Consider the following 72,089-nt stretch of genomic DNA (forward strand, 5'->3'; position numbering starts at 1 on the left):
ACCAGTGTCCAATTTTGATGATGATGATGTTGCACCATTCACACCACATTTAAAATAATCAATCTAGTGTGCTACTATCATATTGAGTGCAGAAACACACTCCAGAGGAATGTTAGAAGCAAAAAACTTGATCGCTAGGCTCGTCTTTAGCAAAGACAACTTCAATTCTAGTTTCCCATGTGCGGCAAAATAGACTGCATCAATAAAAAAAAAAAACCCTAATATTTCCTTTGTTTTTTATTTTGATATTCTCTATGCTACATACATCTTTCTTTAACCTACAATCTAGTTAGCTTTTATTAAACTTCTATATCTTTTAGATAGTTTGGCTAATTTTTTTTATGATTAAAATTCCATTGACCACAATTTGTAGTCTAGGGAAGTACAAATGATGGCAGGCTTGGTTCATAATAACTTCCTAGAACATATATTTTGTTTTGGATATATATTTGTTATATTCATGATCCTAAATTTACAAGTAAATTTGACATTTAAACAGACTAGTTATTGTTAAAAAATTTATTAAAATTTAGGTTTTTATTAATTGTATGATTTGTATTTAATACAAACGATTATGACATGGTCCAATGAGATCAAATTATGGGTTGTTTGTGATTGTAAAATTAAAAGCCTAATGCATCTTTTATTTAAAGCCTGATTGGATGATAAGTGTGGGCTATTGGGTTTTACTAGGCCATAATGAGAGGAGCTGGTAAACCATTATAAATAAGCTAGGTCCCTCTCTAAAATCTAATTTTTTAGATGCTTGTCCAATTGATAGTCGTCATTAGAGTAAGATTTCTGGAGAGGAAGATCAAGCACAAAATATACATTTGTGTATTCCACAATGACACAAATAGATATTTCTCTAATTTTTGATTAATTATTTTGATGTTCTAATAATTATGTACTGGATCTTATTAGAAATAATCCAACATCAAAGTGGGTCATGTATGATTTAGAACTTAAAATCTATTATCTTTCATAAAAAAATCTGTATTGCAATTTCGTTATTTGATGTATAAACAGATCTTCAAAATGATAGGAAACTATGAGATTTTGGAGTTTGAATAAAATTTGTTATTTGTGATTGATTATTTTGATGATTATAACATGAAAGAACTCGATTGACTGCATGGGGTTGCATATTTTTTTGATTTTTCTATGATCCAAAAATCATCCGACAAAGGGTCCAAGTAGAAGCTATCGGTTCAAATAGATGAAAAAAAAGAAAATCTATGAGACCCCCTAGCACCGGATCCTAGAGTTGATGCCTTTATACTATTATTGTTGTTGTTGTTGTTGTTGTTATTTATATTATTATTATTGACTCTAGGCACACCTTTCCTCCCACGTGGAAGTTTCTTCCCTTTGTCCCTACCATATTCCACTGTTATCTTTTTTTTTTTTTTGGTAAGCAAAATGGGAGTTGGGAGGGGGTGACCCTGGCGGTCGGTTATCCTTTTTTTTTTGGTAAGCAAAATGGGAGTTGGAAGGAGGCGACCCTAGCATAGCAACCGCCCTTGAGTCTGATCATAGGGCCCCAACCCCTGTTGGAGAATATTTGATTCGGAGAGTAAGTTTGAAGACTCTCCTCCCCATCATATGGGCCAAATCCAATAGATGAGTACGTCACCTAGCACCATCGAGAGTGAAGGATCAGATATCATTTTCAGCCCCCATGCCGCAGTCGCCAAGCAAGATCATCTCAGATCATTCCCTTATTGGTATTTAATCATGCATTTCACATCTCGAACCCTGGTTACGTGAGTAGAAGGCAAGGCCCGTTCTACCAGGCTACCACCTCAGTGGCCACTGTTATCCCGTTTTAATGATCACGCTGAACTTGTGTTGGAACCCATGAGATCCCACTTTTTTTATTTGTAGCTCGTGGCTGATGGCATGCTGTTCCATAATACAAATACCAAAACATTAATCCATTAAACCTAGAAACAACTCAATCTAGAACGTCTTTCGGATATGAAACATTAAGAAAGAAACAATAAATTATTTTGATATTAATTGAATATGATTGCATATTGTATTCTTCTTGAATGAAAATATAAAAAAAATTATACTCTTAACCTTGATATGGTACATATTTGATGTAAAATTAAAGTTTAAATTTTAAATAAATTTATTGTTCATAAAATTGAATGCAACAAATATTGAATCGTGATTGTCAGAGATAATTTTTAATAATCTTACGAAATCATATTTTGACAATAATTTTGGTCTCAATTGAGAATTTTGTGAGTTGTTGTGAATGTTGTCACCAAAGTGATACATTAATTTAAAGCTCATATTTTCTTTTTTTTTTATTAGACATTCTTCCTATTAATGCATGCAATTTTCTGCCCAAAAAGGATTATTGTGTGTATTAAAATTGAAGATAACATGAGATTTGACAGTGGAAATACATTGATCCTAAGAAATTTGTTTACCTAAAGATAATAGATTTTTCAATTGATATGTATTATCCTTGATTTTGTAAAGAAGTATATTGGGCCTAGAAAGTTTATCTGCACAAAAGGGATAGATTTTCGAATGCCTTGTTTTCTCATTATTTTGACCTTATATTTTAGAGCTCAATAGCATGTCATATTCTCTATCCAAAGAAGAGTTTATGATAATATACCTGATGCTATTGAGGAGAATAGCTTATCATATTTAAAGCTATTTTTGCTTATTTATTTATTGCCTGTATCTCTAAAATATTACATTTGTGTTTAGTCTCCCTAAATATGAACTGTAATGATGCCACCATAGAGGTCCTAACTAGCTCTAACTACAAGAGATGGAAGTAAGACATTAAGTTTGCACTTGGTATTATGGATATTGATTTGCTCTATGGATTGATGAGCCACCTAAGCTCAATGACAAGAGCACTACTGAAGAGAAAGAGTTTATGCTAAGCGGTAGAAGTCCAACCGACTGAGCCTACTTGCAATGAAGAGATCAATTGCAGAATATCTGATGGGTGGTTTGCCTAAGGCCACAATACTAAGGAGTTCTTCACTACTGTTGGATAGAGATATCAAGTATCAAATAATGCTGAGGCTGAGCATCTGATGAATGAATTAATAGGTGCAAGGTATGACAACTCAAAAGGAATCAGAGAATATATTCTGAAGATGGTGCACATTCAATCTAAGCTCAGAAATTTTTAGATCCCCATTAATGATAACTTTATTGTCCATCATGCCCTCAACTCATTGCCAGCTGATTTCAGTCAGATCAAAACAGCCTATAATACTCAAAATCTATCTTGAATTATCAATAATTTGATCACCAAGTGTGTGGCTGAAAAAGAAAAGCTGAAAAGGGAGAAGACTAAGAGTGCTCATCTTGTTGCTCAGTTCAAATCCAATTACAAAGAAAAATGGAACAATAAGAAATTCAAGTTTTTTGCTCCTAAGAAAAATCAAGATTTCAAGAAGCAAGGTAATGGTGAGACACAGGTGGAGAAGGACAAAAGAGTGACATGAAGAACAAGTGCTATTTCTGCAAGAAAAGGGGTCACAAGAAGGTTGAGTACACTAAGTTAGAGCTTGGCTAGAAAAAAAAAACAAGGAGCAAGGGTTCACAAGGAGAAGGAAGCCAAATGAGAGGGAGTCCAAACTAAAGGTGGGGAACAGTGTGGAAGTCGAAGTCAGCTACATAGAAACTATGAAATTGAAGTTAGATTCAGGATTTGAATTAGTTTTGGACAATACTTTTATGTATCCTCATTTAGGAGATATTTGGTTTCAGTTTCTTTACTCGATAAGATTGGATATAGTTTTATTATCAGTAATGGAAGAATTGATTTAAGTTATAATTCTCGAATTATTGTAGTTATATTTTATCTAATGGATTGTACCGGATGTGCTTGGCTCCTAATAGTTTTGACTCATCTTTTAATGTGGAACATGTTGGATCAAAGAGATCCAAAATAAGAGAAAAATCTTCCCTACTTTGGCACAAATGGTTAGGTCATATTTCTAGAAAAGAATTGATAGATTAATAAAGGAAGAAATTCTTCTCCCTTGATTTTTAGGACTTGAGAACATGTGTTGATTGTATTAAGGAAAATTGATCAAGACTAAGAAGAAAGGTGCAACCCATAGGCCTTTTAGAAATCATACATAGATATTAGTGGGTCCTACTCCACCATCTTATGTAGTAATAAATATTTTATCACATTTATTGATGACTTCTCTCGATATGGCTACATTTCTAATAAAAGAAAAATCTAGTATGCTTGAGAAGTTCAAAATTTTTTAAAATTGAAGTTGAGAAGCAAATAAAAAAATCATAAAGATAGTTAGATCTGACTGCGGCGGTTGCAAGACGGTGTAGGATGTGTTTGCAAGACTGTAGGATTGTTGGCCAATATATCATGCTGGGACTCTTGAACAGAGTGATGTTGCTGAGAGACGCAATTGCACTCTTAAGGGATAAGGTGCATGATGAGCAGGTCTATTCTACCAAAGTATGTATGGGGAGAAGCTATTGAGATGTATTATATATTCGAATAGAGTTCTAAGCAAGTCTGTATCCAAGACTCTTTTTGAACTATGGATAGGAAGCAAACTGAGTCTGAACCATTTTCGAGTTTGGGGGTGTCTGCTGAAGTAAGGATTTACAATCATTTTGAGAAAAAGCTAGATCCAAGAACCATCCACTGCTATTTTATTGGATACCCAAGCACTCCAAGAGGTATAAGTTTTATTGGCCAACTGAGGCACCAGAGTAATTGAATCAATGACAGTAAAGTTCTTGGAGCTCGATGTAGCTTATAAAGTTGTTCCCACCTATGATTGAGGATGAACCAGGTATCTCTGTTTCAATTCCTTACCTACAAACTTGATAATTTATGGTGGAACCTACAGAAGGGATGAGTCAACACAGTACAGAGACTTAAGATGTGCCTACTGTTAATGAGATTCCTTTAGATTTTGAAACCACTATGGAAGAAGCTCCTATTATAGATGAGCCTATTACAGAGATTCCTATAAGGAGATCCACCAGAGAGAAAAGATCGATAATCTCCAATGATTACTATGTCTATCTTTGAGAGGCAGATTATGGTATTGGCCAGATTGTAGATCCCATAAATTATAATAAAGCTATCTCAAATCCTCAATCTGACACATGGTTAGATGCATAAAAGAGGAAATGAAATTCATGGTAGATAACTCTATTTGGAGACTAATGAAATTTTTGGAGGTTACAAATCTATAGGCTGCAAATGGATATTCAAGACTAAAAAGGACTCTAAAGATAGGACTGGCAGGTTCAAAGCTAGACTAGTGTAAAGGGCTTCACACAAAGAGAAGGCGTTGATTACAATGAGATCTTCCATCAGTTTCTACTAAAGACTCATTTAGAATAGTGATGGTGTTAATAGCTCATTTTGATTTGAAGCTTCACCAAATGAATGTGAAGACAACTTTTTTGAATGGTGATCTTTATAAGAAAGTCTATATGGTGCAACCTGATGGTTCAAAGAAGAAGGAAAAGAGCACATGGTATGCAAACTAAAGAAGTCTATTTATGGGCTCAACAAGCTTCTTGGCAATGATATCTTAAATTTGATAAGGTTGTGATATCATTTGACTTCACTAGAATATATTTGACCAGTGTGTGTATATGAAGGTCAGTAGGAGCAGAGTTATCTCTTATACTTTATGTTGATGACATACTACTTGTAGTAGTGATATGAGTCTGCTTTATGAGACCAAAGATCTTTTGTCCAAGACTTTTGATATGAGATCTTGGAAATGCATCCTTTGTCCTCGGTATTGACATTTATCGTGATAGGTCTCATAGCCTACTTGAATTGTCTCAGAGGGCTTATATTGAGCATGTGCTTAAGAGATTCAACATGCAAAACTGCAAGCCAAGGGATGCACCTATTTGAAAGGAGATAAGCTCAGTAATAAGCAGTGTCCTAAAAATAATATTAAAAAGAATCTATGAAGAATGTCCTTTAGGTCAATGTCATTGAAAGCTTGATGTATGCGCAGGTATGCACCAGACCAGACATTGCTTTTGTTGTGAATGTTCTTGATCGTATCTCTCAAATCTAGGACATGACCATTAGATTGCAGCTAAAAAGTTATGAGGTATCTACAGAAGAAAAAAGACTTTATGCTTGTATATAGAAAGATGGATAGTCTTGAAATGGTTGGATACTCTGATTCAGATTTTGGTGGCTAATTAGATGATCTGAAATCTACTTCAGGATACATATTTATATTTGCTGGAGGAGCCATATCTTAAAAAAGTGTCAAGCAGATATTGATAGCATCTTCAACTGTGTATGCTGAGTTTGTGGCATGCTATGGAGCAGCCTGTCAAGCTATATAGTTAAAGAATTTCATTTTGGCTCCTTATGGTCGATTCCATCTCAAGGCCACTGATAATCTACTACAATAATAGTGCGGCTATCTTTTATTCAAAGGACAATAAGATCAATAGTAGATCCAAGCATATGGAGATCAAATATTTCATAATCGGGGATCTAATAAAGAAGGGAGACATTCTAATAGAGTAAATCGGTATAGAGTCAATGCTTGTTGATCCACTAACCAAAGGCTAAGACCCTTAGTTTTTATGAAACATGTCGAGAACATGAGTATTTTAGAGTCTTTTGATTTTTTGAATTAGTGAGATTTTAATATTTTTCGAGTTTATGTATTGACTTGATAGGTAAAATTTATTTATCATTGATTGCTTTATTATTGATAGATTTTGTTCTTATATGATTTATATGCATATATGAAATAAAATACAACATAGTGTCTCAAGAATAAATATTTATCTTGAGAATGACATTGCATGGTATGTCTCATTTTTTTTTACTATTATGAGATCTCGATATATTTTTGGAGATATATAGGCTTCTTTTGAAGTTGTGAGATTTCTCTAGTTTTTATTAAAGTATGAGATTAAAAAAAATCATGATGAGACCGACATGGATGCAGCATATGTTTTGAGATCACTTGTTGGGTGCTATTCCTGCCACACTATCCGGCTAGTGATCTGTGTCAGTATGCACTACAAGAAAATAAAATTTTAACGACTACAAAATCAATTACTAAATAACAAAAATCGATTGCTATTTATTTTGCGACCGACACAAATTGGTTGCAAAAATCTTGATTGCACACATTTTGCAATCAATTTTTTCGATCGCAAAATTTTGCGACCAAAAGATTAAAAAAATTAATTAAAATTTTACGATCGATTTAGCAATCAAAAATAAAAAATTATTAATTATTTTGCAATCAATTTACCAATTGAAATAATTGGTTGCTAAATTTTTTAAACATTTTTTATTTAAAAAATCAATCATAAAATCATCATAATTTATTTTTTATAATATTTTAATTTTCAAAATCAATTGCAACATCGATCACTAAATTCATTGAAAATTATTAAAATAAAATTTGATTGCAAAATGATCTCTAATTTTTATTTTATTTTTTATATTATATTATTTTTATTTTTTGTGGTATTTTTTGTGGAGGTATAGGGAGAGTTCGAACTCCAACGGCATCCTCTCCAATGCTTCCCTCATTGCAGAAAATAAAAAAAAAAATCTAAGCCATCCACCCGATCGAGACTTCTGAGAACAGAAAAAGCAAAAAAAAATTAGGAAAAACATGAAAAAAATTAAGAGAAAATATAAAAAAACAAAAGAAAGGTGGATTCTGATCACCCCAAAAAAAGAGAATGTGGGTGGGGGGAGGGGAGGGGAATGCAATCACCAGGGAGAGGAGTGGAGGCCATCACGGGCGGACTGGGGAGGGGACGAGGAGAAGAGGAGATTTGGGTGCGACTAGGATTGGGAGGAGAAGAGAGTTATAAAGAAAATTTAGCAACTGATAAATTAGTTGCTAAATCGATCTCTAAATATAATATAATTTAAATTATTTTTTTAAATTTTTAAATATTTAATTTTATTTAGAATAAATAAAGATACCAATTAATTTTTTTTAGAATTCAAATTTACGATTGATTTTTTGGTTGTAAAATATTAAAAAAATTTGTAATTGAAAAATCGATGGCAAACTTATTTATAAATTAAAAAATAACTTAAAAAATTTGCAATCAATTTTTTGGTCATAAAATTTTTAATATTTTGTAACCAAAAAATCAAATATAAACTTACTTATAGATTAAAAAAATAATTTAAAAATTTTATGATTGATTTTTTGATTATAAATTTTTTTAATATTTTACAATGAAAAAATTGATCGCAAATATATTTAAATTTAAAAATAATTAAAATATTTTGTGATCAATTTTTTAGTTGCAAAATATTAAAAAAAATTGCAATGAAAAATTGATCATAAATTTTTTATAAATTAAAAATATAATTTAAAAATTTTGTACCTAATTTTTCGATCGTAATTTTTTTATTTTTACAATCAAAAAATAATCATAAATATATTTAAATTAAAAAAATAATTAAAAATTTTTTGATGAATTTATCAGTTGCAAATTATTAAAAAAATTTACGATCAAAAAATTGATAGCAAAATTTTTTTACAATTTAAAAAATTAAAAACTTTATGATCGATTTTTTGATTGCAACATTTTACACATTTTTTGTAACTAAAAAATTAGTTGCAAAATTATTTAAAAATAAAAATGAATAATTAAAATATTTTGCAATCGATTTTTTGATTACAAAAATATAATATAATAATTTTTTATAAATTTATTTTTATATTTAATAAATCAATCATAAAATTGATCGCAAACTGTTGGCATGCCTCTCGATAGAAAATTTGATAACCAATTTTATAATCGATTTTAAATCGATCATTATATTAATATTTATTCAAGAATCGGTCGTAAGATCGATCGTAAATTTGATCAAAAAAATTGATCGTAAAATCGATCGCAAAAGTACTATTTTTTTGTAGTGACGGTTGTTAGTAATTGTAACCATAGATTATTTTGTGTCGGTAGAATGGCATAATGATTACCATGATTATTACTAATGGTCATATTGGCTGGATTGTTATTCGATGTTATCTCAGGACTTTTGTTTTTACATTGTGGCCACATCAAAACTTTGTTGTCTGCTTAGGACTCAGTTTTATTATTATTATTTTTTGAAAAAAAACTATAATTAATGTTGTCCAAATAGGCGATTGTTAGAAAATTTTATTAAAATTTAAATTTTTATTAATTGTATGATTTATATTTAATAAAATCAGGTTGTGAATATATGATCCAATGAGATCAAATTATGTGCTATTTGTGACCGTAAAATTAAAAGCCTAATGCACATTTTATTTAAAGTCTGATTGGACAGTAAGTGTGGGCTACTAAGTCTTACTAGGCCCATAATGGAAGAGACCATTAAACCATTATAAATAGGCTAGGTTTCCTCTTCAAAATCTAATTTTTTAAATGCTGTCCATTGATAGCCATTATTGAAGCAAGATTTTTGGAGAGGCAGATCAAGCACAAAATACATATTTATGTATTCCACGATGGCACAAACAGATATTCCTCTAACTTTTGATTAATTGTTTCGATATTTTAATAATCATGCACTTGATCCTATTAGAAATAATCCAACAGTTACTGCATTATATGTATTCGTTTAACTACAATTAATGGGAATGAGGTGCATAATCACTTCTCAATTGGTTGATATTTTTTGACCATGCTTTTACCAAAGGAAATAACTCTTCAATGTCAAGATGGAGAAAAGTGCCTCATACGGTAGAGTAGACTTCTCCATATCTGTAAATTGTGTATATAAAATAGCCGGCAGGATTCCTTGACAAGTGTAAGCATTAGAAAATGGAGTTTCAATTGTTTGCAATACTTTGGAGAGTTGGTTATACAAGCTATGAAAATGTCTCTGATGTGAATCAGGTAATGAGCTTTTTTTGAAATTAACATGAATTATGTAACTCGCAAGTCTTCTATGCAATTATTTTTTTATTTAGAATAAAAAATATAGTGAGAAGTGGAGTCGCATGTGAAACTTGTGGCTCATATGTAAGTAGATAGAATACCTTAGTAAGGGCATGGGTAGGGAAAAATAGTCTTAAACTTTATTTATCCATGTTTAACTTTTTCTACATGCTAGTTCATTGGCATCAACTGAATAAATATAATAGATATATAAAAAAGAAAGGAGAACTCTCATAAACATCAAAAAAGAGAGAAAACTTTCATGTCCACCCGGTATTTTTTAAATTAGAATTGTAGGAAAAGGATGGAGCTAACTAATTTGACTACAGAGAATTTTTTTTTAATATATTTCATTCGAATCTTTTCAAATAAAATAATAAAAAAATTAAAAAAATTTCTAAATAGAATTCTATACCCTTCAAGGCTGAAATCAGATCGGATACGGATTAAATATGAGTGTATCTGTATCAATATTTATTTTATTTGATGAATATAGATATAGATATATATGTTAGTCAAATGAAAAAAATTTATACCAATATTTTTTTTTTAAACAACTATAGATATAATGTTGTGGCAAGCACAGTAGTTTTTTAAAGTCCCACATCAGTTGGGATTAAAACAGAGGGAGCCTGGTGCTCCTATAAATAGGCCTTCTTGATTCTTGTTTATAACTACTACAATGAGCCAAGCTTCGAATTAACTAAGAAGGTGTAATCAGAGTCTTGGGGAGTTATAAAGAAGAGAGAGTTTACAATTTTATCTGTTCAAAAATTATAGCAATTTTATTTTAGTGAAGATATCCCTTTCGAGATCATGGATGTAGGTCTATTTGAGAGATCGAACCACATAAAAATTTTTGTATTATTTTTTCTTTTTTATTCTCTCTATTATTTGTGTGAGTGCTTTTACTGCCCGTTTTAACAAGTGATATCGGAGTGAGGTTCCGGCCTAAGGAAGGAGAGAGAAAGAAGTAGGAGGTGCCACATCAGCAGTCCACAAGTCAGTAGGTCTCGGCACCACTGATTTCATTTTTGAAGTCGGTTTTCTCAAATTTGACTTATTTTGTGGTACTTATTACTGGTTATTTGAATAGAGGTGTTTAATTGAAAATTTATTAAACATCATGACTATATTGAAGAATGAGATTTCATTGTTTGATGAAAAGACTAATTTTACTTTATGATAAAGTATAATTCAAGATTATTTGGTGCAGCAGGGTCTTGATTCTGCATTGCAAGATGAAAAGTTGAATGAGATAAAATATTCAGATTAGAGTATAACCCAAAAGAAGATAGTTAGTACGATTCGGATGGCACTAGCCCTACAAATTAAAATCACAGTGTTAAAGAAAACATCATCGAAGAAATTGTGGGATATGTTGGAGAGTAAGTATGCCTCGAAGACTTTAACTAACCACTTGATGATGAAGATGGACCTTTACTCACTGAAGATGGAGGAAGAAGATAATGCTATTGACTATTTAAATAAATTTAATGAGTTAGTATCTCGACTATTGAATGCAGGGGAGATGATTAAGGAAGAAGAGCAGACATTGCTCTTGTTGGCTTCACTGTCCAGATCCTACAAACCACTGGTGTAGTCAATGCTAGCAGAAAAAATATACTACAGTTAAATGAGATAATGAAGATTTTGAAAGAGAATCATCGGATGATGGGAGATGAAGATTATCCCGAGAGAGTCGAGTATTAGCTGTGGAGAGTTCTGAGAGAGGGAAGAAGAAGAGAGGTGACCAACATGGTGCAAGATCGAGATCTCGATCGAAAGACTTTGGCATTGTTTGAGTGCTATTACTGTAGAGAGTTTGGTCACATCCATATCGCTGTCCTAAGTTCAAGGAGGACTTAAAAAGCTTGAAAGAGTTGAAGGATAAGTCCATGGATGATTCTTCCATAAATATGGTCAATATTGATGATGAACTTTACCTCTCAAACACGATTGCTATTGAGAGTAATTATAGCTGGGTGATGGATTCTGCTGCTGATATCTATGCATGCACTAATCGAGACTTGTTTGACATTTTGCATACTAAGAGAGATTTTGGCTACATGAATGTGAAAAATAATCTGAAGCAAAGATTGAAGGCATTGGAAGAGTTCGTCTGAAGCTCTACAATGATAAAATCAAAGTAATTTCTGATGTAAGGTATGTGCCTACTAGTGGAGCTAATATTATTTCATTGGGTGAGTTTGTATTACATGGGTATAAGTATGTTGGTATTGGAAATTGGTGTAGAGTGTACAAGAGTGAAAATTTAGTTATGCAAGAAAAGAAGAAAGAAAGTGAAGAATATCTACTACTTAGATGGACATGCCTTGTCAGTGAAGATGGAAAGCAGCAGAATGACAGACACTCCGAAGATTGAAAAGAGAGTTCAGTTCTCTGACAAAGTAGAGGTATGTGGGATTTTTTGAAAAAGGAAGGAATTGTTGTGGCAAGCATAGTTGTTTTTCAAAGTCCCACATCGGTTGGGACTACAATGGGGGGAGCTTGGTGCTCTTATAAATAGGCCCTCTTGGTTCTTATTTATAACCACAACAACAAGCCAAGTCTTGGGTTAACTAAGAGGGTGTAATCAAGATTTTAGGGAGTTGTGAGAAAGAGAGGATTTACAATTTTATCCATTCAAAAATTGTAGTAGTTTTATTTTAGTAAAGATATCCCTTTCGGAATTGTGGATGTAGGTCTATTTGAGGGACTGAACCACATAAAAATTCTTATGTTATTTTTTTCCTTTTTATTCTCTGTATTATTTGTGTAAGTGCTTCTGCTGCCGGTCTTAACATATAATTCGGACAGAAGTATGGATATCAATATATATAAGTTAGACAATTAAATTTTATAACAATTAGCTCTATATCAACAAATAAATTATGTTCGGTAATAATTGTAATTACAACCCAAATAAGTTGAAAGAAATAAGGTACAAAAATTATGATACATATATCCAATGACATACCAATCAAGGTTGTGGGTAGGCACTATCTTCTCCAACCGAAGTTTTCATTCTTTTAGGTTGCTTGCGAGATCGTCCTTTATTTTTTTGCTCTCTCTTAGTGGTACGAACACTGCATATGTACCTTCTATAATTGACACTCTTTCTCTTAAACTACTTTTCTTAGACCTGCAATATTTTAATTATAAGTGATAAATGACAAACATCATTAAGTTATAATAGTAGTATATGTTAACTTACCTTCTAGAGTTTTTTGGTGTAGAAGATGAGTTTGCTGAAGCTTGAGATTCCTTCACTATTGGATTTTTGCAAGTATTTGCATGATGCCCAAGCTCACTATAGTGCTTGCATTTATACATCTTCTTCGATGTGGTCTCATCTGTACCTCTGATTTTCTTCTTTTTTGGCCTTCCTGGAGGTTTTAGACTGAGCTTAAGGGGCAGCATCCTGTACCCAATATCAACTTTTATGCATTGGGCCTTGTCAGATAATAGTCCAATTTCTAATGCATAGGCAACCTTATACTTTGCAATAATGAAGTGCTCCGAGATATAATTTTCTAACTTTTGCCTCATACTATAAATGAAAACCGCAGCGTGTATACAAGGAATATCTGACACCTCCGACAAACAACAAGAGCATCTTTGTTCATTGAGGTTTACTTCATATTTTTCATTAGTCTCAATTACTTTTACTTTATAATCACTTGTTTTGTAAACATTATAACTATCCAACTTAAGACTGATACCTCTTATATATTTCATTATCATAGGAACTAAATTTTCCTTCCAATGAGCAGCCATTCTCCTTCTTGCTTCCATCTTCACCATAATCTTTGGTCTTGCTACATCCCATAAATCAAGAAATGGTCTATGTCTAGCCTTAAAAATCCAGATATTGAATGACTTTGAAAGATTGTTTGTTATATAGGAATACTTAGCCGTGATGCCAAACTGGGATTTACTCTATAAATCAATATTTTTAGCATTAAGATACTTGAATGCCTCGAAGCTAGTCTCTTTAATTTGATTCATAATATCATCATGCTCAACATTTTTGTATATCCTTGCAGCTTCCTATACCTTAATTTTAAGCCAATGTCCCGAGAACTTTGTTTGAAAGTTTTTGTACAGATGCCTTATGTATTTTTTATGTTAAGTTTGGGGGTATATCTATTTTACCGTGTTTTCTAGTCTCTTTTGTCGATCTGATACAAGTACTAGACCTTTTGGTATTCCAATTGATTCTTTAAGTATCTCCAAAAATTAAGTCCAACTATCTCTATTTTCAAATTCTATTATCTCAAAAGCAACTAGAAATAAACTATTATTTCCATCAAGTGCTGTAGCAGCCATCATTATACCCTTGAACTTTTTCTTTGAGTGATAATCATCCAGGTCTATGAAAGGCCTACAATTAACTAAGAAGCTCATACTACAAGCTCATAGACAAATAAAAAAGCAGTGGAAGTAATGCTTATCATCAATCACATCTAATTTCAACTTTACTACACTATCCAGATTTCTTCTCAAAAGCCTTTTTTTGAAATCCTTCGTTCTCTCAAAAGAATCTGCCCAATTATTATGAATCAAGGATATGGCAAGCTCTTTTCCTCACTAAACTCTATGATATGGAAGCTTAAGATGATAAAACTATAATAATATCCTTCTTAGTTCAATAGGCGATAATTCATCCTATTTTCTTAGCCAACCAATCATCTTGTCACGTATCCAAAATTGTGTGACCATCTTGTTGCCATATTTATTTACGGATGAGCATATACGAGGCTCATTCAATTTTTTGATCTACACAATATATTAGCACATGCAATATTTTTTATAAATATATGGCATAAAAGATTGATATTTTAACTATAATACCTGGAATATATGACCATCGCATAGTAGTGAAGCATGGAGCCTCCAATTATGAGTTTCATGTTTGCAAGTTACTATTATTCTACTTGACTTACTTTTGAAAACTCTTATAGCAAATTCATTTAGTATACCATATTGACTTAGTGCCACCTTGAACTATTCTCGACTTGCATATTTTGCTCTTATAACCATGTTAGGATTCTCATTATTTATCTCATATATCTATCCTTCATACTTTATGATATTTTTATCATTATCATCATCAAAATTACTATTATAAATACTATGATAACTACTCTCAGAATTATAAATTTCAATATCTATTTCTTACTCTTCTTGAAATATAGTTTCATCATTTATCCTAATATAGTCATTATTTTCAATAGCACCAATTGGAGTATCAATGCCTATGCCAGCTAGAGACTCACTTTGATTTTACCTTTCAATTTGGCCTTGGTTACATAATGTTGATTGGAAAAATTGTATATTATTAACCTCTTTTGTGACAAATAAGAAGCACGTTTTTAAATCCTTGTACTCCTTAAACAAACTCATCAATTTATGATTTGTGTCGAATATCATGTATGACTTAGGTGATAAATGCCTAACCACAGATCAAATCTTTATGTTCTCTTCAAGGTTCAAATGGAAGGTATGCAGTATATCATCATATAGGTTCTTGTAGCAATAGCAAACAACATCAATTAATCAGTTCTTTTATCTCCCAAAGAACTTCATTCTTGTAGAATGTTTAATCTTCTTAAAATATCCTCCAAATGTCACCTTTAATTTGAACAGTTGCTGCTCCATTTGAAGAAGCTTGTACATGGAATAAATAAATATAAATGATAATATTAATAAGTATAAAATTAAACACTGAGCAAAACTATTTATAGTGTCTCAATCCAAACATATTTTAGTTTTATAAATAATAAAATATTCAAAATAACATAATAACATCTAAATAAACTAATAGTCCAACTGAAGATTACATAAAAGCTAAAAACATAAAATTGAACCAAAGACGGATATTCGAACATAAAATAGTTTCGAAACCTACTAAAATGATGGAATTTGAGCCTGAAAATTGGGATGAATGGATAGACCTAGTTTATAATCATAGAGCACGAATGAGCTTTCCGTTAATATATTATAGGCCTTGTAACTCTACACGAATCAAAAGTTATGGCCATTTGAAATTTAGATCTCCATTTTGATACTTCAACCCATTTATTTGGGCATCTGCTGCTTCATATGCTCTATCTAGTCCAAATATTCTTCAGCTAGATATTCTGCATCAAAACTAGGTTTTGTATGTGCTGTTCTTATTTTTACTTGAATGTTAGTTGTCTGAGATAATCAAAACTAGGTTTGCATCAACTTGATGTTCCTTAGTATCTAATAGAGAGAATTTGATTTCCTTGAAAAGTGATATCCTGATATAGTAATTGGTTGCATGGACAAGATAAGCGGCAGCTTTTAACTTTTATCTCATTGGATAAATATTTAGAGTTGGTGGGCTCGCAACATTTGGGATAAGGTATAGATGACATTCCATGCATAACTTCTAAGTTATTAAGGTATAGATGTTAGTTTTATAAATAATAAAATATTCAAAATAACATAATAACATCTAAATAAACTAATAGTCCAACTGAAGATTAAATAAAAGCTAAAAACATAAAATTGAACCAAAGATGGATATCCGAACATAAAACAGTTTCGAAACCTACTAAAATGATGGAATTTGAGCCTAAAAATTGGGATGAATGGATAGACCTGGTTTATAATCATAGAGCACGAATGAGCTTTCTGTTAATATATTATAGGCCTTGTAACTCTACACGAATAAAAAGTTATGGCCATTTGAAATTTAGGTCTCTATTTTGATGCTTCAACCCATTTATTTGGGCATCTGCTGCTTCATATGCTCCATCTAGTCTAAATACTCTTCAGCTAGATATTCTGCATCAAAACTAGATTTTGTATGTACTGTTCTTATTTTTACTTGAATGTTAGTTGTCTGAGATAATCAAAACTAAGTTTGCATCAACCTGATGTTTCTTAGTATCTAACAGAGAGAACTTGATTTTCTTGAAAAGTGATATCCTTGATATAGTAATTAGTTGCATGGATAAGATCGTCTGTAGCTTTTAACTTTTATCTCATTGGATAAATATTTAGAGTTGGTGGGCTCACAACGTTTGGGATAAAGTATAGATGACATTCCATGCACAACTTCTAAGTTATCCCCCCCAATCCATCAGCAGGATTTATGACTTTTCTCTTTAAAGTTTCTGCTTGATTTTTATGTCTCATTTTTTAAGGGTCACTTTAATGTAACTTACTTTAAAATACTATCTTTAGCCATTGACATCTAGTAATGGCTATTTAAACGAAGTTAAATTCTTCTATAAAAAAAAGAGAATAGGAAATATAGAAGTTAAATAGAGGAGACATATGGGCGGTGAGGAGAGCTTCGGTAGTAAGGAGCTTTGGTGGTGAGGAGACCTTCGGTTGTGCGAAGAGCTCCGGGATATGGAGGGCTTTGAAGAAAATTGGGTAGCAAGAAGGGATGGCAATGGCGATGATCTCTGATGATAGAATCTACAATCGGAGGGAAAGAACAGCAGTGACGACGATCTCCGATGATGGGATCTACAATAGGAGAGAAGAATGGCGAGGGATGTTCTCCGATGACAGGAGGAAATTAGAGGGAGTATGATGGTGAGTGCCGAGGAGAGGAACGACGAGGGGAAAAGAGGGAGGCGGACCACCGGCAGTGGAGAATCAAATCAAAAAAGATTGTATTTAAGGGATCGCAAAAACAGAGAGAAAATCATGATTGATTGCCAATGTGGTTAGAGATAAAAAACATGATTTTAAGATTGTGAGGGATAAAAATGTGATTTTAAGATCTTAAATATTTTTTAATTTAAATAACTACGGTTTTTATTAACAGCATTGTTAGAACCGTTATATTAGGGATATCTATGTAAAAAGAGAATTTTATAAGGGCACAGATATAATTAAAAATTATAGGAGGGCGTTCACGCAAATTCAAATTTGTAGAAGGATACTCGTGCAAAAATTTCTATTTATATTTATTGGCATCAGAATCTCTGAAAGCATGTTCCCCTTTCCTTAATCCTACGGTTGTCAGATGCCCGGTTAATTTAACCCATCATCCAACGGTCGATCACAGGAAAAGAAGGTTCGAGAGGGAATTCAAGAGGGGAAGCCGCCCGCTTCCGAGTTAAAATCTAACTCGAGTTAAGGAACGAGTCAACACCCGTGGCATCGTATCTATAAAAAAGGCTGTTCCGATAAGCCCTCCACCGCCTTGCTTTCCGCTTTTCCGCTTTTCCCTTCTAGGGTTAGGGTTTCCTCCATATACACTGTTCTTGCGTCCCCAAAGATCCCTTCTTCCACCGGTCGCCGATCATGGAGATGGAGTGCCTGACGGAGTTTCCCCACACCCACATGGATCGCCGCCCCAGGAAGCGGCCGAGGTTGGGTTGGGACGTCGTGCAAACCCCAAAGGTATTAACTTTTCTTCCCGATTTTTGTCATCCCCTTTGTTTTGGTGTTTTCTTGTTCTAATCTGGTAGATCCATCGGAGTTTGTTCGGATCTACGGGTTAGATCAGGTATGTTTCAGCTTTTTATGTTTCGTTAATTTTTATTCTTGGATCTGAGATTTTGATGGAGGTTGTTGGATCTGGTGAGGATCCTTAACTATTTCTAATGGGAGTCGTGAAAGGTTTGGTTGTATTAAATCTTCACATGAACGATACTGGCATAATATATCGAATTTATTGGATGGTTCTAGGGTTCGTTATATTGTTGATACATCATGTTATTATTGTAGGTTTGAATCAGGAATCTGGAACTTGACGATGGGTTATTGAATAAAGTTTGATTATCTCATAAAAAAAATATTTTTTTCGTCATAACAATTGATTTTATAGGACTGTTGAGATCATCGTTTGATTTTATTTATCTCATAATCTTATGATTTAGGCTTAAAAATCTTATTAGTTTCTTTAGTCTATGGTACTTGATTTTTCATCGATGTAGGAACCATGTAATATAATTATTTTTAATGGAATAAAATAATTGATGGACTTGACTCAAATAATCTGATTGACTCAAATAATCTGATTGAATACTATGCTTCTTTTGTGGTGTGCGAAAAGACATAGAAAATTAGAATTCATATTATGCTGTCTTTTGTAGACGAGTTTGCTCGTATGGATAAAGGTACCAATTTTGTCAATCTTGAACCTTTTAACTTTGGCTTTTGTAGTTTTAATATAACTGGACAATAAGTAGTGTTGATATCACTTATTTGTTCTTCAGAAACGATCATCTAGCTTGCTAATCTGTGGTCCTGATGCATGTATGGTATGATTCGTTGGGCCTACATGATTGATCCGCCTTGGGATTACAGCCTAGCGAGCTAATTGATCATTTCTTATCCTTGTTTACCCTTTTAATCAGCCACATTTACGGCTTATGTTAAGTAATTTCTATTGAGAACATGTGTATTGCTCAATTGGGTTCCTATGGAACACATATTTAAAGGGGGGGAGTTAAGTCATGATTTTGTTTGTTGAGTGGGAAAAAATGAATGGATGGCTGTGTGTAGGCTCAGATAGGAATGTTATGTGGGCAAGAAGTTGGAGATGTGACCAGCTTGGTATCTTCGATGGCACCATCAGACCATACTTGTTCTTCTCTGTATACGAAGGGAGTGGCTCGAAATGCTTCCCCTCCTTGGAGAGAAGATGATACAGATGGGCATTACATGTTTGCGCTTGGAGAGAATTTGACTTCTCGCTGTAATTACACTTGACTATCGCTGTAAATCTTATATATTTTATGGGTGGTTTGTCACTGGCAGTGTTGGTGGTTTGCTGCATTTCTTATTGTCCCTTTTTTGGCATTTATGATCAAATTATCTATAGAAATATTTATGATATGGGTGCATGAGTGCAGAAGATATAGTGGTATTGATTTGAAGTATCTTCCCAATGTAAACTGCATCACCGGACTTATTCTTTTATCACATCCATTTATTTTATATATAAACCAATATAATATTGATAGTGTAGCCAGAATATGCTTTTTATGCTTGTACTTTGCTATATGCCTATCTTTTTTTTTTAAAAAAAAGTTGTAGGTCTTCCTTTTCATTTGTTGATTTTTTCCCTTTTTCTGTAAAGTTTTGCAAAGCTTCGCATATATTGATCTTGTTTCCCGTGGTATTTTCTCTGCTGTCATTGTTTTTTGCTTCTTTGTTTTTGCGTTTAGTAAGATTTCTTTAAAAAGCTTGTTTTTTTTTTTAATGTTTCTTTTAAAAAAGTTTTAAAGCTTTAAAACTATGCTGTTCTCCTCTCCATCGTGATTTTGTTGCAACTGTAAACTTCAGAATTTTTTTTCCTGTGTTTTCTGTGCATGGTTGCATGTTTTTTATGAATGATATGCTTTTGTTTGCCATATTTACACACTTCTAACTTCAATCTTTGCTTGTGGTTTGTTTGCAGATAAAATCTACAGCAAAATGGGTGAAGGTTAGTTCCTGTGCTCAATAATGAAGGTTTTTGTTTTTGTTTTTTTTTTTTTTTTGGGCTTCCCTTATATTCTATCTTCTAGATGATTTTTATATGGTAACATCTGTTTTATTTTGTAGATGGTTATGCTTCTGGTAACATCGAGTAATAAAGTTTCATTATTTGCTCCCTTTATATTCTTTTCCCTAGATGGTTTTTTGATAGTAATATCTTTTTTCTTCCTTTATAGTTACACTTCCCATTATTGCTTCATGGTAATTTAATGAGTATCCTAGATGAGCTTGAGTTATTTAATTTCCTCACTTGTATTCTTATTTCAAATATCTCCTTCTGTTATGTGACAGGTACCTTTGGTCAGGTTTTGGAATGTTGGGATAGAGAAAGGAAAGAAATGGTAGCAATAAAAATTGTTCGTGCTATAAAGAAATATCGGGAAGCTGCAATGATAGAGATTGATGTGCTTCAACAGCTTGGCAAACATGATAAGGCTGGTAACCGGTGAGACATGCTTTCATCTCTCTGTTTCCATGAACGTCTTTTGTTGTTTTGTGTTTTGTTGGTATTAGTAAGGTTGAATGTTACATCTGTTTAAGCGGGTGTATTTTTGCAGTTGTGTGCAAATACGGAACTGGTTTGACTATCGTAACCATATTTGTATTGTAAGTATATGATGATTGATTTATGATAGCTTCCCCAATTTACCGAATATCTTTGGGGGTTAAAGTTGTCGGTGAATCTAAATGATTTTAACAGGTATTTGAGAAGCTTGGGCCAAGCTTGTATGATTTTCTACGGAAAAATGGTTATCGCCCATTTCCCATTGATCTAGTTCGGGAGCTTGCCAGACAACTGTTGGAATCTGTTGCATGTGTGTAGACATTAACTTCTACAAATTAAATATTTGCTTTACATTGTCGGTTATTAGCTTTCTGTATGCTATTTACTTTCCCTTCTTTCACTTTTGGGCTCTTATCTTGGCTCTCTTTCTCGGTGTTGAATGATAGTTTTATTCTTGCATTATATTTAGGTTCCTATTTTAGGTTATTCTGTGTAATTCACTGGTGTGTTTTGTTCATGCACATGTGCATTAGATCATTAGTTTGTCTCATGCTGTTTTGTGATTTTGATGTGTTAATACTTGTTTACTTTGCCTCCTTGCAGTTATGCATGATTTACGTCTCATTCATACTGATTTGAAGCCCGAGAACATTCTGCTTGTTTCATCGGAGTACATCAAAGTGCCTGATGGTTCATACTCCAAGAGATTGCCCAAGTCAAGTGCTATCAAGTTAATTGATTTTGGAAGCACCATTTATGATCACCATGATCATAGCTACATAGTATCAACAAGGCATTATAGGGCTCCTGAGGTTATTCTTGGTATGTGCTTGTCATTTTGCTTCGATTTCTTTTTTTTCCTATTTGCTCTATAAACGTGGTATTAATTTGATTTCGAAAATACTTCCAACAGGACTAGGATGGAGTTATCCATGTGATATATGGAGTGTAGGCTGTATTCTAGTGGAACTTTGCTCGGTATGCGACGCACTCTTTGTTTCTTCTCACTAGTAGTTCTGTTTTGTTGGCATGAATCAATGGTTTTCCCTTTTCCCCCCCCCTTTAAAAAAAAAAAAACCCTCTTAATGCTTTGTTGTAGGGTGAAGCACTTTTTCAGACCCACGAGAATTTAGAACACTTGGCCATGATGGAGAGAGTTTTAGGTCCTCTGCCTCAGCATATGCTGAAGAGAGCTGAGTAAGTGTTTTGTAAATCTGCTTGTTGTTATTCAACGTTTGCTGTGTTCGGCACAAGTAGTCTCCTCTCAGTGATTCAGCTCTACCTGTGTAATCGTGTGACATGTTTTTAATTATGCTTACTTTCAGCCGACATTCTGAGAAATATATTAGAAAATCTCGGTTGAATTGGCCGGAGGGTGCTACCTCAAGAGAGAGCATCAGAGCTGTTCAGAAACTGCCTCGCCTTCAGGTATGGATTGTAGGTGTTGTCGAATATAATCTTCAACTAAAATGAGCTGTGTTCTTACTCGAAAAAAAAAAAAAAAAAAGCCATTAAATGAGTTTTGTTGCTAGTGAACATTTTTTATCTAAATTTGAAATGAGGATGGTAGTTTACGAATTGAATGTCCACAATTTTCCTCGGTGGATTGCCTTACTCTATAGGATCTGTTTGCCCACTAAATCAATGTGGGTTTTCATTTATAGTTTCTTGAATTCTCTGAAGATGTTAATAGATTTGTACGTTATGCGCATATGAATTCCATGAAAGATCAGAAAGTCTGTAAAATTGATCTGCTTCCTTGACCTAATTGTGCCTTGTGTTTTCTGTGCAGAATTTGGTGATGCAGCATGTAGATCATTCTGCAGGCGATCTCATTGATCTCTTGCAAGGTCTCTTTAAGTACGAACCTTCTGATAGATTGACCGCTCATGAAGCTCTCAGGCACCCATTCTTTGCCAAAGACTTTCATCGGAGGTCGTAAACGGGGTTTCTTGGGCGCCCATTTTTTTCACAAAAAGAAAAGAAAATGTTAGGATATTAACATGTTTTCGTGGATGCACTCTTCAATTGTACCGTTTCCAGCTTGGAAACTGCTGCCACGTTAGCTTGCGAAAGATGATCTATATGAGGATTTTAGAGCTGTCAACCTGGCTGATCTAACACCATAGAAGTGTAAATTGGAATATTTGGTTCTGTTCTGTAATTATTTTTCAAAAACATGTGAAGTTTTAGCTGAACAACATTGTAGATTTTGAGACTCTCTATTTGATGTGTTCAAAACATTCTCGGCACTTGACAGGCCGACCTGTGGTTGGCTGGCGTGGTTGTGGTGATGGTTGCTTGATTTTATGATTAGCAATTTGTATGGTGATCATGTAAGTAAGGAAGAAGGTTGGAAACTTCCACTGCCTTTAAGACGGTCGAGGAATCTTACTGTTTTTTTTTTTTTTCCTCTGGTAGAAAGAAAAGAGGAGGAGCTGACGCGTTAACCATGAGAAGCTTAAGCATGATGCAGACTGATACGATCATGCTCCCTAGGGTCGGATCAGATGCGTAAAAGCATCTAGATGCATAAAAACACTTTGATAGGTCCGAAATCCAATCTGTTATGGATTTAATATGGATCTAACATGGATCTGAATATTAATTGAATATAAAATTTATATTCATATTTATCTAAACGGATAGGATGTAAGTTGGATATTGGAAGTGTGAGTTTAAATATGAATATAAATTAGATAATTACATTTTATGATTAGATTATGAAAAATGTTATTTAATTGATTGTATATTAAATTAATAGTATGTTAAAATAGTCATATATTTTTTTTATAACTTCATCAGTGCTATATAAAGTTAAATCATATTAAAAATAGAACGAAAAATTTAGATATGGATCGGGTGATTGTTTATCTATATTTATTTATTTTTAATAAATATGAATGTAGATACAATATAAATCACATGTTTGGATTTTTTTTTATTTGTAGGCAGATTCGAATACAAAATAATTTAGATGTATATTATCTGATTCATTTTCATCCTTATAGTTTTGATGTAGTCATTAATAGAGGTGGAAGTGGCAATCGGATTGGAGGACAAGATGCGGATTGGGTAACAAAAGTTCAAATTTAAACTTAAGATTATCAGACCTAATACCGTATCTAGCCCAACCCAAGCTGTTTCGCTTGTTTGTCTAAGAATATTGAGCCTCTTAGCCCAATACCATTGAACTTGTTTAATCTGTTAATCTGATTTGTTTAATAGATGGTTACATACATCAAGAATAAAAGATCCAAATATAAAATATAAACATCAAAATCAAGTAAAAAATAATAACAACAAACTTAAATTAATATCAAAGTCAAACAATAACAACAATTAACATAATTACATGACATAAAAAATAGCAGCTAAACTTTTTTTTTTTTTTTGGGCTTAGTCAAAAATCTTGGGATATATCAAGTCCAATGTTTGAGCGATCACAATTGCTCAGATTTTGGCACGCTTCTAAATCCTTTTTCAAGTCCCCTGCACCCATACGAGCATAATCTAATAAGCAAGGCTGTTCTTTTTTGCTTCATCCCCACCACATGAAGACTGGCTCTGAAGAAACTCATCACAAATTACAATTCCTTCTGCTAGCTGCTGAGAATCTAACAAAAATTGTGATTCACCTTCCCACCATTTCCAATCTTCAAGTGGGTGGTTATTTTGATCATCAAACTTTTCACACTCAAGTTGCGCATTACGTTCTTCAACTCTATTCTCATTGTACATCTTTACTTGTATTTTTCCTTCAGAAGTCAGTTAACTGCTATAGCATTTCTATGGGAACAGAAAGAACAAAAAAAATGAAGGTAAAATATTTAGTTCGAGCAATTTTTCTGAAATTTATCATGTAGAGATCATCTAGCTGGAATTAAAAAACTAACTTCGAAGTTAGAATATGGGTTGAATGATTAATATCTGATCAGATGTCTGCTATAACAATAAATTTAAATTAATTTCAAAGTCAAACAATTACAACAATCAACATAATTACATGACATAAAAAACAGCAGCTAGACTTCCTTTTTTCTTTGGTGCAAAATTGCAAGAATTAAATTGTAAGTAGAGAGACATACCTATCAGCAATAATAGTCCCATTTTCTCCACTGTCCACCCCATTTGGTTAACAGATGTAACATTATATTGTGAACAAGAAGGTTCGGGATATTAAAAGGTTCATTAATAAGTCTCAGGGTACAACATTATATCTAGACCAAGAATGACGGGATACAACTAGGTCACTATCATTTGAAAAGAAAAGGCTTGGATATCAAATTCCATAACAGTAAACATATTCAAACCAAGAATGATAAAGAAGTCTCAAAATAAAACATAACATTTCCAATTAAGACACATGACAAAATGTCTTCAAAAAGAGCACCCATGACCATGATCAACTTTTTGCGTTGCTTACTACTTGAATTTCCCAAATGTATTTGAATCTATAAGCACAAAATTGAGTAATTAGCAAAGGAAAACAAGAGAAAAAGATTATGAAACAAAAGAATATAAGCAGATATTAATTATAGTAATGTAATTAACGAAACATATACCTTTATTTTCAAACATCCAATCTTGAGTGCAAATCAACACCTCAACAATATCTGATTTAAATGAATTACAATGCTTATCAAGGACATACCCATTAATACTAAAAATAGATTCAGAGGTGACTGTAGATATTAGAATATTTAAAATATCACGAGCTATAATAGGAAGTTCCAGATATCCAAATTGATTCGCTTTCTAAAAATCTAGGATATCCACATTAGACTTCCTATCAACTCTAGGCTCATCCAAATATAATTCTAGTTGAGACTTTGTGTAGCATTCACAAAATCAAAGCTTTTAAATATATCGAAGTCCTACATTATTGAAAAAAAATTAATTATTAAAATAATACCATATAATAGTGCAATACATTTATTTTAGTTTAAAATTATATTAAAAGCATCCACTTTTGCAAATGGTTCAAAAGCTTCATGAGAAATACCACCCTCCATATCTCATGAGCTGATATGCTAGTACTTAAAGCTTTAGAAGAAGCTAAAATATGCTGATTGAAGAGAGAAATATATAATTATGGATGGTTTGCTCTCACTACAACCATATCCATTCAACTTTTTATAATAGTACTTCACAAACTAAAATTTTTATCGAGGATCTAAAATAAATGCCATTGCTAAGATTAAACTATGATCTAACTAATATTTTTCAAAATTTTCATATATTTATCATGCTATTCTTTGCATGAAATATCTATACTCTACATTTCTTACCTCAAAATAAGCTTAATTAAAAAATTTGAAAAAATATAAGTTCGATATAGGATATTTAACTCTCGAAAATATTAGAATAGCATTATAGAATACACTCAACAATTGCTAATCTTTTCAATTTTTTTTTCATTCTCTTCAGATGGACAATGCTTGTAATTAAAGTCACTTAATTATAACTGAAGAAATGCATGTCAGTAAAAAAGAGCACTTTCTAACATCAAAAAAGTAGAATTCTATCATGTAGAAATATTTTGCCTCAAACCTTTTCTACTTTTCAAAAAAACTTATCTAACACATTTCAAAAATCTTTGTTTTTGAACTTATAAACCTCTCACATATTTAATGCTTTCACAAATCTTGAAGATAGGTTCATCTATCTCCTTAATCCCTTTTATACAGTTAAGTTAAGAATATAAGCAGAACATCAGATATGAAAAATTATTTGAACAGAGTATATTCTTCAAATTAAATTAGATTTTTAGCATATCAATAAAAACATCATTTACCAATGCATTATCCAAAGTTATATCATATAATTTCTTTTCAATCACTTAACCAATTAACAAATTATAAATTAATTCACATAAAGATATGCCATTATGTGGACGAGGCATGAAATAGACGTTGAGAATTTTCTTTCGCAATATTCATTCTTCATCAATAAAATGGATGGTAGGGCTGAGCATAAGTCGGGTTTGGTGGAATTGAGAGAAAAATTTTATCCGACCGAATCAATCGGATTGAAGAAAATTCAATCCACTGCTGACCATTTATCATGTATAAATTGCTTGAAACTGAAGTGAATGATTTGTAGCAAGTTTGGATGGGTTGTGTCTGTTTGGATTTCAGTGTTGATTCAATGTTGATTTTAAGTTCAATATTGATCCACTTAAACTTATTTATTTATTATATAATTTAATGCAAAAAAATCTAAACCTTATAAGTTATAAATTTTGAATTTATTTTTAAATCTATACAAAATAAAACAGAAAAAAAAAGATTTACTTATTTAAAAATAACTACATCCAAAAGCTTTCACTTTAGAATGATCTCAAATTGATGTGCTTCCATCAATAATTCAACATTAACATTCTCATGTTCCAAATAGGTGATGTGGTATTTTTTAGAATAAAATATTGAAGTCTAAATGACATCATCCCAAAATAAAAGAGAGTTTGTGAAGTACTATATTGGTTGGATTCGGTTTCATACAGATTAAAAGTATAGGAACCGAATCTGACCGTAAATAATCAATTTTTTATAAACTCCAATCTGATTCCACTCGATTTATATCTTTCAATTGATCGAAACTGATATTTATTAGGTCGGATTGGGTGGGTTTCTTTGGGTTTCAATTATTTGCTCCGCCTTAATGGATGGTTAGACACAAATACCCATCAATAGTAATAAAAGTCCACAAATTTGAAGTCAAACTTATCCTAATAGGAATTGAATGTAGCTATAATACTAATTGTTTCTTCTCTTTTTTATATAACTTTAGCGAATCAGCTTTTATTCTTGATACCAACTTGGCATCCTCAAAAATATAATCAAACAATGATTTAATGCCTTCATACTGGACAAATTGAAATGGTAGATCATACTTGATAATCATAAATGTAGGCAATTGATAGAATTTTTAGGATCAAATTTACTAGGATGTATTGACACGGACCCTTTAGATTATGATAAAATTATTTGCCTAATGTCACAGTTCTTTCTGCAACTCTCTATATGATATTTCAGATTTTCAATCCCAGCCTTATTATCATATGGATATCCTATGCCACATTTCTTGCACGTACACTTTTAAATTTTCTTATTTATATGAAAGAATTGATAAACAAGTGAAGTTAACTTTCTTTTATTGTTTGCTTTGTGTAGAGTCACATGCTATAACTGTATTAGAACTTAGAGGCACCAATTCATTTGTCCTATCTTTATCACTATCCAAATTCATATTCACAATGATCTCTTTATCCATTTATATCATATAATTAAAAAAGAAATCAATAAACCAATCTAGAAAAAAAACAAACATATATAACCATCAAATATTTAGAGAACTAAAGGGAAAAGGAAGAGGAGGCTCAAATCCATCATTTCATATGCAAATCAAAATGGCTACAATTGATTGCCTGTCAAAATAGACTATCCAGGATTGCTTCCATTAAAAATAGCTGATTATTGTTTTATGAATCAGCAAAAATATATTAAAGAAATCATTCTAGCCTCTTCATATAAACATAAAATTGATAAAAGCAAAGAAAAGAGGAAGAGGAGGCTTAGATTATCATTACAGCTGAACCAAATTGGTTGCAATTAGTTGCCTATAGAAGTAGGCCATCCAAGATTGCTTACCATTAGAAATAATTAATTCTTCACCAATCCACAAAAATCCATTGAAGAATCATCCTAGCCTCTTGATATAGATATAAAATTGATAAAAGCAAAGGAATAAAAAAAAAACAGGCTCAAATTCATCATTACAGCTAAATCAAAATGGTTGCAATTGGTTGCCTACAGAAGCAGGCCATCCAAGATTACTTACTATTAGAAATAATTGGTCCATACTATTGTTTACATTTGGTCAGAAATTTTAAAAGATTAAAGTTCAAAAAAGATTTGAATGCACAGCCTAAACATAGCCAAATGAACATAAAGGTTTTTAGACAGTCTTGATTAAAAACCCGATAATATTATGTTTACACCTGTTGACATATGAAAAATAGTATTTCTTGCCCCGCATTGCAGGAAGAGATAGGTTACTAAAAATATAATGGAGATCATTACTACAAGAATCTTCACATTCAAACTGACAATGCTAGAACTGCATAAAATCCTACCATCAACATAAAAACCAACAGAGCATGCATAACAAGGACTACAAAAACCAATAGGCATATGTGGCATAAGGCATAGAAAAGCCAAAAGATTCAAATACTGACAGAAAACATATAGAACCCAAGATGGTGAAGCGATGCCCAAGTATTTGGGAGCAGTGTACCATAAATTTAATAACATATTCATAGTTCACAAAGAGAGAGGCAACACTGGAGAAAAATCCTGAAATAGAAAAAATATTAAGAGGTAATAAGAGAAAAAAAACATAAAGATGGAAAATAGAAAGGAGTCGATGTTACTGTGCTACTTCTCTTTCTTCCCATTCCCTTCTTTCCCTTGGGGCTTGGAGATCCTCTGGTTTCTAAGAAGAGAGAGTGAGAAACCCTAATGAGAGAAACTCAACCATCAATGGAAGATTGGAACTAGGGGTCCGTCCAAGAGAGGAAGGCAAGGGGAAAGTGACAAAAAGCCCAGCCATCGATGGAGGGAGCAAAGGCCAAAAACTCTAATGGGAGAAACTCAAAATCCTAATAATGGAATAGAAGCCTCTGGAGTCTAGATGTCGAATAAAAAATCGGTGGCATAACCACGTAAGGCTCTGTACAAGGTCAACAGCTAATGGCCACTCTTTGCACGAGGCTAATGGGATCGATCCAGTTTCTCATCGAATGATCGAAGGTCGAAAGCCCAAATGTCCAAAGACTATATAAACTATGAATCCTATTTAAATTTAAATGAATATAAATGGGTTTTATTTCGATCTGATCCAATCTAATCTATTTAATAAATGAATTAAATAGATCAATAGGTCAGAACTCAAATCCAACTTATTTAAAAAATAGATTAAATAGATTGACCTATTTATGATCTAAATTAATTTAGACCAAACTCAAATCTGTTTATGATAGATCGAACATTGGTCGGGTTGGCTGATCGGATTGCTTTTTGCTAGCCCTAGTTATTGATTGAGATAGAGGTGTTTTGAAATTTAGAAATATTTGGATGGTGCTCATGTTGGAAAATATAGGCGATTTCATGCATATATTTCAAAAATTTTGAAATAGATCACAACAGCAAGCAACTAGATTAATCATATTAATCTAACATACATATGATCTGATCAATAAATCAATCTACTCTAGGATTTATGGCATGATATATGACATATATAAAATCTGAAAATAAAATATGTATGCATAGATGTAAGCAGTAGATCAAATCTACATCTATCTGAGTTCAGAACTCAATATCTGAGTGTGGATCGACGATCATCGTACTGTGAGACGTGGTAAAGAGATCCTCATTAGTTGCTCACAGTCGCACAGCATCTTCGACCTCTACAGAAAGTTCACTCGAAGCTCCGATCTGATCGATCTCTCTGAAAGTACTAGCTCGCACGAAAATCATTTGCTGATTGATCTGGATCCTTTTTTCAAATCTCTTGAACCCTTTTAGAGGTTGAAAAAGGACTCTCATGGAGGAATAAGAGGTGTGGAAGAAGAACACAAGAAATACTTTCTTTTATTTTCTCTCTTCCCTAAATCCTAGGAAAGAAAACCTAGGTACACACACCCTAAGAGAGGAGACCCTTTTCCTCAATTTCTCATGCCAATAACCCAAGGAGGAATCCTCTATCTTTTTGATCTCATCATCAAAATAGGCACCCTATAACCACCTTTAAATAGGTTAGTTGGTTAGGATTCGAAGAGTCCAAGAAAATTGGACTCTCTCATGTATTGCCGCCCCTCTTTGGACTGCACATAGGTGTTGCCACCTACTTCATTTCACATCCCAACAAAATTGTTTCCATGGTAAATCAGATCCTCATCTAATTTTTCATGGTGAATTCCTTCTTTTTGTCACACAAAATAAAAAAAATTTAAGGCATGGCATGTAGGTAGTTGGGATGAGATCCAATCTCATCTAGATAAGAAATTTCATTCAAATCAAATTCAAACTTTTCTTAACTAACCTTTCCATAAGGGGCAATGAGAAAGAGGAAAGAAGGGAATGCATGAAGGGTTTTTAGCATGAACTTTCTTATGCTTAAACAAAGAGGGCATGGCTTCTTATGGGCATGTGCACTAGGGAGAAGTCCAACCTAGTTTGGACTCTAGGTAGTTTCCAGTTTTAGATCCAAACCAAATCCAATTTGATTTGATCTAAACTTATACATGAACCTCAACTAATTAGATACTAAACTATCTTAATTAGATTTTACTCAAATCAAAAATTAATTGAATCCAAATCCTGATCAAATCAGGAACTAATCTTTTTAGCGATTAGATCATCTCATAACTAATCGGATCTAATCTAATTGAATCTAATTCAATTAGATTTGATCTAATCCTCTTTGCTCAATCAAATTGAGCTAATAGTAATCTAATTACTAACTAATCTTCTATTAATTCACTAACACTTAGCAAATTATTTCATTGCAACTTTTGCTTAAGGTTAATCTTAATCGAATTGATGATTATATCCTTGAATGATTCTCAATCGTCGATCAACTACATGATCAGTTAAAATTTTTTTTCGAAGTATGACCCTATAGGTTCGAATCTAAGCCAATAGCACAGAAATAAATTTTTGAACTAATCGATATAACTATCTAGCAATGAGACCTGACGACTGGATAGATCGAATGATTGCAAAGCAACATTCAAGAATCTATTGATGTATGGTTACTGTATAATTTATTTCTTCGATCCTAATACTCAAGATGACCTAGAGTTTAACTGTCAATCCTAGAATAGTCATCCACATTATATTTCAATCTTTCAAATTATCACATGGATTATCTGGACTCAGATTTTGTCAAATTGAAATACAGTGATGCATTAACTCCTACTTATTCAGAGGGATCAATTCCTTCTTGACTTAGACATTGACTTAACAAGTACTTGATTGTGCTCAAAAATCTTTCAGTCACTGAATTAAAAATTCAGATAGTCTGATACCAAATCATTGTGAGTTACTTGCAAGTCACCTTGGTGATTTTAGATCAGAGGGACACTTATACTCATACCCTTCGCGAGCTACTCTTGACAGCAGAGTACTCTGTAATTAGTCACGTTCAATGAGATATACTTCTACATCTTACTTACATATCATATCAGTGTCTCTCCACCACTTGGTTATGAGGATAACCAATGTATATGGCACACAACGATCTACACTCGATAATCACTATTGTTCTTATAATAGTATATCATTTGATCGTGAACTAATTTAAAAATTACATGATAAATCTTTTTTTATCGATCAAAATAGTCCTAAGAACTTCATCACAATATAGGAGTTCATTAGAAGATATAGCCTTGTAATGAAAAGGCCAAATAACTTTTATTAATGATCAATTCATAGATATTTATAATTAGCACAATCATCAAACAATTGACTTTAGGACATAATTCTCAACAGCTTAAATATTGATAGAAGTCAAACTTTGAGTGTAATTTGAAGCATGCCAACTAAATTTTTTTATTCTTGTTGAATATAATAATAAAAAACTGAATGCTTTCTTAAATCACTGTTCTGAAAGAAGCAAAAGAAAATGAAAAGCTAAGATTTTGCCTAAGCCCTCTTTGGAGGGTTTGCTAGCACTGGTGAGGGTCCCAATCGACTTCCAACCAGTTGTCTCATCAGAGGTTTCATTACATCGACCATAGAAAGATGGTGATAAGAGATCTATGGATACTGAATAACTCTTTCTTTCAAAAGATAGTGGGAAACCTAACCATAGAAAGATGGTGGGGAACTTGACTAGATTGCCAACATCCTAGCTTAATTTAGCTTATGGTAGTTCCAAATAATACAATGTTAATATTAGTTCCATAAAGTAGTTCTTTGTTTATCACTGTACTTGTCTTCACTATTAAACAATCAAGAGATTTTGTTTAGAAATTAATTAAGGTACTTATGACAAGATTCAATGAGAAGCTTATATCAACTTGTCAAATTCATAATTCTTGAAAACTCATCTTTGGTATAAGTATAGATTATATTGAAAAACAAATTAGATAGAGGTGCACCAGCTTCTGCATTGGATTATGATTTTGTCATGCCTGCCTATGTTCTGTTTTCTTTTTTTTCTTAAAAAAAATTCTTGCCATCACAATAGTGGAATTGAAGTATGACATATATTCAATTCTCTTCTGCCCTTCTCTTTTTCTTGTGCATCGAATGCCACTATAGGTGACAATTGCTTATACTTGAAGATTGGTGCATCTAGCATCCTAGGACTTAAATTGCACTTAGTGATCTAATATTGTTAATAGAGAATTCGCATTCCTTTCTTTGACATGAGCTATCAAAACTACTTCAAAAAAAAAAAACAAAACAAAACAACAAAACAAAAGGTGACATTGACTGTTCAATTCACGGCCATCCTTCAAATCCATGGATATTTTTCCATCCCTCTTAATTTTTTGGTGACTTTATGAGGTATTAGCTAGGCACTTGGATCTCTATTACTGGATCATCTTTGAATTGCAGCAGCAAGCATTAGATAGTCTCTCAGGATATGAGATTGTCAATATCTGAGTGCAAGGCACCCCAAGCCTGGTCCTTGAACCCTAAAGCAATGAATTCATTTAGCCAATGCAAAAATAGTTTGGACTCCATTCACCATAAAAACTATCTTGTGCTCTGGGCTAACCATCAAATCTTAACCTATCACACCTACGCAGATGCTACAGTCACCAAAAGTAAGGATCTATGCATCTTATAAGGTATACAAGCAAATAGCTAACTTAGAGATTCTTGCATATTATATAGCTATTCAAAAATTTTCCTTTGCACTATGGAATAGTTTAGAAAAGTATACCTTATTTGCAGATCATTCTTTATTTTTTCTTCTCTAATATTGATCACTATAAATTTGAATCATGCCAGGCCTTTAAACTCATATATCTAGCCTAAATAATTCAATTAGCTTCAAGTTCTACATCATGCAGCTTTTCTCCATAAGAGGTTTAACTTGCTTATTTTACTGCAGGGGTGAGGGGTGGCGGGGAGGGAGAGAGAGTTTTCGAAGAAATGGCTGGATTAGACCATTAAATAACAATCAAAAATAAAAATACATTAATTTCTTATGTATAAACTCATTCTAATTCGTATCCTTGAGAGACGTGATATTATTTTGTGATGATTAGAGTCCTTAAAGGATGGAGTTTTCTCAATCATTCTCATATAATTTACAACTCAGTTCAAATAATGACACTCTCATAGAAATGCAAGCTACAACAAATCAAGAAGCCTTCACCGAGCAAAACATGCTGGCAAACCACATAGAATCAAATCTGTTATGGACTCTCACTTATCCTTCCTTATCCCTTTATATAAAGCCCATAAGCTCATTTAAGTGAAAAACCACTAATGGTAAAGAAATATATATAGATAGAGATATGGAGAAGCCAAGAAAGAGACATTTTCATGCATTTGAAAATCTCATCCTCTTCTCTCTCCACTTTCTTGCCTCATGGGCTTCCATTATCCTATCTCAAGATGATCAAGTGAAGCCATGCATCACAAAGCTGATACTATGCATAGACTTCCTGCACAATGACAAGCATCCATTATTGACGTGCTGCATGGCACTGAAGAGTGAGTTGGAGAACAATGTTGATTGCCTCTGTGAGTTATTTAACGATGACAAGGCTCTCAAGGCCTTTAATATTACAAAGTCTGAGGTAATCTAGCTTTCGACGTGCTACAGTCTCCAATCGGCAGATGTCAGCAAGTACAAAAAGTTAGGTGATAAATTAACACTGATCATTCTTCTACTCATTTTTTTTAATGGTTATATTTGTCTTTCCTTTACATTTGATTTAGAAGGTAAGTGGTCATCTCCAACTGGGACCCAAATGAATCAGAAAATCACATTTCAAACCAAGAAATCTAATCAATCAAAGTATCCTCATCACAAAAATGAACCCTAATTCATGGAAGAAAAAAACCATGAACACCCTCAAAAGACCCTCATCTCGACAAAAAGAGAGAAAAGAATAAAATAAAATAAACAATCATTTAAAAAATGAACCAAAGAAGATGGCAAGAGAGGAGAATGGGAAAAGAGAATATCCAAGGGGTCATCTTTCGGGGAAGATTGGAGCCATAATGAAACCCTAGGATCAAAGCAACCACCAATCGAGAGTCAAGAAAAAACCTAGCGACATTTGGAGAAACCCTAAAGAAGGAGAGATGGGTGAGGCGAAGGAGAAGTGATGAGCGAAGTGGGGAGGGAGAGAAGAGTCTTAAAACCAAACCCTCCTCTCATCTGCAATAGATTTCGTAGAAGTTGGAAACCCTAACCCTTGCGGGGGTGTTTCTCAATTATGCTTCAATAGAAGAGAAGGAGATATTAGAATTTAGAAGGGATAGGATGGTATTATAGAGAGTAAAGAGACCTTGTGGTGGAGAGAATGGAGAATCCAATTGTTCTTTGATTCTTATCTTCTTCTTTCTTTCTTTGCCTTCTCTTCTTCTTTCAATTCTAAAAAAACTCTATCTCAGTCTCTTCTTATGCTTCCAAAATTTATGTATTCTTTTTTTTGTTATAGTTGGATTTGGAGAGGAGTGGCGGTTGGATCTTTATTACTTGGCATCTTTTTATGATTTTTTGGTTGACAGTTATAAGGTATTAACTGGATAGTTGGACCTCTCTTACTCTACCATCTTTGAACCACGGCAGCAAGCATTAAATAGTCTCTTAGGGTATGAGATTGTCAATATCTGAATGCAAGGCATTTTCAAGCTTGATCCTCAAACCCCAAAGCATCTGGATTCATTTGGCCAACACAAAAATATTTTGGACTCTACTCACCATGAAAATCTACTTTGTGCTATGGACTAACCAGCAAATTCTCGATGTATCTCACCTACATAGATGCTACAGTCACCAAGAGTAAGGATCTATGCACTTTATAATGTGTACAAGCAAATTGTTAACTTAGAGATTTATGCACCTTATAATGTGTACAAGCAAATGGTTAACTTAGGAATTCTTACATATTATATAGCTATTCAAAATCTTTCCTTTATATTATGCAATAGTTTTAAAAAGTATACTTTATTTGGAGATCATTCTTTATTTTTTCTTTCTCTAATATTTATTACTATAAATTTGAATCGTGCCTTGCCTTTAAATTCATATATCTAGCCTAAATTATTCAATTAGCTTCAAGTTCTATATTGCATAGTTTTGCTCTATTAGAGGTTTGACTTATTTGTTTTGTTGCCAGGGGGTGAGATTTTTGGAAGAAATAGCTAAATTAGACCATTAAATAACAATCAGAAAAGAAAATCCATTAGTTTCTTATGTATAATCTCGTTCTAATTTGCATCCTTGAGAAACGAGATATTATTTTATGATGGTTATAGTCCTCAAGGATGGAGTTTCTTCAATCATGCTTATTCAATCCATAACTCCAGTTCAATTAACTGCACTCTTATCGAAATGTAAGCTACAACAAACCAAGAATCCTTTGCATCGGCCAACTTCATGGAATCAAATCTGTCATAGACTCGCTCATCCTTCCTTTTCCCTTTATATAAAGGCCATAAGTTCATCTAAGCAAGAAACTGCTAATGGTAGAAGAAACATAGATAGATAGAGATATATGGAAGCCAAGAGAGAAAACTTTTCATGGCATTCGAGAAGCTTGTCCTCTTCTCCCTCCTCTTCCTCATCTCATGGGCTTCTATTACCCTATCCTAGGATGATCAAGTGAAGCCATGCATAGTAAAGCTGATGCCATATGTGAACTCCTATACTCCGATAGGCATCCATCGTCGGTATGCTGCATGGCATTGAAGGATGAGCTGGAGAATGACATTGAGTGCCTCTAGAAGCTATTTAATGATGATAAGGCTCTCAAGGCCTTCAACATTATAAAGTTTAAGATGATTTAGTTTCCAAAGTATGTCAGTAAGTGCAAAAAGTTAGGTGGTAAATTAAAACCAGCCATTCTTTCTACTCCTTTTTCATTGTTAATGGCTATGTTTGCCTTTCCTTTAACATTAGATTCAGAAGACAAGTGGTCAACTCCAACTAGGATCCAAACAAATCAGACAACCATGTTTCAAATCAAGAAATCCAATTAATCAAAGCATCCTCATCACAAAAATGAACTCTAATTCATGGGGGTTAAAACTATGAATGCCCTCAAAAGATGCTCATCTCGACAAGAGAGAGAGAGAGAGTAAAAGAAAAGAAAAAATCATTCATAAAATGAACCAAAGAAGACGAGAAGAGAGAAGGAGAATGGGAAGAGAGAATAAGAATCCTAATCTCATCTAAGGGGTCATCTTTTGGGTAAGATTGGAGCCATAATGAAATTCTAAGATCAAAACAACCACTGATTATAATCAAGAAAAATCCCAATGATGTTTGGAGAAATCCTAGAGAAGGAGCATAAACGAATTGAAGGAGAGGCAAAGAGCGAAGTGGGGAGGGAGAGAAGAGTCTCAAAGCAAACCCTCTTCTCCTCAGCGAGAGGTTTTGGAAAAGTTGAAAATCTTAACCCTTACAAGGATGTTTCCCAATCGCAGTTCATAATAGAAGAGAAAGGGAGATTAGAATTTAGAAGGGATGGGATGGTATTTAGAGAGAAGTGAAACCTTACAGCAGAGAAAATGGAGAGTTCAGTCTTTCTCTAATTCTTCTCTTCTTCTCTCTTTCTTTATCTTTTCTTCTTCTTCTAATTCTAATAAATCTCTATCTCATTCTTTTATTCTTATGCTTCCAAAATTTGTGTTTCTCTTTATGTGCGTTCTATTTTTGTTTTTTTTGCTATAGTTGGGTTTGGAGAGGAGCGGCGATTAGATCTCTATTACTCGGCCATCTTTTTAATAATTTTTTGGTTGACATTTATGAGGTATCAGTTGGGCAGTTGGATCTCTTTTATTCGACCATCTTTGAACCATGGCAGCAAGCATTAAATAGTCTCTCGGGATATGAGATTATCAATATATGAGTACAAGGCATCCCCATGCCTGATCCTCAAACCCCAAAGCAATCGGATTCATTTGATCAATGCAAAGATATTTTGGACTCTATTCACTATGAAAATCTATCTTGTGCTCTAGGTTAACGAGCAAATCCTCGACATATCTTATGTATACATATGCTATAGTCATCAAGAGTAAGGATCTACGCACCTTATAATATAAATTGTTAACTTCGGGACTCTTACATATTATACAATTATTCAAAAATTTTTCTCTGTACTATGCAATAGTTTGGAAATGTATACCTTATTTGTAGATCATTCTTTATTTTTTTTCTTCTGTAATATTGATCACTATAAATTTAAATCATGCTTGGCCTTTAAACTCACATATCTAGCCTAAATAATTAGGGTAGCTTCAAGTTATATATCGCACATGTTTTCTCCATAAGAGTTTTGACCTATTTATTTTGCTACCCATTGTGAGGGTTGGGAGGGTCAGAGAGAGAGTTTTGGAGGAAACGGCTGGATTAAACCATTAAATAATTGCTCCAAAAGAAAATCTATTAGTCTTTTATATATAATCTCATCTTAATTCGCATCTCTAAGAAATGAGGTTTTGTTTTGTGATAATTAGAGTCTCGAGGATGGAGTTTCCTCAATAATGCTTATTCCATCCATAACTCTAGTTCAATTAATAGCACTCTCATAGAAATATAAGATACAGCAAATCAAAAAGCCTTCGTCGAGCAAAACGCACCGGCCAACCACATAGAATTAAATTTATTATGGACTTTCACTCATCCTTCCTTATCCCTTTATATAAAGTCCACAAGCTCATCTAAGTGAGCAACCAGTAATGGTAGAAGAAATATAGATAGATAGAGATATAGAAAAGCCAAAAGAAAAATTTTCATGGCATCCGAGAAGCTCATCCCCTTCTCCCTTCTCTTCATCACCTCATGGGCTTCCACTATGCTATCTCAGGATGACCAAGTGAGGCCATGCATAACAAAGTTGATTTGTGTGTTGACTTCCTGCACTCTGACAAGCATCCATTGTCGATGTACTGTATGGAGCTAAGGTGAGCTGGAGAATAACGTTGAGTGCCTCTACGAGTTATTTAACAATGACAAGACTCTCAACTCCTTCAACATTACAAAGTCTAAGGTGATCTAGTTTCCAACATGTTGCAGTCTCCAGTCGGCTGATGTTAGCAAGCACAAAAAGTCAGGTGGTGAATTAACACTGGCCATTCTTTCTACTTTTTTTTTCTTTTTTTTTTTATGGTTATGTTTGCCTTTTTTTAACATCTAATTTAGAAGGTAAGTTATCTCTAACTGAGATATGAATGAATCAGGAAACACATTTCAAACCAAGAAATCCAATCAATCAAAGTATCTTTATCATAAAAATGAATCCTAATTCATGGGAGCAAAAACTACAAACACCCTTGAAAGACCCTCGTCTCAACAAAGAGAGAGAGAGAATAAAAGAAAAAAAAAATCACTCAGAAAATGAACCAAAGAGGATGGGAAGAGAGAAGAGAATGAGAAGAGAGAATAAGAACCCCAATCCCATCAAAGTGGTCATCTTTTGAGGAAGATTAGAGTGATAATGAAACTCTAGGATCAAAGCAACTACCAATCGAGGGTCGAGAGAACCTAGCAATGTTTAGAAAAATCCTAGAGAGGGAGAGATGGGTGAGTTGAAGGAGAGGTGAAGAGCAAAATGGAGAGGGCGAGAAGAGTCTCAAAAGCAAACCTCCTCTCCTCTATGAGATATTTCATGGAAGTTGAAAAACCTAACCCTTGTGGGGGTGTTTCTCAATCGTGCTTCCATAGAAAAGAAGAAAAATTAGAATTTAGAAGGGATGGGATGGTATTATAGAGAGAAGAGAAACCTTGTGACAGAGGGAATGGAGAGTCCAGTCTTTCTCCAATTCTTCTCTTCTTCTCTCTTTCTTTGTCTTCTTTCTTCTTCTTCTAATTCTAAAAAATCTCTATCTCAATCTCTTTTTTTATACTTCCAAAATTTGTGTTTCTCTCTATATGCTTTTTTTTGCTACAATTGGATTTGGAGAAGAGCAATGGTTGGATCACCATCTTTTTAATGATTTTTTGGTTAACATTTATGAGGAATCTGCCAGATAGTTAGATCTTTATTACTCTACCATCTTTGAACTACGGTAGCAAGCATTAAATGATCTCTCGAAATATGAGATTATCAATTTCTCAGTGCAAGCATCCTCAAGCCTAGTCCTGGAACCCCAAAGCAACTGGAATCATTTGACCAATGCAAAAATAGTTTGGAACCCACTCACCATGAAAACATATCCTATTCTCTGGATTAACTAGAAAATCCTTGACATATCTCATCTATGCAGATGCTATAGTCGTCAAGAGTAAAGATCTATGCATCTTATAATATATACAAGAAAATGATTAATATACTTCTATTCTGCAAATGCTATATAGTCACCAAGAGTAAATATTTATGGACCGTTTATGATGTGCACAATTGTACAACCATGCAAAAAATTGCCATATTTTTTCAAATTTTTGAGCTAACAATGTTTGTTTCAAATTGTTAGATCAGCAAGATGAGGTGAAAGTGTCGGTAGTTATGTATCCAAATTTGTTAGCAATACATCAAATTGTTTCATACTGATTTCATCTATTGACAACAAATACAAGATGTATGATACAACCATCTTATCTCGATCAAGATATTACATACTTGCTTGACTCGACGGACCATGATTGACCTATGTAATAGCATCGGTGTTTATAAATCATGATTTTTTCATGACAAGAAATCAGAGCATATGGCGTTACCTAATATATTTGATTCTAATAAAAATCTCAAAAAAAATGTCGCAAGATGCCGCATACCAATTCATGTAAGACACTAGAATTGTAAATAGATGTGACATCTATTGCTTGAGTATTAATTATATCGGCTGGTACATGTAAACCGACCAAAAGCTTTTGGACGTCACTAGCACCGCTTGGACACATGTTGATGTAGGTTGGGGGTATATGTTCCTTGTGCAAGATAGGTTTACTTTCCTTCGCTTGAATCCACCATTGAATTATCAACTGGTGGCTTTGAGATTTGTGCAAATAGATGAATCATAGAGTTCAAAGTGCTTTGAGATATTTGTAATGGGTGACTCAATGGTGGATTCATGAGTAGGAAGGTTAAGTAAGATTGGCAAAATATGACCTAATACGTCAATCCAACCTGTGTTCAACCTACAATAAATAAATTTGAATGTGGGCTAAATAGATCCAAGTTATAAATAGATTGACTTGTTTAATCTGTTTAATATTTGAGTTTGATTTAGATTTTTAACATCTGACCTATTTAACCTATTTAACATTCAGATCGAATTGAGTCAAATAACTCATTTAATCCATTTAAGATCTGTTTAAAATCTACTTAACATATTTATATTATGTTTAACTCAATCCACTTAATCTATTTAACGCAATCCACTTAATATGTTTAATGCATTAAAAATCCACTTACCCTATTTAATTTGATTGAATCTATTTAATAAATAGATTATGTGGGTCGGATCGGATTATTTGTTTAACAAACAAGTCGAGTTCAAATTTGAATTTTTGATCATTTAATAAATAGGTCGAATTTAGATTGATGATTTTTTGACCCCACCTACATTTAACCAGACCCATATCTGACTCAATCCAACCCTATTGCCACCCCTGTATGTTTTTTGTGCACAAGATAGATTAACCTTCTTTTGCATGAATGCAAGATCCACTACTTGCTTTGAGATCTATGCAAGCAGATGAATGATGGAGTTTGAAGTGCTTTGAGATCTACGTAGTGCATGATCCAATGGTGGATTCATGAGTAGGAAGGTGAAACTTTCTTTCACACACAAGGTACAATCTCGATCCTATTAACATATCATTGCACAAAAATTCAAAGATACTCATGTAATAAACCCTAACTAGAATTAAAGGCGTGTTGCCCCAAGGATTCAAGTAATCCACCCAAACCTTGAGCTCTCTCAAGACACTTTTCTTTAATTCTTTTTATTAAAAAATATTTTTTATATAGAAAACTTATTCTAAAACTTGAATTTTACATATTACAGTCCAATTCCTATTTCCATTTGATGGTCTGCTACCATATCAGCTGTGTCATGGAACATGTTTCAGATTTTGATTAAACTAGCTTATAACCCCATGCAATGCACGGGATGTGATTTTTGTCATTAATGACAAAACTGGGATCTTGGTTGTGATATCCTTCATTTTCATTATCCTTAGTTATTCGTAATAGAACTACATACAAAAGAATCATCTCATTAAACTCAAAAAATTGATTTGAAAAAAAGAGAGAGATTATGGACTAATCTAAGATTCCAAATAGATAGATTCAAAAGTCTACTCACCTGCCACCTCATGAAATACTTGATCTCGAAGGCCAAGTCCCCAATAGGCCACTTCTTGAGTGTTAGCAGTGTTGCTTCTAGAGTCATTAGTTGTGAAAGCTATAAGGTCCGATTCTTAGAAAATAGATAATGAGAAGCCTTGCAATCTAATGGTCCCTTATCTTGGTATTTATATGGTATACATTATGAGCTATCTATGACCTACTTCTAGTAAGTTGGCATTTAAGTGACTATAGATTTATGAAGCAGTGAGGCAAATAACAACCAACTGCATTACTTTAATAAATAAATAGTTAGACAATTTGCTAAAAGATTTGGTGGTTTCAATTAATTCTTATAACAAAGCCTATTATCATAAGTCTTAACTTCATATGTTAAGCAAGAAATCCATGTTTGGAGATAATGAAAGCTTCTATGATTTAAGTTGTACATGTCTTTCATAATGCTAGTTATTAGAGAGGATAAAATATTCATAAACAATATCATGTGACTTGTATATAACTTACCTTATTGAGTAATAAATCATCTTCCCTTTCCAGCTTAGAGACATGCTCCATAGTCATCCCAAACCACTCATCAATCCAAGAAAAACAGAGCTTATAGCATTCCAAAAATAGAGCTCTTTCACCCTATGCAAAAGTCGGGCAAAGTAATTTTTTGAAAATAGAAAAGTTGGACTTTGTGAAATGCTCAACTAAAAATAAAAAGTTGCTCAATTCAACATCTCAATACTTATGCCTTGGGCATTGGCCATGCAAATCATTCTCAGATATAAAATGTGTTGAGTATCACAATTTTATTTTCTATTCCTATCAATATTTAGTAAATGACATATTGCTACATCTCATCACCATGCAATACTAATTGGTCCAGGGTTTATACAATATGATATCTTAACTGGATGACTGAGACCTTAAGAAATTGCTAACAATACACATAAATGTTATTTTGTCAAAAGAACAGAAAGCTAGTAAATAACTTTACCACAATAGAAAGCCACTCAGATGCCCAATATCCTCATCATCGTCGCCGCCTGGCATGAAATGGAGGACACCACCGTATTGGTCTCATCCGAAGCCATTAGAAATTAGTTTTTGAAGAGGGCTGAAATAGAGGAGAAGGGGAGCAAATTGTGAGTATATTTTTTTTTTGGTGGAAATTGAGAAGATGTATAGCATAAATAATGATTGGTCCGATAGTGGAAACTTATCATAATGCCTTGAATTTTTTTTATCTTTCCTCTATTTTTTTTCTTATATTTTCCCCCATTTTTTCTTCATTTTTTCTATCCGTAGGAGTCCCAACCAGGTGGGAGGCTTGGAGTGGCCGAATAGGAAAGTTTAGATGATGGCCATCCCCAACCTCCTCTCTTTTCCTTTCTCCCCCATCCCCTCTCCTCCGCCGCTGTCTGCTGGCCATGCCAACCTAAGATTTCACATCCAAGCTCCATTGCCACACTTACGATGTTCGTTCTCCCAACCATCTCCCTCTTCATCACGATCGTCTATATCCAAGCTTCGTTGCCATGCCTGTGATGTCCGTTCTCCCAGCTATCCCCCTCTTCATCATGATGGTCTGACTTCGCCAGTGCCTCGACCAGCACCTCCTCCTATCCAAGCGCAAGCTTGATGACTATGGCCTCGAATCCAATGATGATTTTGACTCGGGCGATCCCTCATGCCAACTCGTGAGCATGCTCGCACCCGATTCTTTCTCCCCCCTCCTCCTCGACCGCCCCCTTCCCCCCTCTCACTGATGTTGCTTCTGGAGTTTTTTCCATCACGAGTCAAACTACCTCATAAATAAATAGATCCCTCCTGCTTTTGAGGTGTTCTGCAACATGTCAAATGCGTGACTCGCAATGGAGCCACATGTCAAATGGAGGCTCTACCAACTCAATGATGAACTCTTTCATCAGGTGGCTTCCTTAGCAGCTTCAATTGCAGCATGTACTCTACCTTAGTGATTGAGTTAGCTACAGTTTACTATTTAAAACTTTTCTAACTCACTTCTCCTTCATATAGACTAAAAATATCTCGAGTACTTCTCAAGTATTAGAGAATATTTTTTATAGCTTTTCAATGATCCTCTCTTGGATCTATCTGAAATCTGCTTGTTATGCCCAAAGCATAAGTCACATCAGGTTTGGTATATAACATAGCATACATAATCAATTGTACAACTGAAGCATAAGAGATTGTGCCCATTCTCACTCTCTTTAGGTGCTTAGAGAGATGTATACCCTAACCCATGGGCAAGGGCAGATCCAATATACTGGCATTGGGGGTTATGGCCCCCGACAACCCAAGCCCTAAGCCCATAATCCAATTAAATTTTTTACTGACCCCAGTGGTGAAACCCTCCTCCATCAGTTCTTATCCACGACTCTGCCACTCCGTCAATGCCCCTCTCTATGACTCCATGACTTCTCCAGGCCTTCGGTGCCTACTGACAGCTCTGTGACTTCGTTGACCCTAGCCCCATGTTCAGACATTCTTCTCTGCAGCTCCGTCGAATGCCCACTGCTCCATGACTCCGCCACCACCGGCCCCAGTCCTAAGCCCTGAAAAGTGAAACCCTCCTCTGTGACTCCACGGGTGCCCACTGGCCACTGCTCCATGACTCCTCTAGCACCCACTACTCTGTGACTCCATCGGCCTTAGCCCCACCTTGAAACCCTCTGAACACGACTCTGCCTGGTGCCGAGTGCCCACTGCTCTGCAACTCCATCGATCCCAGCCTCAGCTCGAAGGCCAAGCCCTGAAAAGTGAAACTTAAACCCTCCTCCGCATGCGACTCCGTCCGACGCCTATTGCCCCCAGCAATAAAATTTTTTGGATTCACCATTGCCCATGGATAAGTAACCTCTCTTACACCCATCCATGCTCAACCTCTTCAATATGAGATCTATGTATCTAAACTGGGACAAATCTAGCATCATTTTAGACCTATTCTTATAGATCTTTATACCAAATATATAAGATGCTTTATCCAAATCTTTTATGAAAAACTTCTGTGATAGCTAAGTCTTGACCGATTGTAATATTAAGATATTATTTTTAATGAGTAATATATTATTTATATACAAAATTAAAAAGATAATGTCACTCCCATTTATCTTCTTATACATATACGATTTATCCATATTTTTGATAAAATCAAATGATTTGATTGTCTCATCAAAATAGATGTTCCAACTCCTCGATGCTTGCTTTAAGCCATAAATGAATATCTTTAGCTTGCATTCATGATTTGCCCTCCTACTAGAGATAGTTTTCTCTGACTAAGTCATGACATATAAATTTAGTGAGCAAAATCTGAATGGATGTGAGCATAGCTACTGATGAAAAGATTTCTTCAAAGTCAACATCTTATCTTTATTTGAAATCTTTTACTACTAGTCTAGTCTTGTAGGTTTCAACTTGGCCATCAACTTTAAACTTCTTCTTAAAGATCTATTTGCAACCTATTAAGGTCATATCCACAGGTGCATTAACCAAAGTCCATATTTAGTTGGAATACGTAGAGTCTATTTCAGATTTTATGACGTCAAGCCATCTAATAGAATCACTACTCATGACTACTTCTAAATAGATCACGAGATCATTAATTATTCTCAATGATGTACGGCTTGTCATTCTCTATGACAAATCCATATCTAAGTGGTATATTACATACTCTATTTGATCTTCGGAGAGAAAGTGTGTGTTGTGATTGTGCCTTATCAATGGACACTTCTGATTGAGGATGAATATGTGGACTATCCGTAGGTTATTGTATGATAGTTTGCAAGTCTTGAACTTCTCTAAGTTCAACAATTCTCCCACTATCCTCTTTTTGGATAAACTCTTTTTCTAAAAAAGTAGCATGCTTATAAATAAAAATCTTTTATTCAGTAGGATGGTAGGAGTGGTATCCTATACTCTCTTTAAGATAATCTATAAATTGCATTTACTTGATCTAGAACTCAGTTTTTGTCTTTCAATTCTTTTGACATAAGTAAGGCAGCCTCAAATCATCAAATATTTGATGCTCGACCTCGTTTCTTTCCATATCTTATATGGAGTGCTAGTAACATATTTAGATGGTACTATATTTATAATATATGTGATAATTTATATGCAAATGCTACAATCACTAAGAGTAAAGATCTATACATCTTATAATGTGTACAAGCAAATAGTTAACATACTTCTATTCTGCAAATGCTATATAGTCACCTAGAATAAATATTTATGGACCTTATGTTGTGTACAATTGTACAGCCATGCAAAAAAAAAAACCATATTTTTTCCAATTTTTGAGCTAACAATGTTTCAAATTGTTTAGTTCGGCAGGATGAGGTGAAGGTGTCGGTAGTTATGTGTCCAAATTTTTGTTAGCAACACATCAAATTGTTTCATGCTAATTTCATCTATTGACAGCAAATACAAGATGTATAATGCAACCATCTTATCTCAATGAAGATATAACACACTTGCTTGATTTGGCGGATTATGATTGACCTATGTAACAAAGTCAGCATTATAAATCATGATTTTTCCATGATAAAAAATCAGAGCATATGGCATTACCTAATATATTTGATTCTAATAAAAATCTAAAAAAAATGATGCAATATGCCACATACCAATTGATGTAAGACACTAGAATTATAAATAGAAATGATATCACGGACGATCATCTCCATGAGCTACAAGGTTTGATTCTTGTTGCCATTGCTTAAGCATTTATTATATCGGCTCGTATAAGTAAACTGACCTAAAGCTTTTGGACGTCACTAGCACTGCTCGGACACATGTTGACATAGGTGGGGGGTGCATCTTCGTTGTGCCAGATAGATTTACCTTCCCTTGCATGAAGCCACCATTGAATTATCCATTGGTTGCTTTAAAAGTTGTACAAATAGATGAATTATAAAGTTTGAAGTACTTTTAGATCTTTGTAATGGGTGACTCAGTGGTGGATTCATGAGTAGAAAGGTGAATCCATTTTTCATGCTAAAGTAAGATTGGCAAAATATGATCCTGTTCGTCAATCTGATCTATGTTCAACCAACAATAAAGAGGTTTAGGTTTGGGCTAATTAGATTTAAGTCATAAACAGATCAATTTGTTTAACCTGTTTAATGTTTGAGTTGAATTTGGATTTTTGACATCTGATTTATTTAATCTATTTAATATTCAAATCGTATCAAGTCAAATAACTCATTTAATCCATTTAGGACCTATTTAAAATTTGCTTAACATATTTATATTCTGTTTAAAGCAATCTGCTTAATCTATTTAATTCGTTAAAAATCTACTTAACTTATTTAACCTAACTCGATTAATTTAATAAATAGATTATGTTGGTCAGATCGGATTATCCATTTAACAAGTAAGTCGGGCTTAGATTTGAATTTTTGAATATTGTTTAATAAAGGCAGCATGGGTGGGCATCTTCTGCATGTGACAGGAGCTACATGTGGAGAGTATTTTTGGAGAAAGTGACTTTGCCACAGTTATTGACTGGATTTGGAAGGAGATGAAGTGGGTGGGAGTTTATCCGCTGCTCTATGATATCTGGGAGCCCCTTGACTACATTTCTGCAATAGCGTTTGTTGGGTATAAAATAATTCTAGCCGAAGTTCGTAAGAGGCCGACCCTCCCAAGGCTCTTCCGGCTTCCGACCTTGTGCGGCGTCTATCTGAACTTCTCCGGCTGTCCGAGCTTCCACAATACCATCCGGACTCCCCCAGCAGTCGACCTTCCACAGTGTCCTCCAGATTTCTCCAATGGATGAACTTCTATCGTGCCATCCGGACTTCTCCAATAATGAGCTCCTCCATTCATCCATCGGGCTGCTCCAAATGCTCTCTGGGCTTCACTATCAGCCGATTTTCTACAATAATCGACTACTCTCCGAATCTCTTCCAGACTTCTTTCGGCCACGATCGACTTTACTCTGAACTTCTTCCGGACTTCGTCAATGACCGAGCTTCTCCAGCAGTAGGACTTCTACAGTAACCAGACTCCATCCAAATTTTTACAGTGGTCGACCGCCTTCTGAATTTCATCCGAGCTCCCACAAGAGTCGGACTCTGTCCGAACTTCTACAACGGATGGGCTCCACCAGCTGGATCTCTACTCCGAACTTCTATTGCAAGCAAACTTCATCTGAGCTTCTACAATAAGAGGTCTCCATCCGAGCTTCCACGGCAATCGGTCTCCATCCGAGCTTCTACAGTAAGCGGCATCCTTCCGGACTCCTATAAGGACCGGACTCCGTCCGAACTTCTACAATAGAATTTAGCCGACTGTCTTCGGTGTCTTCCGTACCTCTTCGAGCCGTCCACTTTCAATAGCGCCAGCCGAACTTTCACAGTATCCTCCAGACTCCTCCAGTGGACGAACTTCCACAATGCCTTCCGAATTTCACTATCAAGTCGACCTTCTACCGAATTTCTCATACAACCGGACCTCTCCAGTGGACAGCCCTCAGATAAGCTTCTACATCATACAAATTTCAGATGGACTTCTCCAGCAATCGGACTCCTGTCGGACTTCTCCAACAGGCAGTTTCCATCTGAGCTTCTACAGCAGATGACTTCCGTCTGCAACACCAACAGCACCCAACCACAGTTAACCCATCAGCAACCTCGAAAACATTTGAGCTTCTCTCAGATTGCTGAGGTAGAGAGTTATTTCGCACCACCAGACGTCCCAACCGAGCTTCAGCCGTCCGGCCCGAACTCTCCGGCAAGTCGCGACAACGGACATCACTCCATCCTCTGTAACAAACTCCACGTGGCCCCACCACTCTCTGACAAGTCACGACAATGGACACCACTCCACTCTCTGTAACAAACTCTACGTGGCCCCGAACGGCCCACTGACACCACTACTCTCCGTAACAAACTCCGCGTGGCCCCGAACGGCCCTCTACCAGGCAGTTACAGACGTCGCTGTCAATCAGTTACGCTCTCCCGTCTATAAAAGAGATCTCCCAGATACGTTCTTCTCTAAGCTCTAAACTTTATCTCAAAACTCTGCCAAAATTTCATTCGAGTGCTCCATTTCTGTTGAAGCAGAGTACTGACTTGGGCGTCGGAGGGTCTTGCCGGAGCACCCTCAACTCCGATTTAGACTTTCTTTGCAGGTCTCGACGGCGGCCGCGTTCTCCTCGACTCCGGCTCCATCCGGTGTCAGCGACTTCCCTTGTAGATCCCGGCGGCGGCCGCGTTCTCCTCAACTCCGGCTCCATCCGGTGTCAGCGACTTTCCTTGTAGATCCCGGCGGCGGCCGCGTTCCCCTCGACTCTAGTTTCTTCGGCATCGGTGGAATTCTGCACCAACAGAATTGGCGCTAAAGAAAGGATCTGTGTCTTCGCAGGACCCTTGTTCTTAAAGGAGTACTCAATGGGACTATCTCTGGTCGTCTTTTTCGACATCTTCTTCTTCTTCTCCTGCCAGATTTTCACCTGATGCCTCCCCAAAAGGCATCCACTAGACGATCTACGGCCTCCGTGGCCTGATCTCAGTGACTCCAGCTTCTCTGACATCGACGAAATTCTGCACCAACAGCGTTCGACATGTCTAATGGGAGGCAAACAGCATCGTGGATTGAATAATGTCATTTGTTGTTGATCATATTGGAGATTGATCATGATGTCATGGAGATGTGTGCCCATGGGTACTTCATGATATTTTGTATTCTGATTTTTTCGATTGTACTCACACTAAAGTAGTGTAATTATTCGCTTGTATCAAAAAAAAAAATAAATGGTCGAGTTTGGCTTGATGCTTTTTTGACCCGACCTATATTCGACTAAACCCATACCTAACTTAATCCAACCCCATTGCCACCCCTATAGGTCTTTCGTGCGCAAGATAGATTCACCTTCTTTGCATGAATGCACCAATTGGATTATCCACCGGTTGCTTTGAGATCTTTGCAAGTAGATGAATCAAGAGTTCGAAGTACTTTGAGATCTATGTAGTGCGTGATTCAATGGTGGATTCATGAGTAGGAAGGTGGATCTTTCTTTCACATAAAAGGTATAACCTAGATCCTATTAACATATTGTTGCATGAAAATTCAAAGATACCCGTATAATAAACCTTAACTAGAATTGAGGGCACGTTGCCCCAAAGATTGAAGTAATCCACCCAAACCTTTGAGCACTCTTAAGAGACTTTTCTTTAATTCTTTTTGTTAAAAAGTAGTTTTGTATAGAAAATTTATTCTAAAACTTAAATTTTACATATTGCAGCCCAACTCCTGTTGCCATTTGATGGTTTGCTACCATATCAGCTATATCATGGAACATGTTTCAGACTTTGATTAAATTATCAAATTTGATATCCACTATCCAGACCCTTCGGTCTCTTCTAGCGGATGGGTTTGTGTAGATATAAATGAGAAGTTCCCTGCCCGGCAGCTCTGCCTACTCTTCAAATAAAACACGAAGCACCGAAGGTTAAAAGAATTCTTCCACCTCTTCCTCCCTTCTCGGAGAAGAAAAAAAGAAGAAATGGGTGGTATCGTATCATTCTCGGCAACTTCCCTCCTTCTCCTCCTCCTCCTCATTTCATTTGCAGGCTCTGCTGTTGGAGGTGTGCTTTTCTCCACTCTTCCAAAAACTCTAATAGTCTCTGCATCACCCAAACAGGGACAAGGTGTGTGTATATATATATATATATATATATATATATATATATATATGATCCTGCTCTTCTCCACTGTTGCGATCAAACTACAAATAAAACCAACAAAATTTTGGCCAACGAATTCCATATTCTTCATAAAACCAAAACAATTTCTTACAACGGATAGATTTGGTTCTAAAGACATTTGGAATATCTTTTTTCATGTGTGGAAAAAATCATGCAGATAACCGGAAGCAAAGAATAGTTTTCTGGGAATTAAACAACTGCACTCGAAGGATTTCAATTTCAGATTCGTTAACATATGATTAACATGGAATTGCGTTTTTTCTAGTATTGAGAGCTGGGGAGGACCAGATAATGGTATCATGGGGCCTGAACCAGAGTTTTCCAGCGGGGACGGACGAGGCCTACAGGAAGGTGAAGGTGAGGCTGTGCTACGCTCCGGTAAGCCAGGCCGACCGAGGGTGGCGAAAGACGGAGGACGATCTCTCCAAGGACAAGACGTGCCAGTTCGACGTCGCCGTCCGGTCCTACACCACGACTACTTTGACGAGCTTCGAGTGCAAGCTATCGAGAGAATTGCCTACCGCCACCTACTTCGTGAGGGCTTACGCCCTCGATTACAATGGCAGGGTGGCGGCCTATGGCCAGACCACCGACGACCACAAGGCTACCAATTTGTTCGAGGTCGTAGGGATCTCCGGTCGGAGTCTCTGGTTGGATATTGCCGCCGGGTGCTTCTCCGGCTTCTCGGTTGGGTCGCGGGTGGTTTTCTTTGTGGCTGATAAGAGGAGGAAGACCAACAACAATTGACTGCTTTTGTTTTAATGTGGTGTATCGATTTGGATGGAGTCCGTTTGTTTTCCTATGCATCGTCTCAGCCGCGATAATCTAGATTAAAATCTCTACCTTTATCGGAGTTTACCAGACCGAGATATTTAGAAATAGTTGAGACTGATAAAATATAATCCGGTCTACCAATTCAATCTGTATTCGATCCGTCGTAGATAGATTTGGATTTAGACTAAATAGATTTGGATTGTAAATAGATCAACCTGTTTAATCTGTTTAATAAATGGATCGTATTTGAGTTTTAGATATATGATCCGTTTAATCTATTTAACATATTTAATATTTAGATCGAATTGAATCAGATAATTCATTTAACTTGTTTAACCTATTTAACCTATTTCTGACTCATTTAATTCGATCTGTTTAATCTATTTAATCCATTTAAGATCCGTTTAACCTGTTTAAAATTTGTTTAATCTATTTCTGACCCATTTAATCCGATCTGTTTAATCTATTTAACCCATTTAATCTGTTTAATCTGTTTAACTTAATTTGATCTCTTTAATAAATAAATTAAATGGATCGAATCAGATTATCTGTTTAATAAACGGATTGAATTTAAATTTAAATTTTTGATCTATTTAATAAATAAATCGAATTTGAATTGATAATTTTTTGATCTGATCTGTATTGATCCAATCTATTTATAATTTGATCTGATTTTATTGTCAACTCTAAAAATAATCGTAGGCTCTTATGCCGCTATTTTCTATTTTTTTTTTTTTTGTCAGAAAAAAACAAAAAAATAATGATTAAACAAATAGATATTTATACGCACGCTAGATTCCAGTTTGCAAAGCATCAAAGGGATGACATGGCAGTGCCCTTCCCTTATTATCAGAGCGCACCCGTTGCAAGAACGTGGTGCAGGATCCCACGGTGAATAACACACCACGCGACCCCTTGACTTTCACCTATTTCCACCCCTTGACTTTCACCTATTTCCGATCTCCACCGTGCATATGCTCCGAGATGAGCGCTGGTGTAAAAGGTGGTGCGGGCAATAATTTCTCCATCAGAGCGGTCCACTACAGCTAGACCTGTGAATGAATAATTGTCCTAATCGAGTACGTGAGTTAGATGTACCTACTCTGCTATTATAATGTCTAATTAACTATATAGAATAGCTGTTATGGTAAATATGTGGATTACCTTTTAGTCTTACTAACACTTGCACATAGCCAGGCGTGCGCACAAACCCGTTCACATATTATGCGCACGTGCAAATTTGAACACCACAATTTTTTTAAAAAAAATAAGATAGATTAAACATACAAACCTAATACGAATACAACTATAAAAATCAGAAAATAACATATCATAAAATGATAGAAGAGCATGATAGGCATTCATCCACAATATCTTGTCTGAGCATGCTCAGCAACAAAAGAGACAATCCAATCCGCTATGCTATTTACTTTCCAATAGATGTGCCAGATGTTCAAGATAGCGCATCTCTCCATGCATCGTATAATAGGTGATGAATTGGAACTATCCCAACCCACCCCGCAACCAGCTCATAACAATGGCAGATACTCAATGATAATACGATCCACTCTCAAGACCCACACCATATACATCATACTTGCCCAAGCTGCTTGAAGTTCCACCCCAAGGACAATGACATCCACGAGGTGGCTCCTTTCCTCCACAATAAGCCTTGAGTCCGAATCTTGGATCACAAACCAATACCTTCTTTGCTACCGGATATGCTATTATCAAAATTAACCTTAATAAAATTTAGAGATGGGGGCTCTTAAACGATGAACATTTTACAAATCGCTACAAGAACAGAATGGGAGTCCCAAATATCCGAATCATTAAAATCGAGCTAACAGATAGCTAAATAATCTCTATGGTCTAGATCAGAGCTCTCCCCAGAACAAGATGAGCAGACTATGACTTGTATTTGAAAATAAGAATATTTCTGACCAACCAAATGTGATACGATATAAGTCATAATAAAGCCATTAGACCCAGATGTCTCACCACCAATATTCCTCCATGGTGCCTCGAGAGCAAGCTAAACCGTCGTTGTAGAGTAGGCTAGGTTCGGAAGGAAGCTAGTCCTCTGCCACCCCTATCCTGCGCACCAACAATGGAAGATGATAAGGTCGACCTCTCCTCCTCCAACCTACAGTCGAGGCAAGCGGTAGAAAGGTCCACACCCGTCCCCTAATCGAAAGCACTCGATTCCATTGGAATCCGTCATCAAACTCTGAAATTGTCGTATATGTCTCTTGCATGGGCCAAGCATATCAAAGCTGGCAAGTCTACGTAAAAGAATCATGGCATGCATTCGAATTTGCAATAAACCACAAAATTTTGCCAATTCAGATTTAACTTTTTTTTTTTTTTTTTTTTTTTATGGGTACGGTAAAGGAGGCAAGCCCAAATAAACATCAAGTTCCATGAGCACCAGCTGCCAACGATAAAGAAAGTCTGGCTGGAAGAGAGTGACCTGCCAATAATATAGAAAGTCTGGCTGGAAGAGAGTCAACCATCGTCCAATTAGCATCCGCTTCGAGTCCTTGCGACACTAACCAGTCCACCACCATATTGCCTTCCCGATAGATGTGTGATGCCCTGGAAGCCCAACGAGGCCTCCTCCGAAAGCCAATTCAGATATTAAAATTGACAAGCATTCATGTGACCCAAGTAATGCTAAGTTAATTGGGCCAACTTACGTGCTAGTTTGAGAAGAATCCAATAGCTGGTCAACATTCAATTCTCCATTTTGAAACTTCCATTCAAGTTTCAGACAAAGCCCCTGGTCAAAATAATAATAATAATAATAATAATAATAATAATAAAAGGCCCTGAGAAGCCTCTTTATAAAGAAACCATAGTATATACCATATTAATTGTCACGCCCCCGACCCGAGATTTGAATCGAGGGTCATGGCAACCGCCGCATACTTATAGAATACTTTTCCCATAAGCATACAAGGTATCTCATCATGATATCTTCACAAATAGTTAAATAAATTTTTTTTTATTCAATAATCAACCCTTGGTTCAAATAACAAATCAAAACTAAGTGTTCAAAAGAAAGTAACTGTCTGACAAAGTCAATACTAAAAATAAAACTAAAGGTCCTGAATCAATTCTGAGAAAAATCCTAAATCAATGAGTTAACTCCATCTCTAATCGCTCTCCCAACCGAAATCCCGCATCATGCTATTTTTCTGGATCTGTAAGAAAAACATAAAACTTATCATGAGCTAAATAGCCCAGTAAGCAGTGTACACCTTTAACTGAATAATCAGGCAAATAATACTATGCATAACAAATCAATATGTAATTTCATGAAATCATATTCATACTGTCAATCATATATAAAAGTCAATTCATCATAATTTCTAATTATGCTTTTCTTCTTAAATTCATCAATTTCTTAAATTCTTCTTATCAACCATGACTATGACCACATTATCCCTGTGGCAGGGTCATAATATCGTGTATCTGCTTGCGGTGGGCTACGAATCATCTGGCAGCCAAGTCCTTTGGAACCGCTGGTCTAGCTGGCGGTTTTGTCGCTGGTCTATCTGGCGATATGTCGCTGGTCTCACTGGCGACATAAATCCTCAGGACAGTCAATTGCCAACGTATATGCCCCCATTGGCGGGGTCCTCAACACAGTCAGGTTGTCAATTTCATATTGTCTTCCAATTCATATATTATTTTCAAGAATAATAAAATTAATTGATATTCGAGTCAAATCAATTATAACATTCTTTGAGATCATATATCATCATAATAATTGCTCAACAAATAACTTCAATCATAAATAATTTTCTACAATTTACTTTCATCATAAATAATTTTCAACAATTATTTCAATAAATAATTTCAATCGCAAGCATGCATAAATTTATTTAATTCATAATATACCAGATAAATTCAGTAAAAGTAAACACTACTTACCTCAAAAGAAAGTCCAAACTAGAAATTCTAGAGATCTCGAAAATCCTTCTCTGAACCTGATATGTCAAATATTATATTTTAAATCAAAATTTTATCGAATTAAAAATAACTAAATTATTAAAATCTAATATCCCTACTAGGATCAATTCGTCGACAGCATCCCAGTTTTCGAATTAATCCATGGACATCCTAATTTTATTTTTATTTTTATTGCTATTTTTTTTAATTAATTCCATAAATTCTAAAATCTAGAGAGAGAGAGAGAGTTTCTCTCTCTCCGCCCCTTCTTTTTTTTTTTCTTTTTCTTTCCCTTTTCTTCTTTTTCTTCTTTTTCTTTTCCTTTCTTTTCCTTTTCTTCTTTTTCTTCTTTTTTTTTTCTTTTCCTTTTCTTCTTTTTCTTCTTCTTCTTCTTCTTCCCGCGCCGGAACAGAGGACTCTTGGTCCTCAGGCCTTGATCGGCCGTTCGGGCCGCGGCCGCCACGGCGGAGGTTGGCGGCCGACGGGGCCACTCCTCCAGTCACAGAGGAAACATGGCCGGCGATCAATTCCGATCGCCGGCGCCGGAGATTTCAAGGAAAAGAGACTCAAAAACAGAGTCTCTTTCCCATCGGTAGATCGGCGACACTCGTCGCCGGCCACCGCGCACAAACACACGGGGGAAAGAGGAAGGAAGGGAGGAAAAGGAGGAAAACTTATCTTGACCTCCAGTGACTTCGTCGGAGAGAAACACGGAGAGAAACCCAACTGTGCCCGCGGCTCTTCTTCGGAAAAAACGGAGAGAAAGAGAAGGAGAAGAGGCCGATGGATTGATTCCAAAGAGAGGGGAGACCTTCTTATAGAGGGTCCTAGGATTTCGAGGGATCCTAGGACTCCTAAAGTCCCTGGGTCTCGCCGGAGAAGAAGACTCCTACCGGGAGTCTTCTTCCCGGTTTAACTCTATTTTTTTTTTTTTTTTTGGGCTTTTGTGGGCTGTAATGGGTTTTGGGCTATAACATTCTTCACCCCTAAAAAGAAATTTCGTCCTCGAAATTTTTTATATCTGCAGTCTCGAAGAGCTGGGGATATTTTTGCTTCATTTCTTCCTTTAGCTCCCAAGTAGCTTCTCTTTCTGAATGTTGACTCCACTGTACCTTGACATAAGGAATGTTGCGACGTCTCAGCACATGTTCTTTACGGTCTACGATCCGTATCGAGTATTCTTCATATGTTAGATCCTTCCTGGCTTGTACTGGTTCAAGTTCCACGATGTGACTTGGATCTAGTAAATATTTCTTTAACATAGAAACATGAAAAATATTATGTACTCCTGCAAGTGAAGGGGGTAAGGCAAGTCGATAAGCCACCTCACCAATTCTTTCCAAAATCTCAAACGGACCCACATATCTAGGATTCAATTTGCCACGAATGTCAAATCTTGAGATTCCTTTTGAAGGAGATACTTTGAGAAACACATGGTCACCGACTTGAAATTCTAATTTTTGTCTCCTGTTGTCTGCATAGCTTTTCTGTCTGCTTTGTGCTGCCCGAAGTCGATCTTTAATTAATTGAATCTTCTCAACTGCTTGTTGAACAAGTTCGGGACCCAATATTCTTCGCTCACCAACATCATCCTAGTGAATCAGTGATCGACATCTTCTACCATATAAAGCTTCGTAAGGTGCCATTCCAATGCTAGTCTGATAACTATTATTGTAAGCGAACTCAATCAAAGGTAGATGCTCATCCCATGAACTTTTCATATCCAAAATACAGGTTCTCAACATATCTTCTAAGATCTGAATAGTTCTCTCTGACTGACTATCAGTCTGTGGATGAAAGACTGTACTGAAGTTCAATTTTGTTCCTAATGCCTTGTGTAAGCTCTTCCAGAACTATGATACAAATCTGGTGTTTCGATCTGATACGATGGTCACTGAAATTCCATGTAGCCTTACAATTTCTTTCATATATAACTTTGCTAGTCTTTCCAAGGTAAATCCAACTCTAATTGGTAGAAAGTGTGCAAACTTTGTCAATCGGTCCACAATCACCCAGGCTGCATCATTTTTACTGTGAGTCTTCGGTAGTCCAGTTACAAAATCCATAGTGATATGTTCCCACTTCCAAACTGGAATATCAAGAGGTTGAAGTAGTCCCGCAGGTCTCTGATGTTCAGCTTTAACTTGTTGACACACCAAACATTGAGCCACGAATTGAGCGATCTCTCTCTTCATATTATTCCACCAGTACATTTCTTTTAAGTCTCTATACATCTTGGTACCTCCCGGATGAACTGTATAACCGGTCTGGTGTGCTTCCTGAAGTATTTCATGCTTGAGTGCTGAATCATTGGGTATGCAAATCCTGTTGTCGAACCCTAACGAACCGTCTTCATGTATCTTGAATTCAGATTGAACACCAGCTTCCACTGAATTTCTTATTTTCATTAGTTGTGGATCATTATTCTGGACAACTAAAATTCTTTCTATGAGTGTTGGCTGAACCCTCAAGTTGGCTAACCGTACTGTTGAGTCATATATTCGGATGTCTAATTCCAGTTTTCTTATATCCTTTAACAATTGACTTTGGTGTGTGATTAAAACCGCCATATTTCCCACAGATTTTCTACTAAGGGCATCAGCAACAACATTAGCTTTTCCCGGATGATAATGGATTGTTAAATCATAATCCTTTAATAGTTCTAACCACCTTCTCTGTCTCATGTTTAATTCTTTCTGTGTAAAAATGTACTTCAAACTCTTATGATCAGTAAACACTTCACACTGCACACCGTATAAGTGATGTCTCCAAATTTTTAGAGCAAAAATTACTGCAGCTAATTCCAAATCATGTGTCGGATTATTTTGTTCATATGGTTTCAATTGTCTTGAGGCATAGGCTACTACCTTACCATGTTGCATTAATATACAGCCGAGTCCCTTTTTAGATGCATCACTATATATTGTGAAACCTTCATCTCCTGTAGGTATAGTAAGGATAGGGGCTGACACTAATCGTTGTTTTAATTCTTAAAAACTCTGTTCACAATCTTCAGACCACTCGAATTTAACCCCTTTTTGAGTAAGACTAGTCAAAGGTGCAGCTATGCGGAAAAATTCTTCTACAAATCGTCTATAATACCTTGCCATTCCCAGAAAACTTCGAATCTCAGAAATATTTGTAGGTCTGTTCCACTGCATCACAGCTTCCACTTTTGCTGGATCCACAGAAATTCCATCCTTAGATACGATGTGTCTTAAAAAGGCTATTTTATCCAACCAAAATTCACACTTCTTAAATTTGGCATAAAGTTTTTCTTTCCTTAATATTTGTAGCACACACCGTAAATGTTCTTCATGCTCCAATTCATTTCTAGAATATATTCTCTCATTTGATTCATCTTGCTGACCCAAGCAATTTTTGCACTTGCGGGACGATGCAAAGGGCTGGAGGCCGAGTTGATAAAAAATACAATTAGCTCACAGGTAACCTTACAAATAGTATCTTAGGGTGTGTTGGGTCTGGAATCGGAATGGATGATTTCTATTCTAACTATTTGGTTGGAAGGAATCTCATTCTAATTTCGATTCCGGGATGGAATAGGAATGGTTCAATCTATATAGAACTAAATCCTTACTCTCCTCTATGAATTCAAATTTTCATTCTAATTTTGATTCTAATTCTGATCATGAACCAAACGCTTGAGAGAATTTGGCCATTCTGATTTTCATTCCTATTCTGATTTCGGTTGCAAATTAAACACTCTCTTAAAGGCTATGATGAAGCAAGAAGTATGAAAATATTCTAGTAAATATCGGTTACATTGAGAACCTAGTCCACCTACTTGCCTCGACATGGAAAGATCAAATCTTACAATGCATCAAGTTAGCAATAAATAATGTGAAGAAAATATTATCATCATTACCCATGATTTATCACCACTTTTTTTGGTGGCATGAACAAGGATTAAAAGGAAAAGAACAAGTTATTGTTATGTTTTTTGATGTAAAAAAAAAAAAAAGGGAAGCAAACCCACCCAATGAATTCACGCCAATAGCGTTCACCATTTCTCCCTGGACTTCGGCCTGAAAAAGAGAGAAACAAAAGAAAATAACATAAAGTTAATTAGCAAAGAATTGCAAAACAAACACCATCAACTTCTGAAATGGCACCACTGTTATTAAATCACAAAAGAAAATAACATAAAGAAACAATGATTGATAGCTAGCTGTAGTGATTGACCGAAAGGAAAATAAGGAGATAAAGATCAAAATATAGGGAACAAAGGTTCTTTTCTTTTTTTTTTTTTTGATCTTTAATCGTTCACCAGTGACCAAGGAACTCGCATCTAGTGTCCAAAGGTGGTGCTGGCTGTTGGAAAAAAAAAATAAATCAGAAAAATAGGGTATATGAACAAAATTTTTTTTTGATCAATTTCTAGCCAATTTGTCAACGAAATTCAGATAGAAAGAAATCTTATCATTGAGGAAATGGAAGAGGAAGGAGAATTAGGGTTTATCTTAGGATACGGTCGTCTCTATTGCTTGATTTTCTAGTAGCTATAATGAACGAAAACTGGCAAAAATAAGAAAAAAATGAAGAAAGAAGAGAGATAGATCATGGTGGAGGATCATGGAAGGGAGGGATTCCTATTTATAGTCGATTTTTTAGGAGTCTTTTTTTCTTTCTAAACTTGTTGGAGAAAAAGATTTTTATCGGGAGTCTTTCATTTCTCCAATGCATGCAACATGCAAGCCAAGCCAATGGACTGGCTTCTTTGGTCTGGGCCAACTAAAGGGACAGGTTGGTCCAATGTGAGGCTTTGCCTCACACCCTCAATTTTGTAGATACGAGAAGTTGACAATCTAAAGAGCACTTATGATTTTGATCTTCTCAAAATCTTTTGGCAGTAATATAAGATCAATAAAATAATTCCAACTCTATGCAAAGTGAAATAAAGAATGTCATTGTAAGTATGGTCAAATTATTTCTACCATTATTATTGTTGGAAATCTTTCTTCTAAAATATTAAAAATCTTTTAGTAAAACTCTATTATTTTATATTTTATTTGATTAACGGCTTTTTGCATACACCGAATAAATAAATTAAGTTTTGATATTATCCGATTCTTGTCCACATAATGGAAGGTGCCTTCTTTAGAATAGAATTCATCTAAAGTGCAAAGATATATCACAAATAACCAAATCCAGATACATTAAAAATTAGTAATTTTGATTGAAGCAATATTACTCAATCCGAGATAATGCTTAATGAATGCACTTTAGTTCACTCAATTAATATGGATAAGAAATACGATCCCTTTCTTTTTTTTTTTTATTTATAGATATAATAAAAATATGAGTTTGATTGGATGTATCTTTTATAATATGCTACGTGAGAAATAATCGGACGTATGTGCATAGAATTTTCAGGAAGAAGAGAGAAATCAAAAAATAAGGTATTATCTAATTAGCAAATTAAGTTTTTTTGACGGCCTAAGATCAGAATTTATATTTAAACAGATTTATGTTTAGATAAATATCAAATGTCAGAATCTAAAATCTCAAATTTTCGATTAACATGTTATTAACAAACCAACTGTTATCTCTACTATAAGTCCTATATCATACTGTTTAAAATACTAATCATCGCCATTTGATACAGATTGAAATAGTAATAAAAAATAACCAAAAAATTGAAGGAAATAATTTTTTATTTGCTACCTCTGATTCATTCACTTAACAAAGCGAAGAGAAAATAGAGAAGACAAGGAGAAAGGTACCTCGCCAATCGGACCTAGATCCGATATTCATACCGCAACTTCAGACGCGCCCGATGAAGGTCGTCGATGAAGCTGGCCACCTTGTTGATCAGGTGATCATGGATACCGGTCTGGAGGTTGATCAGGCGGACCAGGCGCAGGTAAGCAAAGCTCCGGTCCAGGGGATCAAGGTTCTCGAAAGAGATACCGGTGGGTCCAACGATCAGGCTCTTGGTGTTATTCAAGAGATCGAGGGTCCTCGTGACATTTTTTATCTTGTCATCGAGCACGCGCGCAAGGAGGGATTCCTGCGGCTTGTTCGACGTCCTCGCGATCGTGGCTTCTGAAGCCGGTGGCTGGAGGATTGGAGTGTTCGAGGAGGAGGCGGGGATCAGGGATTGGGACTGGGTTCGCCGGTAGCAGTCCTCCTGATCGTTGATCAAGAGAGTCGGCAGATCCGAAGGGGTTGTCGGTGATGGGGGCATCAGATCCGCAGGTGGCGTTTGGGGAGGAGGTGGGGAGCAGGGATTGGGACTGGGTTCGCCGGTGGCAGGTGCAGGGATGACGGTTGTCAAAGAAAATCGGTAAAAATAGTGAGAAAGAAGAGAGATGGTCGTTGTAGAGGGTCACGGAGGGGATGTTTATACTGGATTTTCTGGGTTCCCCCTGGGAATCCGCTTCCTTCCTGGACTCGTCGAGAAGAAGAAGACTCCCATTGGGAGACTTCTATTTCTCCAGCGCGTGCAACGCGCGTATCATGCCCGGGGAGGATCCAAGTGGACCGATCCACGTGGAATACTCGGCGTAGAGAAATTGGAACGGAAAGGCGATGAAACCGGGATGGAAGACCTCTGTTGTGTTGCACAGAAGAACAAGCCTCGCATTCTACTCTTGAGCAACAGTAACATGTCGCTGATGCAATCAAATATTTACAGGTTATTACTGTGACTTGTAGTTTTTTCAAAGTGCCGGAGAAGTTCATGTCTCACCACGTCCTCTTCAATCCATTACCCGGTCACATTTTTCAAAGTGAAAATTCGATTCCTTATTTCCTTCTTCTTCTAAATATGGTTGATCTATGAAAGAACTTAACATCACTATTTTCCTCTTGTAACTAAGTCACTTTTGATTTTTGCCTCCAATATAATTCCTGCATTCTCAATTTTTTATGGCACTTTGCAGCAAATTCATTAGTTGCCTATGATCCTACATAGAAAGGCCTTGTTGAGATCCCAATTTTAGTAAAACAAGAATTTGTTGATAAGAGGAGGAAGACCAACAGGTGACTGCTTTTGGTCTAATGTGGTGTATCTATTTGTGTGTAGTCCACTTGTTTTTATGTGCATCATCTCAGCCGCGATAATCTATATTTTAAATTTCTATCTTTATCGGAGTTTACACGATCGAGATATTTGGAAATGGGTTGTTTGCTAAATTGGTCCCTGAAAGTATGGCTAAAAATTATTTAGATCTCAATCTTTCAAAAGTTATAACATCATCCAAATATTATAAATCTAATTCATTTAAATTATTATCATCAATTTTTGATCACCAATTGAACAGAACGTTTTTTTTTTATGTGACGTGGCAAGAAGAGGCTACTTACAAGGTTAAGACGTAGCAGAAAGTAATGGTTGGTAGAAAAAATTGTCATATTAGTGGATTATTGAAAAAAATTTTAATCAAAACAAGAGAAAAAGATATTTTAATATGCAAAAAAAAAAGAAAAAAATAAAAATGAAGGGAGCTCTAGTTTGAGAGAGAATAAAATAAATTGGTTCAAAAAATGATAAAACTTATATTTAAATTTTTTTATTTTTTTTATTTTTTTTGGTATCACAGGATATTAAAGAAAATAAATGGAAAGATGAGCAATTAACTCACAATCAAAATGTGAAGAGCTTCCATTTGAATTTAAATATCTATTTTTGTTGGTGTTAGGATTTGACGTCTTGAGATTCAGTCTACATGGAGCACACAACGAGTTCCGCGATGAAAAATAGAGTCCAATGAGATCAAGATCACCTCAAACGAAGTCATGATGGTCGAGATACGAGCGATTGAAGTCGATACAAAATGCAGAGCGACGGAGGACCGCCGGCGGCCGACGGAGGCGGTGTGGCCACGCACGGCCCAGGCACGGCAGTGCGCGGCTGGATGCAGCCCAACGTGCAGCGCCCGACCAAGGTCCGGGTGCGCGGGGTGCGGCCCAGGCGCAGGCATGCGGGCTGGCCCAGGCCTAGGCATGCGGGCGCGCGGGCCGGCCCAGGCTCGGGTGCATTGGCGTGCGGCTCAGGCCCAAGCCCAGTCCTAGCGCGCTGCACTGGGAGCCCATGTATCTCGGTCCACGGTGCACCGGGAGGTCCACTGCCAGGTGCATGGATCACGTGGGCATTTTTCACGTATTTTTCACGGTTCACGGTACTGTTTTGTACATCGGTGCTCGATCAGAGGGCGTGGATTGATCCTGATCTCGATCCAATGGTTTCAGAGATTTTTTGGATTTATCTGGCCTGATTAGGAGTCTTTATGCTAATCTCACGGGGTCTAATAGGATTTTTTAAGGCCTTTAAAAGGCCTGATGCATGGATGAAGACCCGTGGTGGTGTGGCACTGTTTTTCATCAGACGAAGACATGTGAACACTCATGGAGAGAGAGAGGCTACGTCGCTGAGAGGAGAAAGAGCAAGGAGGCTCTAGGATAGTGGACAGCAGTCGCTTCAGAGATTCAGAAGGATTTTTCTAAAGAGAGAGCTTTTGTGAAAGAGAATTTTCTGTGAGGGAGAAATTGAGTGTACGGGGGTTTAGGGTGAGATCTCCTCTTGTAATATTTCTTTTCTCATTATAAAGTTTGTATGCCCCATGGAGGCAAGCTCTTTTTTGGCTGATCCATGTATTTGATTATTTTCTGTTTTATTTCTTTTTTCTTTCTGCTACATCGCGCGGTATCGAAAAAATCTTAGGAGATAGTGTCCTAACCAGACATCCACCCAACAAGTGGTATCAGAGCGAGACGGTACAAAGACGTAGTTGCAGCGATGGTGAGTAAGACTAAAGATGGAGAAGACAAGATCAATCAAGATGAAGATCAACAAGCTTGATAGAAAGAGCATTTTTTTCTTGTGGCAGGCAAGGGTGAAGGATGTGCTCATCCAGCAAAGATTGATAGATGCTCTCTTATGCGAAGAGAAGCCGACCACCATGGAGGTGCAGGATTGGAGACGGCTACAGATGCAGGCGGTGAGTACCATCTGCATGTACCTAGCGGATGAGGTAGTGATCCATGTGCTTAGCGAGACTTTTCTGACGATACTGTGGTCGAAACTCAAGGAGTTGTACATGGCAAAGTCTCTCACCAACACTCTTTTTTCTCTGGAGGCAGTTTTACCAGCTGTGGATGACTGAGGGACAGAGCGTGCAGGAGCATCTCAGCTACTTCCAGAAGATCCTCACTGACCTCCTCAACGTTAGCGAGAATATTGGGGAGAAAATCAAGGTGCTGGTTTTGCTAGCGTTGCTTTCCCCTTCGTATGAGTCATTAGTGACTGCTCTTCTAGTGGAGAAGAGCACCATCAAGATGGACGAGGTCACTGTAGCGATACTCCAGAATGAGATTCTCAGGAGGGAGAACCCAGCTTCGAGCTCAAGTGGTGGTAGCTCAGCTTTAGTGGTTTCTAAAAGAGCAGAAGGAGGTAGACGGAGTGACAGAAGATCACGACAAGGACGGTCCAAGTCTAGGAGGGACTTGAGCAAAATTAAGTGTTATCGATGTGACGAGTTGATGTATTTAGCTAGAGATTGCTCTCAACTCAAAGATCGGACGATAGCTATTGTAGCGACGGCCAGTAGCGATTCAGAGGAAGATATCCTAGAGATATCTGATGAGGTATCCACTTTTTTCAACAGTGGATTTTAGATTCTGCATGCACCCATCATGTATATTGCAGAAAGGAGCAGTTTGACTCCTTAAAGAACAGCGAAGGCACTGTTTATCTGTCGAATAGATCGAGCTGTGCGATCAGAGGTATCGGGATGGTCAGCTGGAGGACACATGATGGTGCAGTGAGGAGATTAGGAGAGGTTCGATATATATTCGATTTCAAACAGAATCTTATCTCACTAAGCAGATTGGATTCAAGAGCCTATAGGATGGTAGCTAGTGGAGGAATCCTGAAAGTGCTATGCGGCGATAGAATTGTTCTGGAGGGGAAGAAGGAGAGGAGAGGTCATTATTACCTGGTGGGGAGCTTAGAGCGAAGTAGAGCTTCAGGAGCCAGGAGGAGCCCAGAGCAGGGTGGATCTTCAGGTGGAGGTGGATTGGGCACGAGACAGGAGATTCGGAAGGATGAGAGGTGACGTCGTAAGGTGAGATTCCTATTGCCGTAGGATGACACCCCGAGCAGGTCTCAGGTTAGGATGAGCACAGCATACGATAGAGATGGGATCGAGCGACCTGACTCGACTCCCATGTTTGCCCATCCATGATCAGCAGGTGATTGCCTCAGGGCATGGGGGCGAGGAGATTCAGAAGCTCTCAGAGTCAGAAGGAGACTGAATATCGAGTCGAGATAGAGATTGTTAGGATTTGATGTTTCGATATTCGATCCATATGGAGCCCACAGCGATATCTGTGACAAAAAATAGAGTCTAATGAGATCAAGATCACCTCAAACAAAGTCCGGATGGTCGAGATATGAGCAATTGAAGTTGACATGAAATTCAAAGCAGCAGAGGACCGTCGGCGACCGGCGGTAGGCTGGTAGAGCGGCGGCGGTGTGGCCGCACGCATCCCAGGCGCGACAGCGTGCGACTGGAAGCGGCCCAGCGCACGGCGCCCGACCCAGGCTCGGGCGTGCGGGGTGCGGCCAAGGCCCAAGTGTGCGGGGCAAGCGGGTCGGCCCAAGCCCAGGCCCAGTGCACTACGCTGGGAGCCCGTGTATCTTGGTCCACGGTTGGGCGCATTGACCGCATGGGCATTTTCCATGCATTTTCGCAGTCCACGGCACTATTCCATGGATCGGTGCACGATCGGAGGACATGGGTTGATCTTAGTCTCGATCCAATGATTCCAGGGGTCTTCTGGGTTTACCTGGGCCTGATTAGGAGTCCTTATGCTAATCTAAAATGGTCTAATAAGATTTTTAAGGCCTTTAAAAAGCCTAATGCATGGATGAAGACCCATGGTGGTGCGGTGCTATTTTTCATCAGACGAAGACCCGTGAACACCCATGGAGAGAGAGAGGCTGCGTCGCTGAGAGGAGAAGGAGCGGGGAGGCTTCAAGACAGCGGACAGCGGTCGCTTCAGGGGTTTTCCTAGAGAGAGAGCTTTTGTGAGGGAGAATTTTTTGTGAGAAAGAAATTCGGTGTATGAAGGTTGAGGTAAGATCTCCTCTTGTAATATTTTTTTTCTCATAGTGAAGTTTGCATGTCCCATGAAAGCGAGCTCTTTTTTGACTGATCTATGTATTTAATTATTTTTTATTTTATTTTTTTTTCTTTCTGTTATATTATACTGTCACGCCTCCGATCCGAGATTTGAATCGAGGGTCATGGCAACCGCCGCATACTCATAGAAAATTTTTTCCATAAGCATGCAAGGCATCTCATCATGATATCTTACACATAAAGTTAAATAATTTTTTAATTTTTAACAAATCAAACTTTATTTCAAATAATAAATCAAAACTTAGTGTCCAAAAAAAAAATAATTGTCTGTCAAAGTCAACACTAAAAAAAAAAATAAAGATCTTGAATCAATTCTGAGAAAATCTTAAATCAATGAGCTAACTCCATCTCTAATCGCTCTCCCAACCGAAATCCCACATCACGCTAAATTTTTAGATCTGTAAGAAAAACATAAAACTCATCATGAACTAAATAGCTTAGTAAGCAGTGTATACCTTTAACTGAATAAATCAGACAAATAATACTATACATATTGATTTACTGATAATAACAAAATCAATATTTAATTTCATGAAATCATAATCATACTATCAATCATATATAAAATTTAATTCATCATAATTTTAAATTATGCTTATCATCTTAAATTCATTAATTTCTTAAGTTCTTCTTACCAATCATGACTATGACCACATTATCCCTGTGACAGGGTCATAATACCGCGTATCTGCTTGCGGTGGACTGCGAATCAGCTGGCAGCCAAGTCCTTTGGAACCGCTGGTCTCGCTGGCGGTTTGTCGCTGGTCTCTCTGGCGACATGTCGCTGGTCTCGCTAATGACATAAATCCTCAGGACAGTCAATTGCCAACGTATATGCCTCCATTGGTGGGGTCCTCAACACAGTCAGGTTGTCAAATTCATATTGTCTTTCAATTCATATATTATTTTTAAAAATAATATAAATAAATGATATTCGAGTCAAATCAATCATATCATTCTTTGTGATCATACATCATCATAATAATTGTTCAACAAATAACTTCAATCATAAATAATTTTTATAATTAACTTTAATCATAAATAATTTCAATAATTATTTCAATAAATAATTTCAATCACAAGCATGCATAAATTTATTTAATTCAGAATTTATAATTTACCAGATAAATTCAATAAAAGTAAATACTACTTACCTCAAAAGAAAATTCAAACTAGAAATTCTAGAAATCTCAAAAAAAAAATTTTGAACCTGATATGTCAAATATCATATTTTTAATCAAAATTTTATCGAATTAAAAATAATTAAAATTTGTTAAAATCTAATGTCCCCACAAGGATCAACTTGACGACAGCATCCAGAATTTTCAGACTAATCCATGGAAACTCTACTTATATTTTTTTTAATTATTATTATTTTATTTATTTATTTTATTTATATATATATTCTTTTTAAATTAATTCCATAAATCCTAAAAATCTAAGAGAGAGAGAGAGCAGAGAGAGAAAGTTTCTCTCTCCTTTTTTTTCTTCTTTTTCTTTTCTTTTCTTTTTTTTCTTCTTTTCTTCTTTTTCTTCTTTTTCTTCTTCTCGGCTCCTTCCACGTCGGAACAGAGGACCGGCGGTCCCCTCCTTTTGCCAGGCCATTCAGGCCGCGGCCGCCACGGCGGAGGCCGGTGGCAGAGGGGAGCCACTCCCTCGGTTACGGAGAGACATGGCTGGCGGTCGATTGCGATCGCCGACGTCAGAAAATTCAAGGGAAAAGAGGCCAAAACAGGGGTCTCTTTCCCGACCAAAAATCAGCGACACCCATCGTCGGCAGTCACACGCAAAGGTATGGAAAGAAAGGAAAGGAAGAGAGGAAGGGGAGGAAGACTTACCTCGGCCTCCGGTGACCCCACCGGCGAGCAATCACGGCAAGATCAAAACGGTGTCCGCGGCTCCGATCGAGAAAAACAGGGAGAAAGAGAGAGGAAGGGGGCCGATGGTCGATTTCTAAGAAAAGGGGAGGTCTTCTTATAGAGGGCCCTAGGACTTCGAGAGGTCCTAGGACTCCCATTTCGCCCGGGTCTCGTCGGAGAAGAAGACTCCTATCGGGAGTCTTCTTCCCGATTTTTTCTCAGTTTTTTTTTTCCTGGGCTTGGGTCTCGACGATATGGGCTTGGGCTTTGGGCTATGACATTCTTCACCCCTAAAAAGAAATTTCATCCTCGAAATTTTTCATACCTGTAGTCTCGAAGAGCTGGGGATATTTTTGCTTCATTTCTTCCTCTAGTTCCCAAGTAGCTTCTCTTTCCGAATGTCGACTCCAATGTACATTGACATAAGGAATGTTGCGATGTCTCAGCACCTGTTATTTACGGTCCATGATCCGTATCGGATATTCTTTATATGATAGATCTTTTCTGGCTTGCACTGGTTCAAGTTTCACGATGTGACTTGGGTCTGGTAAATATTTCTTTAACACAGAAATATGAAAAATATTATGTACTCCTGCAAGTGAAGGTGGTAAGGCAAGTCGATAAGCCACTTCACCAATTCTTTCCAACACCTCAAACGGACCCACATATCTAGGATTCAATTTGCCACGAATGCCAAATCTTGAGATTCCTTTTGAAGGAGTACTTTGAGAAATACATGATCACCAATTTGAAATTCTAATTTTCGTCTCCTGTTATCTGCATAACTTTTCTGTCTGCTTTGTGCTGCTCGAAGTCGTTCTTTAATTAATTGAATCTTCTCGACTGCTTGTTGAACAAGTTCGGGACCCAATATTCTCCGCTCACCAATATCATCCCAGTGAATCGATGATCGACACCTTCTACCATATAAAGCTTCATAAGGTGCCATACCAATGCTAGCCTGATAACTGTTATTGTAAGTGAACTCAATCAAAGGTAGATGCTCATCCCATGAACTTTTCATATCCAAAATACAGGTTCTCAATATATCTTCTAAGATCTAAATAGTTCTCTCTGACTGACCATCAGTCTGTGGATGAAAAACTGTACTGAAGTTTAATTTTGTTCCTAATACCTTGTGTAAGCTCTTCCAAAACTGTGATACAAATCTGGTGTCTCGATCCGATACGATGGTCACTGAAATTCTATGTAGCCTTACAATTTCTTTTATATACAACTTTGCTAGTCTTTCCAAAGTAAATCCAACTCTAATTGATAGAAAATGTGCAGACTTTGTCAATCGGTCCACAATCACCCAAGCTGCATCATTTTTACTTGGAGTCTTAGGTAGTCCAGTTACAAAATCCATAGTGATATGTTCCCACTTCCATACTGGAATATCAAGAGGTTGAAGTAGTCCTGCAGGTCTCTGATGTTCAGCTTTAACTTGTTGACATACCAAACATTGAGCCACGAATTGAGAGATCTCTCTCTTCATATTATTCCACCAGTACATTTCCTTTAAGTCTCTATACATTTTAGTACCTCCTGGATGAACTGTATAACCGGTCTGATGTGCCTCCTGAAGTATTTCATGCTTGAGTACTGAATTATTGGGTACGTAAATTCTATTTTCGAACCTCAACGAACCATCTTCATGTATCTTGAATTCAGATTGAACACCAGCTTCCACTGAATTTCTTATTTTTATTAGTTGTGGATCATCAATCTGGGCAACTGTAATTCTTTCAATGAGTGTTGGCTGAACCCTCATGTTGGCTAATCGTACTGTTGAGTCATATATTCGGATGTCTAATTCCAGTTTTCTTATATCTTTTAATAATTGACTTTGATGTGTAATTAAAACTGCCAAATTTCTCACAAATTTTCTACTAAGGACATCAGCAACAACATTAGCTTTTCCCGGATGATAATGGATTGTTAAATCATAATCTTTCAACAGTTCTAACCACCTTTTCTGTCTCATGTTTAATTCTTTCTACGTAAAAATATACTTCAAACTCTTATGATCAGTAAACACTTCACACTGCGCACCGTATAAGTGATGTCTCCAAATTTTTAGGGCAAAAATCACTGCAGTTAATTCCAAATCATGTGTCAGATAATTCTGTTCATATGGTTTCAATTGCCTTGAGGTGTAGGCCACTACCTTACCATATTGCATCAATACACAGCCGAGTCCCTTTTTAGATGCATCACTATATATTGTGAATCTTTCATCTCCTGTTGGTATAGTAAGGATAGGGGCTGAAACTAACCGTTGTTTTAACTCTTGAAAACTCTGTTCACAATCTTCGGTCCACTCGAATTTAATCCCTTTTTGAGTAAGACGAGTCAATGGTGCAGCTATGCGAGAGAATCCTTCTACAAATCATCTGTAATTTTCTGTCATTCTCAGAAAACTTTGAATCTCAAAAATATTTGTAGGTCTGTTCCACTGCATCACAGCTTCCACTTTTGCTGGATCCACAGAAATTCCATCCTTAGATACGATGTGTCCTAAAAAGACTATTTTGTCCAACCAAAATTCATACTTCTTAAATTTGGCATAAAGCTTTTCTTTCCTCAATATTTGTAGTACACACCGTAAATATTCTTCATGCTCCAATTTGCTTCTTGAATATATCAAGATATCGTCAATAAATACGACAACAAATTTATCAAGATAGGATCTGAATATTCTGTTCATTAAATCCATAAAGGCTGCTGGAGCATTGGTTAACCCAAAAGGCATCACTAGAAATTCATAATGTCCATAACGAGTTCTAAATGCAGTCTTTGGTATGTCCTCTGTTTTGATTTTTAACTGATGATACCCTGAATGAAGATCAATTTTAGAAAAGATTTGTGCACCTTGCAGCTGATCAAACAAATCATCGATTCGAGGTAGAGGATACTTATTTCTGATAGTATTCTTATTCAACTCTCTATAGTCGATACAAAGTCTCATACTACCATCCTTCTTCTTCACAAATAAGACTGGGACTCCCCAAAGAGATATACTAGGCCTTATAAAATCTTTATCCAATAAATCTTGTAATTGATCTTTTAACTCCTTCAACTCCATAAGGGCCATTCTGTAAGGAGCTTTAGAAATCGAACTGGTATTGGGCGCCAACTCAATGGTAAATTCAATTTCTCTGTCTGATGGTAGTCCGACTA

At 35.9% G+C, this 72,089-nt stretch overlaps 2 protein-coding genes, 1 long non-coding RNA gene and 1 pseudogene across 5 annotated transcripts; 2 read left to right on the forward strand and 2 right to left on the reverse strand.

The window, feature by feature from the left end:
• Positions 1-13,143: 13,143 nt before the first annotated feature.
• LOC114914440 (uncharacterized) lies at positions 13,144-15,594 on the reverse strand (annotated as a pseudogene).
• Positions 15,595-18,118: 2,524 nt separating this feature from the next.
• LOC105049555 (serine/threonine-protein kinase AFC2) lies at positions 18,119-23,169 on the forward strand. 3 transcript variants are annotated; one of them, XM_010929235.4, is made up of 11 exons: positions 18,119-18,327; positions 19,435-19,627; positions 20,333-20,359; positions 20,704-20,857; positions 20,970-21,018; positions 21,113-21,227; positions 21,521-21,739; positions 21,831-21,895; positions 22,017-22,114; positions 22,243-22,345; positions 22,710-23,169. In XM_010929235.4, the coding sequence occupies exons 1-11, from the start codon at positions 18,229-18,231 to the stop codon at positions 22,857-22,859; spliced, it is 1,272 nt and encodes a 423-aa protein (XP_010927537.1). In that variant the 5' UTR covers positions 18,119-18,228; the 3' UTR covers positions 22,860-23,169. The 3 variants fall into 3 exon arrangements, with proteins under 3 accessions (XP_010927537.1, XP_019707989.1, XP_019707991.1); XM_019852430.3 differs by lacking the exon at positions 19,435-19,627 and having other exon boundaries at positions 18,143-18,327; XM_019852432.3 differs by lacking the exons at positions 19,435-19,627; positions 20,970-21,018; positions 21,113-21,227 and having other exon boundaries at positions 18,145-18,327.
• A 1,037-nt stretch (positions 23,170-24,206) lies between these two features.
• LOC140859616 (uncharacterized) lies at positions 24,207-29,704 on the reverse strand. The gene is made up of 2 exons (XR_012143157.1): positions 25,483-29,704; positions 24,207-25,371 (listed from the first exon to the last, which is right to left on the reverse strand). It is a non-coding gene; the product is annotated as an uncharacterized lncRNA (long non-coding RNA).
• A 21,242-nt stretch (positions 29,705-50,946) lies between these two features.
• On the forward strand, positions 50,947-51,895 carry LOC105036969 (high-affinity nitrate transporter-activating protein 2.1-like). Its single transcript, XM_073242801.1, has 2 exons — positions 50,947-51,091; positions 51,414-51,895. Exons 1-2 carry the CDS (start codon positions 50,947-50,949, stop codon positions 51,893-51,895), a joined length of 627 nt encoding a protein of 208 aa, XP_073098902.1.
• Positions 51,896-72,089: the final 20,194 nt, after the last annotated feature.

This window comes from Elaeis guineensis, chromosome 8 (assembly GCF_000442705.2).
Source record: "Elaeis guineensis isolate ETL-2024a chromosome 8, EG11, whole genome shotgun sequence".
NCBI lineage: Eukaryota > Viridiplantae > Streptophyta > Magnoliopsida > Arecales > Arecaceae > Elaeis > Elaeis guineensis.

What these genes read in the sequence shown, in the direction of transcription:
- LOC105036969 (XM_073242801.1), top strand. Translation starts at nt 50,947, where the DNA reads ATGGGTGGTATCGTATCATTCTCGGCAACTTCCCTCCTTCTCCTCCTC. An exon ending in ATCACCCAAACAGGGACAAG is followed by an intron (nt 51,092 to 51,413) that starts GTGTGTGTATAT and finishes CGTTTTTTCTAG; the next exon opens with TATTGAGAGCTGGGGAGGAC.
- LOC105049555 (XM_010929235.4), top strand. Translation starts at nt 18,229, where the DNA reads ATGGAGATGGAGTGCCTGACGGAGTTTCCCCACACCCACATGGATCGC. An exon ending in ACGTCGTGCAAACCCCAAAG is followed by an intron (nt 18,328 to 19,434) that starts GTATTAACTTTT and finishes GGCTGTGTGTAG; the next exon opens with GCTCAGATAGGAATGTTATG. An exon ending in CATGATAAGGCTGGTAACCG is followed by an intron (nt 20,858 to 20,969) that starts GTGAGACATGCT and finishes GTATTTTTGCAG; the next exon opens with TTGTGTGCAAATACGGAACT.